Genomic DNA, 70,621 nt, shown 5'->3' on the forward strand with positions numbered 1-70,621 from the left:
GTGCTCATTAAATATGCTGTGTCTCTAAAGCTGACTTGTTTTACGATGGATATTCATAGACTCAAAGTATGCATCCACAGATTTATCACTCGTTACAAAGAGAAAACTTTGCAGTACAGAAACCTAATAGGAGCCACCTTAAGGAAGGGGTGGACACTAAACTCATCAATATTGAAACACAGGCGCATTATCTGCTTTTGAGAGAAAAACTCAAGAGTCACTTCTGGGGTTTTCCTGCATCTAATCCTGAGGAAGCATCAGATAAACACATATGGAAGGAGGTTCCACAAAACAGCTAGCCCAGGGGCCAGTGCTGTGGCATGGTGGGTAAAGCCGCTGCCTGCAGTACCGGCATCCTATGTGGACACTGGTTCAAGTCCCAGCTGCTCCACTTCCAATCCAGCTCTCTGCTATGGCCTGAGAAAGCAGTGGAGGATGGCCCAAGTCCTTGGGCCCCTGCACCCATGTGGAAGACCCGGAAAAAGCTCCTGGCTCCTGGCTTCGGATCAGCGCAGCTCTGGCCATTGTGGCCAACTAGGAAGTGAACCAGCTGATGAAAGACCTCTCTCTCTTTCTCTGCCTCTCCTTCTCTCTGTGTGTAACTCTGATTTCCAAATAAATAAATAAATCTTAAAAAAATACAGCTGGCCTGGATCCATCATAAATGTAGGTGTCATGGAAAATTAACAACAGCAACAATAACAGGACTGCTCCAGCAAGTAAAAAGAGTGAGCCTCACTGGCTCAGGCACTGGAATAAATAATACCAAAACAAAGTGTTGCACAAACAGTGAAATCTGCATTAGCAGTTGAATGGACAACAGTGGTGCATCAATCTCATGTTTCCTGAATTTGATAGTTGTACTTTTAATGTTTTCAGGGGTGGAAGGTCACGAGATCTATGAGACAGAGTGGGAGAAACCAGATATAACAAAATATGTAGTCAAAGTGAAAACTACAAAAGAACTCAGCTATCCTAGCAAATTTTCCATAAATAAAAAATTTTAAAAACAAAAGGTTTTTTGAAATGTTTCTCTACTGTTTGAGTCAACACACTATTCTGAGAGGCGTGAGAAAGCGTGGCAGACTTTCATTCCAGATGGTGAATGAAACAAACAAACCGAAGGATGAAATAAACACACACTTTCATGGCGGCACTGCAGTGCAAGAAAGGAAGCCTTGGCTGGCACCGCAGCTCAATAGGCTAATCCTCCGCCTGCGGCGCTGGCACCCCGGGTTCTAGTCCCGGTAGGGGCGCTGGATTCTGTCCCGGTTGCCCCTCTTCCAGGCCAGCTCTCTGCTGTGGCCAGGGAGTACAGTGGAGGATGGCCCAAGTGCTTGGGCCCTGCACCACATGGGAGACCAGGAGAAGCACCTGGCTCCTGCCTTCGGATCAGCGCGGTGCGCCGGCTGCAGCGCGCCAGCCATGGCGGCCATTGCGGGTGAACCAACAGAAAAGGAAGACCTTTCTCTCTGTCTTTCTCTCATTGTCCACTCTGCCTGTCAAAAAGAAAGAAAGAAAGAAAGAAAGGAAGGAAGGAAGGAAGGAAGGAAGGAAGGAAGGAAGGAAGGAAGGAAGGAAGGAAGCCTCGATAAATCAGACACTGAGGGCATTCTGGAAGGTGGAGAGCAGATGGAGGGTGTCTAATTGAAAATTACCCACGGAGAATGCACTGTATACACTGAACCTCCTCTTTCCTAAATCCCCCTACAGTTATCATGCAGCATATTCATCAGCTTTGGGTTACCACCATGAAATATCTGAGACAACTGTATAAAGAGAAAAGGTTCATTTCGCTAAGTTTTGGAAGTTCAGGTCCAAGCTCAGATGGCCCTGTTGATCTGGCACCTGATGAGTGAAGTGCACGCAGAGGAAGAATCTCAGGGTGAGGCAGGGAGCAGGCTGAATAATGGTCCAGTTTGATTTTTATAACCAGCCCTCTTACGAGGACCACCTACCGCCCAAGGCATGACCCCAAAGACCTGAGCACTCCCACCAACCCCCACCTCCGCACAGATTAAGTTCACGCCCTGTTAGGACCACTAACTTACGACTTGGGGCTTAAAGTTCTACTTGACTTTGGGAGCCAAGTCCAAACTATGGCATGCAGAAATATGAAGGCTACGAGCGCACAAAGAAAAAGAGATGGGTGAAGAGATTGCCTATATATCAAAGTACTTTTTTTTTAGATTTATTTATTTATTTGAAAGTTACACAGAGATGGAAAGGCAGAGAGAGAGAAGGAGGGAGAAAGAGGGAGGAAGGGAGGGAGAGAGAGAGGAAGAGAGAGAGAGAAATTTTCCATCCACTGGTTCATTCCCCAGTTGGCCACAATGGCTGGAACTGCACCGATCCGAAGCCAGGAGCCAGGAGCTTCTTCCGGGTCTCCCACATGGGTGCAGGGGCCCAAGGACTTGGGCCATCTTCCACTGCTTTCCCAGGCCATAGCAGAGAGCTAGATGGAAAGTGGAGCAGATGGGACTAGAACCAGGGCCCATATGGGATGTCAGCGCTGCAGGTGGCGGCTTTACCCATGACACCATAGTGCCGGGCCATCAAAGTACTTTTAAAGGAAATTAAGGGGCTGATGCTGTGATATAGCATGTAAAGCCGCTGCCTGCAGTGCCGGCATCCCATATGGGCGCTGGTTCAATTCCTGACTGCTCTACTTCCAATCCAGCTCTGTGCTGTGGCCTGGGAAAGCAGTGGAAGATGGCTCAATTCCTTTGGCCCTTGCACCCACATGGGAAACCCGGAGGAAGCTCCAGGCTCCTGGCTTCGGATCTGCCCAGCTCTGGCCGTTGTGGACATCTGGGGAGTGGACCTGTAGATGGAAGACCTCCCTCTCTCTCTGCCTCTCTGTGACGCCCTTTCAAATAAATAAATAAATCTTATTTAAAAATATATTTTAAAAAAGGAAATCAAAACCACCCTAGCAGGCCAAAGTGGGTAGAGAAACAATAAAATAGCTTTAAAGAGTAAATCGAATTTCAGCAGAGGGCAGCAGTGACAGTGAACCATGGTACCTGAAGAAGGTGCAGGGACTGGAGGCGTCAGCCCGGTGCCGAGCAGGGACTGAGGGCCAACACACATCAGATGAAGGTCAGCCTATGCGGCTATCAGACTCCCAGATAGCCCCTCTCACACATCCAGGCAACTATCTGGACAGGAGAGAGAAAACGAGAGGATCCAGATTCAGAGATACCAGGCGCTGGGGCCGGCACTGTGGTGCAGAGCAAGTTAAGCCCCCATCTGCAGCACCCGCATCCCATATGGCTGCTCCACTTCTGGTCTAACTCCCTGCTGGTGCGCGAGGGAAATCAGCGGAAGATGGTCCAAGTGCTTGGGCCCCTGCACCCACATGGGAGACCTGGAAGAAGCTCCCGGCTCCTGGCCATCTGGGGAGTGAACGAGTGAACCAGTGGATGGAAGATCTCTGTCTCTCCATCTCTCTCTGTAACTCTTTCAAATAAAGAAACCAAGGAGAGAGAGAGAGAGAGAGATAGAGATAGAGAGAGAGAGAGAGAGAGAGAGAGAAGGCATAGAAAAGGGCTGGAGCAAGACAGCAATTAGAAGGCACACCAGAGGGTGAGGTCACTGATTCTCTTCTTCCTTGCTTCCAGAACAGGGCAACTAAGTGATGCCTCTTAAATAGGAGATTGTATAGTTCCTCTCTTGAGAGCAAACCCTAGACAGACTTCCACACCCTAAAAACTGAGAGTCCCCTGTGGCCAGATTGCCTTGCCACCTGGTCATCCTGCAGTGGAACTCATCTGCCAGCAACTCCACAGGGACACAGAGCTTCCACTTGGCTTTTTGGTACTCTCTTCCCCTAACTACTTTAACTTACTATAATGACCGTAAGACATTTGAGAACATCTTCCAATATGAAAGAGTAAGACCTAAAGAGGGAAAATGGGGAGCTGGATGAAACTGAGAAAGAAAATAGTGTGTAAAGTCAGATTATTAATAACCTCAGAGAAGTAAAAGGAGATGCCATATCTATAAGAACAGGCTATTGCAGATCAGGAACAATCAGAGTGCAAGAGACAGCTCTTGAAGTGTGGTACCAACAGTACTTCACGTCTAATTCTTCAGAAAAAGCTATGAGAGGATGTGCTCCATGAAAAGAAAGAAAAAAAGAGGTAAAACTAAGAAGAGAGGGAGTCCAACATAGGAAAACACAAAGGTAAGTTTCAGGATGATGGCCTGGTGATAAAGCAAGAAATCAGTAAATCCAAACTAGAGAAGAGGAAAAGTTTCCTGGAGAGAGTTTTTTGGAAAAGAAAAACCAAATAACCAAAGGAGAATTATTATTATCTGATATATACAAAGATACTTCAGAGTTCATGGAAGAAAGAATTAAAAGAAATTTTGATGCAGAAAATTTTTGAAATACATGTATGTTTTTCATGATGCACATTTCCTACTAACTTTTTGAGGAGCCCCAATATAATTGTTTAGAAAACATTGAGTCTGAAATGGATCTGGTGGAGCATACAGAATAACCAAATATGAAAATTGGGCTTCTGTTAGCTTTAAATTTTTTAAAGCATTAATGAAGTACAAGTTTACCTACTATTTTTTCCTAGCAATACATTAACAGGTATAATAATAATCTTTTTTTAAAAGAATTATTTACTTATTTGAAAGTCAGAGCTACAGAGAAGAAGAGGCAGAAGGATCTTCCTTCCGTTGGTTCACTCCCCAAATGGCCACAATGGCCGGAGCTGGGCTGATCCGAAGCCAGAAGCCAGGAGCTTCTTCTGGGTCTCTCATGTGGGTGCAGGGGCTCAAGGACTTGGGCCATCTTCTACTACATTCCCAAGTCATAGCAGAGAGCTGGATCAAAAGTGGAGTAGCCAGGTCTCGAACTGGTGCCCATATGAGATGTCGTCAGCACAGGCAGCTTTACCCACTATGTCACATCACTGGCCCCTAATAATAATCTTAATACTGTGAACCAAATTATCCTTAATCCTCATGACCCAAAAATTCTATTAGAGGAATAAAGTAGAAGTAGTAGGGATTGTAAAGGGACAAAACTACATACTCTGGCTGCTACAACCTTCTAGCTTTCTAAACTATTTGTTATTTTCATTTATTTGTATTTGTTAATTTATAAACATGTATTACTTTTGCAATTTAAGAATCCCTGATAAAGAACGTTTTTTTTTTTTTTTTGTTTTTTTTTTTTTTTTTGACAGGCAGAGTGGACAGTGAGAGAGAGAGACAGAGAGAGAAAGGTCTTCCTTTTGCCGCTGGTTCACCCTCCAATGGCCGCCGCTGCAGCCGGCGCACCGCGCTGATCCTGGCAGGAGCCAGGATCCAGGTGCTTTTCCTGGTCTCCCATGGGGTGCAGGGCCCAAGCACCTGGGCCATCCTCCACTGCACTCCCTGGCCATAGCAGAGAGCTGGCCTGGAAGAGGGGCAACCGGGACAGAATCCGGCGCCCCAACCGGGACTAGAACCCGGTGTGCCGGCGCCGCAAGGTGGAGGATTAGCCTATTGAGCCACGGCGCCGGCTTAAGAACGTTTTTAAAAAGTTAAGATTTAAACTTCTTTAATGTTGTCATGTGAGGTTGCAGGATTAGACCTAAATAGCCCATAAATACAATATTCTAAAACAACTGGCACTCTGAAGACACAGATAGGTGGGATATAGTGCTAGACAAAAGTCATGTTTCAAGCCATGGAGGAAAAAGAATGGATTGTTTACAAGAGAAAGCTGTGGATGTTTTTGAGATATTTATGTCCTGTCACATAACCAAATAAGTCCCATGTGTGTTAAAGAACAAAACTTTAAAAAAAAATTAAAAGTGGTAGAACAAAAGATGTAGGAAAACATACCTGCAATCTAGGGGTGGTGAAAGGCTGCCTAAAATCTAATCCACAAAGCAAAACATGGTAATATTAAAGTCAAACAAAATGAGAATCAGGCTGAGGAAAAGTATCCGATACAGTATAACGAAGAATCAATGACCATAGTAATTGAGACCTTTGGTAACTTGACAAGGCAGCCCTACAGGAAAATGAGCAAAAAACAGGAACAGATCCATCCTCAAAGGAAGAAATGTAATAAACATGTAAACCCACCCCCAAAGGCACTAGTAAGGAAAGGCAAATAAAAAACAAAGGGCTTTCCGTAGACACACTCTCCTGGCCAAGAACTCAAACTCTGCTGTGATTGAAGCCTGGCTCTGCCGACTACTCACTGTGTGGCCTTGGGCACGTTAACCTCTCTGTGCCTGCTTCTTATCTATATGGAAAGTAAAGATAATAATACATCCTAACTCTTTATTATTGGTGAGTAATGAGTTAATATTCGTATAGTGTTCTGAATAGTGTATGACATGGAGCAATCACTCAACAAAAGGTAGGTCAACACCTTACTAAGACACACAAAGGTGCACCCACTCACACACTACAAATTCACACACTCAGCACACATTCAGAAGTTCACTATAACATGTGCCATAGCAAAAGCTGGATGTGACTTTAGTGACATCAATAGGCAGCAGACAAATGAATTTTGTACTTTCATGATGTGGGATAACAACAGCTGTTTAAAAGGGTGAGAATGATCTGAGGCACCAAAATAGGAAAATAACAAAGTGAGAAAAAAAAGCAACACAGACTTCTAGGTAATGATCTGAGTCATGTGCTTCAGATATGCCAAGTGTGAGACATGTGTGTAAATACAGTCCTATGTGCACATATACAGTATGCTCAGAAAATGTTACGACAGGATTTCTTCAGAGTGTTAGCAAAGGTGACCACGATGGCAGGGAAATGATGGGAGGAGAGGACCAAAGGGAGTGTTTACCAAAGAAACTACGTTTTTCTTTTCTCTCTTTTCTTTTAAAGGGAGCATGTGTGTATTCTTAAAAACTACAAAAAATAATTCACAATCAGAATTCCACCAGAAATTGACATAGGCACAAAGGTGAACAAGAGATGTTATGAAATCAGTTTATCCTATACCTTTTGTTGTTGTTGTTCAGGGAAAGATGGAATGACTGGCAAAGGAATTAGTCTAGTCATGCTTCAAAGAACATGTTTAGCTTTGGGGTTTTCAAACACTTTGAACGTGGGATAAAAATGCCAAAGTCATACCTGTTTCAAGGACAAAAATTCTACAACCATCTCCATCAGCTGTTTCCATTGTATACAATGTTTACGTTTTTACATCTCCAGGAAGGCAGTGTTTGTAGATTCCAACCACAGACCTTCCATATTCCTTAGATGACATACACAAATTAAAATAAGGCCAACCTAAGCCAGTCGTGTTTACCAACCTGATCCCCTCTGAAAACGAGAAATGAAGTCAAATACCCTTTAATACTATTTATTAGTGGAGTAATATAATACATTTTGACAAGTTGAACAGTTGTAACAGGCGCTGTTAAAGTCTCTACAGGGCCTGTTTAGAATGAAAACAGGAGTGAGAGACAGCTCTATAACTGGGTTTTAAGAACAGCTCAGCCATCAACCATATCCTAACCAAGTACTTTTATCCAGTTAATTTACAGAGTGAATCCCTGAGGCCTCTGGCCGTCTACCACTGCAGCGCTAATGAGCCCCATCTCCAACTTTTCTCATTGTGGCACTGGAAGCATTTATGCTTAAAATGTAATTAAACTTAAAACAAACAAGATCTTTATTCCCTGACAGCCCCTCTATTTTTAAACTGACAAAGGCCTGAACTTATATAGGATTATTTAGAAAGCGCTATATGTTTCAGCCACTTATGGCAAGACATTTGCCCAACTGTTCATCCTGCATGCAATTAGAAATCTAAATACTTGGGTAACGGGTTTCTACTGGGAATTCAACTTGCAGATCCTTTACAAACGAGTAATGTGGTAAGACTTGCTGTCCAATGAGGTGTCTTATTGAAATATCCCAGGCCGTTTCACTTGTCACAGCTGTCGTTTCAGCCGCTTGCACTCACAGTGTATAGCTTTCATTACGAAAATAGAAATTTGTGTCCTAAGTGCTGTTACATTACTAATGCTAAATATTTAATTCCCTGGGGTTCCAATTATGGTTGAGCACTGGCAACACTGATTCTACTTTTTAATAACAACTGTAAAAGCAATTTGAGCATTTTTCAATTAATTAAATACATAGTGAACGAGTAACCTCTTGTCATTCTGCCCTCCAGGACCTGAGCTAATTGGTGTAGAATAAAATGTTTTGAAAATTAACTGATATTCTGGTCTGCACACTGTTATACCATTAAATTACAGTTTGCAAAATGAAGTTTGTCTTCTAATAGTTACACTCAATATAGTCTGCAGATGTGAGAAGGTACCTGCGTTTTATGTACTTAACAGTGCCTCTAATTAGAGCCGAGTTCAAAGTCAAGTGCAGTTTCTCTAAACACCAGTCAGCACCAATAATACTTGGCACTGTTCACAGATAAATGCAACAAATTCCAACACAGCGAAGTTCCCCGGGGTTGCCTTCTGTGTTTTCGCAATTAAGCTTAAACAGTTTGAAAGTTTGCTCCTTCTTAAATCCTTGTTCAGGATCATTCTTATTGTTAATTATGGTCACGTAGAAAAGTTCAAAAGTAAGTTTTGGATTTTCTTTTCACAAGGGAAAGTTAGGAACTCCAAGTCTGGGAAAGTCCTTCCTTTCTAAACACTTTGTTGCGGTTTCTCGTTTCACCATAGAACAATGTCATAAATAAGCTCCAAATTGGAGTTTCAGCTGAAAAGGATGAATCATAAAAGCAGATGCCACATTTTACAAGGAACCTTTTTCTGAAGCACAATGAAATCCGATTAAAGAGACCATCTCCTGTAGAAAAACGCCTCTGACAGGTGTTCTTCCAGCGCCGCGTCTTGATTGGCCATAATCTAAAATCCATGCTCGGAGAGAGAATGCCTTCGCGGCAGCTGTCTGTCTCACAGAGATGATCCCCGAAACAGGTTTCAGTGAATTAGGCCATCTCAGCAGCACCATTGCGGCCATGGAGTGAGACACAGAAAGTGAAACTAATCACTCTGGGAGACAGGGGAAAATAATAGGGAAAATTTAATCATCTCCTACCAATCTTTAGGGTTTAAATCTTTAATGTTTTCTGAGATTTTAGTAACATCTTTGAGAAATGAATATTATTAGAGGATTAACTTGATAGCAGTAGTCAGTTAATATAAATAGATCAGCCTAAAATTCTGATTTTTTAAACTAAACTGGATAATGAGGGTATTTTAGAACTCTGGGTTGGGCTGACTTCTCAGGAAGCAATCTCTAGTCCACTACCAAATATACAGACACACACAGAAATGAAAAGGAAAACATGAATTTGCTTAAAATGTATTTATTAATCTATATGGCATGTAAGGGCTTAATGGCTCTTCAAAAACACTGGCTTTATACAACCCACTATAATCAACAATTCTTAAAACAGTAACTCAGAATTTATAAATCACAAATTAAATCCAGTTAGACTCGTTTTGCCAATGACTTCATCCAGGCCAAAACAAAAAGTGTTATATTTTAAAATCTAAACAGATATTGTTTGTATTAAGAAATGATCAGAAGTTATTCCCATTTCTGTACAGTTTTGAAAAACAGTAACTTCATTGGCGACTAATGTGCTTCTCAAACACAGTAAACGAAAGCACACCGAGCTCCCTGGACACCGAGCACTCCCCATAGTGACAGAGCATTGCATGCAGCCCCAGAGCCCCCAATCGGTGCACCTTGTTGCCCAGGTGGAGCTGGTCGTCAGATCCCTGTGGCAGTGTCCACCCTCTACCTGTGATGGCGGCGGCAGCAGCAGGATGCCAAGTTGTTGGGGATGATGAGGCGTCGTCCCCTTGGGGTCACATGCCCTGTCATCGAGCTCCTCTTCTTTCTGGGTGGCCTGGCTCACCATGTCCTCTAGGGGCTGGCAGCCCCAATCTGGACAGCCAGCGCTAGGATTCACTCACTACCCCACCAGCACGAGTTCTGAGGACGAGTGGGAAACTCCACTGGCCTTGGAAGCAGAGGATCTGGGCCCAAACTCGAGCTTGCTGACAGCAGTGGGACTTGGGTGAGTCACTCCACAACTCTGCACCTCTGGGGTCCTGGCTGTGACATGAGGGGCCCCGTAATGCCCAGGTTGCTCTGGAGATCCAAGGCAAAACGACCATGGAAACGCTGGAGAAGCTGAAGCAGCTCGCAAACATCAGCCTCCCAGAGCTTGCAGCCCAACGGTCCGCTGCCAGCACCTTTACCCAAGCACCTGTCATCAGTAGTGTGCAAAGCACCTTGGGTAAAGAAAGTATGCAATGCAGCCCTAATTACATGCACAACAAAAAAATGAATCACTGAGGGTGCTGGGTTTTGACTAGAGATGCCCTTTTCAAATTAAGCGTTAGTTTTAATTCTAGTAAATTACAAGCCAAATGAACATGTGTTTAGGGCTTATTAATTTAAAAAGGAAAAAGAATTAGTAGGATAAAGAAGAGAAGGGGCATTAGCAAGATGTTATCATAATATGGGCATTCTGTAACAGTTAACTTAAAATGAGGCCTGCTTTCTACCTGATTCTCTATTCTAAGGTGTGTGCAACTAGCTCCCTTAGGCCTCACCTTCAAGGCCCTCGGCTACCCCAGCATGGCTACAATTAGCCCTCTGAAGTGCCAAGCAGTGGAGAGGAATGTTAAGGGGAAGAGGGGAAGAGGCAGAGCAGATCTCCCCATCTCAGCACCCAGCTGGCTAACGCCCACAGAGAACTGACATGCTGGTGAGGAAGGTTTCTCAGAGACAAGAACGGCTGGCAAGTTGGTGCACAGCTGCACATCTGGCCCCCAGAAGGCTCTGGAAGCCCTTTCTCACGCTGGCTGTCTTCTAACAAACTCCTGTACCTGGTCTCCAAGTCCACAGACACGTAAAGGCAGCAATTTGAAGGGTAGAGGGAGCCCTACAGGTAGGGCCAGTGAGAAATACAGCTGACAACAACGGAAGAAACAGAAATGTTAGGAAATGCCACCGTGAACTAGAACTGAACACAAAGCACACGAAAGCCAAACCTAAACTAAAACAAGGCAAAGCAAAACAAAAAGCCTGAGTCCTTCGACGAGAACTGAGTTAAACGTACTGATGAGTACTTCTTCCTATCACAACTGAATGAGACTCAGCATATTGTATGCGGGATAAAAAGGAAAGATACGACACATGTTGGAAAAACTGCCATCACAAAGAGTTAATGTTACTTCTTAAAACTTGGCTATCCTCAATAACCCACTCCCTAAGGGTTCCAGATTATTGTGGTTTTACTGTAGTTAGATAGTTTTATGGTTAATGTACTGTGGTATAAATAAATATAGCTTAGCCTAAGCGTCTCCACTGAAAATATGTATTCCATAAAATGACAAATAAAATAGGCCAATAACCAAACCCATAGTAAACAATTCAGCAAAAAAGTACATAACATTCGATTGAACTAAGATAAACTCATGCTATTCAAAATTGAAAATAAATTTATTCAAAATGGACTTTCAAAATGAAAAACTCAATGTCCAAAGATAAGGGCTGAGAAAAGAGACATAAAAGTGCTAACTTACATACACTGCACTCATGAGAACTGAGTGAAGGGGAACAAACCTGAGGCACACAACTGTGGGAGCCAGCAGTATTCCACACCTCCAGTTTTCAACTGTGCATCATAAAGACATAGCGGGTTGAACTGAAACACAATTTACAAGTTGTTTGGCTGTCAGACAAATGAGAAATGAGAGATTTCAAGAATCACATCAACTTTTCTTGGGGGTAATTAGAGACAAAATATAACAAAGTCAAAGAGAAGAATTGGAAATTTTAAGGAAAGCAACCTGCCGAATGCTGTAACGCGCGCTCTGCCCCTGCCCCTGAGCACGGGCTGCTGGGTGGACGTTGTCCTGTTCAGGTTGCCTTTCAGAACACAAGATTGGCTACTGGGAAGACACTCAGAGCAGCACCAGCACGTCAGAGTCACAGCTTTTCTACTAGGTGACCACAATCAGCCAGGCCAACAAAGGCTATCCTGATTTGTGGCCTTGGGGAAAAAGTGGAGGATGAGCCCCCTGGGGACAGAGAGCGATGACAAAGGGCTATACATATTGTTAGCAGACTTTCTTCACCTGATACTGGCTATGGCAGGGTTTTAGTGACACCACTGTTTTACGTTGATAAATGTACATGGCCATTCTAATAGATGATATCACCACAGAAACAGGCATGTATGTCTGCCTCAGTGCCTACCGGCTTAGCTGATGTGCTGTTTGGTTAGGTATCAAAGTCTGCATGTCCCCCGATGGTCTCTGAATCGTGGAGCTTGGACAGCATGGACACGCACATCTTGTAAGCCTCAGGACTTCTGCCAGTTTGGGACCAGCCAACCTCTCCTCTCCAGGCTCCAGACACCCTCGGCCCATCAAAACACATGTAGGGCCACGCTGACATTACAAAGTAACATTACGGCAGAGTTTACTAGCAAGAAACTTCCGCGCTGTTTCATATAGGTCAGGGTTGAAGATTTGATGAACATTTAAAGTGTGCTTGGGATGGGCTACACACCTTGCACTCCACTGGGGAAGGCTATTTCAAGTTGCACCAACTGATCAGCAGGCAAATTATTCACTTTATACTTCTGGGGGAGAAGAGAATTTGGGTTTAGAAAGTCTACAGGTAAACCTAGCAAGGCCCCCAAGAGCCTGATTAGAGAACGAAGGGAAGGACATTCTCTCTCCTTGCGAGTGTGTGTCAGTGACGTGAAGGCAGCCTGAGCCTGTTTCCTGACAGCTACTGGAACACTTCCTTGAAAGATTCACAGGAACGCAGTTGTGCCCATTTGTCTATGACTGATTTTGTACTGCAATGACAAAGCAGCTGTGACAGAGATCTCTGGCTCACAAAGCCCAAATACTCTCTGGTTCTTGGCAGAAAAAGTTGGCTGACCCTTGCTGTAGATGTTCTCTCCGTGGGGTTAGGAACCCTTGGAAAGCTACTCCCCTGTACCCCTCCGCCATCAGTAGCCTTTTCCCTGTTTCCCCCACCCAGCTTGGTATAGTCTCCACCCCAAATCCTCATTTTGTTGACCAGTAATTCCATGCTTCTCCTATCTGCAGTGGAAGACCGGCCATGTGTTGCTGGTGTGGTGTGTTGTCTTAGGAAATACAGAAGATACACGTGGGTAACGAGAATGTGAAATTGCTCTCCAAGTCTCTAAAAGCATCTCGTGTTTTCCACATTCAGTTTGTCATGGGCTGCCAGACACTGTCTGTGGACTTCAGTTTCCAGGCTGGCTAGCTAATGGCTTTGGCCCAGCTGGTAGCCACTGTGGGTATTTGGGGGTGAATCAGTGGATAGAAGTTCTGTCTCTTCAATAAAATAAATGGATAGATAAAAATATACCATGCTAACACTAATCAAAAGAAAGCAGATGTAGCTGCATTAGTTTCAGATGTAGATTTTAGAGAAAGTTATAGAGAGAAACATTACACAAAGGAGTCAGTTCTCCAAGAAGACATAATAAACTTTAACATGTATGTGTTTAACAAACAGTATCAAAACTATGTGAGCTGGGGGCTGGTGCTGTGGCGTAGCAGGTAAAGCTACTGCCTGTAGCGCTGGCATCCCATATAGGCACTGGTTTAAGTCCCAGCTGCTCCACTTCCAAGCCAGTTCTCTGCCATGGCCTTGGAAAGCAGTAGATGGCTCAAGTCCTTAGGCCCCTGCACCCGCCTGGGAGACCTGGAAGACGCTCCTGGCTCCTGGCTCCTGGCTCCAGATCAGCCTAGCTCTGGCTGTTGCAGCCATTTGGGGAATGAATCCGTGGGTGGAAGACCTCTCTCTCTCTCTCTCGCTCTCTCTCTCTCTCTGCCTTTGCTTCTTTGTTACTCTGCCTTTCAAATAAATAAATAAATAAATCTTTTAAAAAAATGTGAGGTGAAAACTGACAGACTGCAAGGAGAAATAGAGGAATCTACTCTCACAGCTGATATGAAGTCTCTTACAGACTTCAACAGCTCTCTCTCACAAATATATGGATCCAGCAGGCATAAAATTAGTTAGGACAAAGTTGAACTCAACACCACCATTAATAGAATACAGGTATCTATAGACTACCTAACACTAGCAGAACATACGTCTTTCTCACGCTGCCATGGAACATTCATCAGGACAGAAACACTCTGGGCCATAACACACACCTTAATAATACAGAATCTGCTCTCAGAACACAATGGCTTAAACTAGAAATCATTAACAGAAACATATCTAGAAACTTCTCAAATACTTGGACATTAAACAATGCATTTCTAGATAAAACATGGGTCAAAGAAGAAATATAAGGAAAACTTTAAAATATTTTGAACTAAATGAAAATGAAAACATAGCTTATAAAAATTGTAGAAAGCAAGGGGTCAGCGCTGTGGTGTAGTAGGCTAAGCTTTCACCTGTGGGGCGGCATCCCACATGGGTGCCAGTTTGTGCCTGGATGCTCCTCTTCTGATCCAGCTCTCTTCTTATGGCCTGGGAAAGCAGTGGAAGATAGCCCAAGTCCCTGGGCCCCTGCAACCCCATGGGAGACCCAGAAGAAGCTCCTGGCTCCTGGTTCTGGGTCGGCCCAGCTCAGGCTGTCACAGCCATTTGAGGAGTGAACCAACGGAAGGAAGACCTCTCTCTGTCTCTCCCTTTCTGTGTCTGTAATTCTGCCTTTCAAATAAATAAATAAATCTTTTAAAAAATGTAGACTGCAAAGAAAGCAGTGCTTAGAGAAAAATGTACAGCATTGAATACATATATTGGAAAATATATATTTAAAAGAAATAACCCAAATTTCTACCTTAAGAAACTAGAAAAAGAAGAGCAAATTAAATCCAAAGTAAGCATAAAAAAGAATAAGTATAAAAATAACACAAATTATAGCAAGGTAGGTAGTGGGATATAAGGTTAATACAAAAAACGCAATTGCTTTCCTATATACCAATAATAAACAAGTAAAATTTGGAATTGAAAACACAATTTCCCCCCAAAATAAAATACTTAGGTATAATCTCTATATACAAAGATATACAAACTATATACAAGATCTATATGAGGGAAGATATAAAACCTGATGAAAGAAATGGAGAGATATTCCATGACCATGGATAGGAAGATGTAATATCATCAAGATGTCAGCTGTTCCTAACTTGACTGAGAGATTCAACATAATCTCAATGAAAATCCCAGTAGGTTATTTTGTTAATAATGACAAATTTGGTCTTTATACGAGACCAAAAGGCCCAGAAGAGCAAACAATAAAGGACTATTAACTAAAATAAACAAAGAAGTCCTGAAATGCAACAAAAATAAGCACTCCAATTTAAAAAAAGGGTCAAAGATATTAACAGACACTTTATCAAAGAAAATACACAGACACAAATCATCCCAATAGAGAGTCAACTAATATTCTAATATTTAACAAGATGCCAGGAACACACAATGAGTAAAGGATAGTCTCTTCGACAAATGGTGTTGGATATCCACGTGAAAAAGGATAAAATATGGGCCTTAAGATGACACCATAAACAAAAATTAACTCAAAAGGAGTAGAGACTTAAATATAAGACCTGAACCTCTAAAGCTCCTAGGAGAAAACGTGGGGGAAAGCTGTGTGACACTGGTCTCAGCAACAGTTCCACAGAAGACACCAAAAGGCAGCAATAGCAAAAATAGACAATGAGACTACATTAAACTGAAAAGCGTTCTTTATAATAATCAAGAGTGAAAAAAACAGCACAGAAAGTGGGAGGAGATATTTATATGCCGTATGTTACATAGAGGTGAACTTCAGAAATATGTAAGGAACTCCTACAGCAATATAGCAAACAGAAACAAAAACAAGAACAAATTAGGTGGTAAAAAAGTAGACTAGGAGTGGTGGCACCTAAGACACCGCTCAGGACACCCAGAATCCCCAACCAGAGCGCCAGGGTCAAGTCCCAGCTCTGCTCCTGACGGCAGCTTCCTGCTAGTGCACACACTGGGGAGGCAGCAGGTGACCTGGATTCGGTTCTTGGATCTCAGCTTTGGCTTGGTTCATCCTCAGCCATCATGGGCATTCAGGGAGTGAGCCAGTGGATGGGAGCTGTCTGTCTCTCAAAAATTAAAATAACCACTTTTAGAAACTGGCTGCAGAATTGAACAGACATTTTTCCAAAGAAAACAACAAATGGCCAACATGTATTTGAAACGATGTTCAATACCAGTAACCATCAAAGAAACAAAACTCTAAACCACAAAGAGATATCACCTCATATCTGTTAGGAAAGCTATTTCAAAAATACCTAAATGACAAGTGCTGGTGAGGAAAAGAAGAAACTGAAAACCTCGGGGGCCGACGCTGTGGCACAGCAGGTTAAGCCCCGGCCTGCAGTGCCAGCATCCTCTATGGACATAGTTCAAGTCCAGATGCTCCACTTCCAATCCAGTTCCCTGCTAATGCACTTAGAAAAGCATCAGAAGATGGCCTAAGTGTTTGGGCCTCTGTACTCACATGAAAAACTGGATGGGCTGGTGCCGCGGCTCAATAGGCTAATCTTCCACCTAGCGGCGCCGGCACACCAGGTTCTAGTCCCAGTCGGGGCGCTGGATTCTTTCCCGGTTGCCCCTCTTCCAGGTCAGCTCTCTGCTGTGGCCCGGGAAGGCAGTGGAGGATGGGCCAAGTGCTTGGGCCCTGCACCCGCATGGGAGACCAGGGGAAGCACCTGGCACCTGCCTTCGGATCAGCATGGTGCGCAGGCTGTGGCGGCCATTGGAGGGTGAACCAACGGCAAAAGGAAGACCTTTCTCTCTGTCTCTCTCTCTCTCACTGTCGGAAGGAAGGAAGGGAGGAAGGGAGGAAGGGAGGAAGGGAGGAAGGGAGGAAGGGAGGAAGGGAGGAAGGGAGGAAGGGAGGAAGGGAGGAAGGGAGGAAGGGAGGAAGGGAGGAAGGGAGGAAGGAAGGAAGGAAGGAAGGAAGGAAGGAAGGAAGGAAGGAAGGAAGGAAGGAAGGAAGGAAAAAGAAAAACTGGATGAAGCTCCTGGCTCCTGGTTTAGGCTTGGTCCTGCCCTGCCCATTGCAGTCATTGGGGAGTGAACCAGCAGATGAAAGATCTGTCTCTACCTCTCCTCTCTCTTTCAAATAAATAAATAAACAAATCTTTAATAAAACAATTGGGGGGCCGACGCTGTGGCGTAGTGGGCTAAACCTTCACCTGTAGCGCCGGCATTCTATATGGGTGCCGGTTCTAGTCCTGGCTGCTCCTCTTCCAATCCTGTTCTCTGCTATGGCTTGGGAAAGCAGTGGAAGATGGCCCAAATGCTTGGGCCTCTACACCCATGTGGGAGACCTGGAGGAAGTTCCTGGCTTCAGATTGGCGCCGTTCCAGCCCTTGCAGCCATTTGGGGGAATGAACCAGCAGACGGAAGACCTTTCTCTCTGTATTTCCCTTTCTCTATATGGAACTCTGTCTCTCAAGTAAATAAATAAAAATCTTAAAAAAGAAAAACAGTTTGAAACCTTGTACATTGTTGATGGGAATGCAAAATGGTATGGAAAAAAGTATGGAGATTCCTTAAAAACTGACACAGCAATTCCACTTCTGGGTATTTATCCTAAAGAATTGAAACCAAGATTTCCAAGGGATAACAGCACTTTAACGCAGCACAATTCACAATAGTCAAGATGTGTCACATACAGCTGAATGGATTAAAATGGGATATACACATACAGTGGCATATCACTGAACCTAAATAGGAAATTCTGGCACATGCTAAACCCTGCATGAACCTGGAGGACATTATGCTAAGTGAAGTAAGGTAGTCACAGAAGGACAAGTACTGTATGATCCCAATTATGTGAGGTTCCTAAAATACTCAAAATCACAGACTCAGAGAGAATTGTGGTGGCCAGTGCTAGAGGGAGGGAGAATGAGGAATTGCTAACCACTGAGCATCAAGTCTCAATTACCCAAGATGACCAAGTTCTAGAGATTTGTTATACAACATTGTCTCTACTGTTAACAATGCCATGTTGTGCATTTTAAAATTTAAGAGTTCAGAGCTTATGTTAAGTGCTCATCATAAAATAAAATTGGGGGGGGGGCAGCATTGTGGTATAACAGGTTAAGCCACCACCTGCAGTGCTAGCATTCCATATGGGTGCGGGTTCAGGTCACGGCTGTTCCACTTCTGATCTAGCTCCCTGATAATGGCCTGAGAAAGCAGCAGAAGATGGCCCAATTTCTTGGGCTCCTGTACCCACAAAGGAGATCCAGAAGAAGTTCCTGGCTACTGGATTCGGACCAGCCCAGCTCTAGTCATTGTGGCCATTTGGAGAGTGAAGCAGTGGATAGAAGATTACTCTCTGTCTCTCTCTCTCTGTAATTCTTTCAAATAAATAAATAAATCTTAAAAAATAAAGAAAATTTCCTGGCTAAAAAAATAATTTATTTTGGAGAGAATAGGCAAATAGTATATTAAAAGATATTACAGGTCTTTAGGGCAATGCCAATTAAAACAAGAGATGCCACTCTTAAAAACAGTCACAAGCCAGAACACTTGACAACATCAAATGCTGAAAAGGATGTGGAGCAACAGGAACTCTCCTTCATTGCTGCTGCAAACACAAAATGGTGCAGCCATGGAGAGTTCAGTAGCCCCTAACAAAACTACATATCCATTCAATGTCTGACTTCCACTCATACGCTAGTATTTACCCAAAGGGGCTGAAAAGTTACATCCACACAGAAATCTGCAGACAGGGGCCGATGTTGTGATGCAGTGGATTAAGCTGTGGCCTGCAACGCCAGCATCCCATATGGAAGCCAGTGCAGGCCAAGTATCCCCTATGGGTACCGGTTCATCCAGTCCCAGCTGCTCCACTTCCAACCCAGCTCGCTGCTAATGCAACTGGGAAAGCAGTAGAGAATGGCCCAAGTGCTTGGGCCCCTGCACTGACATGGGAGACCCAGAAGAAGCTCCTAGCTCCTGTCTTTGGCCTTGCCAAGCCCTGGCTATTGCAGCCATCTGGGTAGTAAACCAGCAGATGGAAGATCCCTTTCTGTCTCTCCCTCTCTCTTTCTCTGTAACTCTGCCTTTCAAATAAAAAGAAAAATAAATCTTAAAAAAAAAAAGAAACCTGTAGACAGATTCTTAAAAATATTTATTTATTTATTTATTTGAGAGGAAGAGTTACAGACAGAGAGGTCTTCCATCTGTTGGCTCACTCCCCAAATGGCCGCAACAGCCAGAGCTGAGCTGATCCAAAGCTGGGAGCCAGTAGCTTCTTCTGGGTCTCCCATATAGGTGCAGGGGCCCAAGCACTTGAGCCATTCTCTGCTGCTTTCCCAGGTGCATTAGCAGAAAGCTGGATTGGAAGAGGGGCAGTTGGACATGGACTGGTGCCCATATGGGATGCTGGCGCCACAGGCAGAGGCCAAACCTATTATGCCACAGTGCTGGCCCCATAGACAGATGTTTCTTATAGCTTTAATCATCAATGCCAAAATGCGGAAACAATCAAGACGTCCTTCAGCAGGGGAATGAACAGAAAACTTATGGTACATCCAGAGATGGAACCTTATCCAGCACTGGGAGGAAGTTAGTTTATCAAGTCATAGAAGGACACAGAGCAAACAAATGCATGTCACTAAGTGAAGAAGCCAATCTGAAAAGGCTGCGTGCAGCACGAGATTCCCACTCGATGACGTTCTGGAAGAGGAACTACGGAATGCAAAGATCAGTAGTTGCCAGGCGTGAGGGAGTGGGAGGGAAGAACAGGCAGACCAGAGAAGATTTTTAGGGCAGTGAAATGACTCTGCATGACACTATAATGGTAGGTTCACGTCACTGCCCGTTTGTCTAGCCCCACAGAGCATGTGCACAACAGGAGTGACCCCAGTGCACACCGTGGACTTGGGGTGATAGTGACGCGTCACTGCAGGTTCATCACTTGTGACAAATGTGCCACTCCAGTGGGGAGGCTGATAAGGGGAGAGGCTTTGCATGCAGGGGAGTTGGGGTATTCTGGGAAATTTCTGCACCTCTGCTCAGTTTTGCTGCAGACTACAGCTGCTTTACAGAGTCCACTCAGAAGAAAAGTCTGCAGGCTGTCAGTCCACGGACCCCACTGAAGAGCCACTGAGGGTGGAGGCCTTGAGTCCACAGCTCTGTGTCCCCCCGACTATCTGTCCAAGTGTCTGTGATAGTGGAAACAGACCAAGGTATGAGTAAGCTTCGAAAGGCTTTAGGAGGTACAATTGACCCAAACTGACCGACTGGGAAACTGAGGCAGAAGCAATGCCACGAACCAAGATCAGAGTTGGAGGAGGGCAGAGAAAGGAGCGAGGCTCCGCAGGGATTCGGGGAGGTGAGGGCGGCACCTGGAGAGCATGTCCAGGGGCACACAAGGGCGTGGCCAGCATAAGCGACAATAAGGACCCAGGTGGAGCCCAGGCACAGTGGCATCTCAGAAGCTAGGACACTCTGCCACGCACACAACTGCAAACCACCCGTCGGCAATGGGGCCTTCAGATAACCAGGACTCCCAGGGGCCTGGAGACGAAGGAGAACCAGTGGTGAGATCTGATGTGGAAATGCATCGCTGCAAACGCAGCTTCCACAAGCTCAGCGAGGCAGGCAGAGTTCTGAGTGGGGCAGAACAGGAGAGAAGGGGTCTAGAGGGGAGATTGTAGGATGGAAGCCACCGAGGAGAAGAAAGTCCGTGAAGGGGGAGAATGCTCAGGTATAGAACAGAGGTAAGAAATCAGGAGGAAATGGGGAAAAGGTGCTTAGCTGGACAGGAGACAGGATCGCCATTTCTCTGAAAAACCAGGACAGAGGTACGCCTGGGCACACAACAGACACAGGGACAACGCTCTGTGGTGTGCTCAACAAACTGTCTCCTTTGGTTTTTACAGTTAAACGCTTCTTTTAGTTCAGCTTCTCAGTGGATTTCAAGGCAGTCGAAGTAAACATTTCAAGAGTCCCAGGTCCCCCACCTGCCCCCCGCCCCGTCCTAACTCTAAGACCTGCCTGCGCAGTCCGTACCTTTCCCACCCTCACCCTGCTGAGCAGAGCCCTGGGGCCTTAGTCTGGCTGCGCTCAGCAGTCGCTGTTCCCCATCCCCAGCTGGCTCTGCAGCAGCTCTGACAGGCAGAAGCCCCGGCAGCACAGTCCTCCCTGCTTCCTGCTTCTCCCACACCTGGGAACATGGCAGTGCCCTCTGGAGGACAAACGCTCATTATTCTAAGACTTGACACAAGTCGTCCTCAGGACAGCTTAATCATATTAAGCATACACAGACAGGAACAAAATTTAAAAGCTCCCTCAGGGCTGTACTGTCCCCCAGCCAGACTGTAACCTGTGTGAGGGAAGGCCCGTGGCTCTGCTCCAGCACCCAGGAAGTACCAAGTGTTTCTGGAACGGCCGCGTGTGGAGGTGAGACCGAGATGAAGCCACGGACGTGAAAACCTGAAGACGAACGAGTCACTGAGCCCACGCTGCGCTCTGAGTGCTCTGAGTGCTCCTGAAAATCTCCTGCGCTCGGCGACGCTTCCCCCTTGTATCTTTCCGCCTCTGGGCACAGCTGACATGTCCTACCCTCAACTGGGGACAGCTAGAGCCAGGAGCCGCCTTTCCCCTGCCTTCCTTTTCACTTGTTTCAGAACAAACTCTGCCCAGTAACAGCCAACGGCCTGGCTCCAGCCTTGCCTTCCACAGGCGGTGACGCCGGCATCGCTCAGCAACGACGCCGCGTGGAAGAAATGAAGGAGAACGCATGTCCTGAGAAAGTCCGCCAGCGTCAAAGAGCACGCGGCAACTTCCAAACCCCGCGGCCGTCCCACGAGCCACCTGAAGACCAAGTGCTCGGCGCACACACAGCAGGGACAGTCCTCTCCAGCCCAGCTTCTCCCGGGCACCCCCTCCAAACCCCGTGACCATGGCCGCGCTGCTATCTGCAAAAGCAGAGCCGCTCAGGTGCACGCGGACCTCAAGTGCACCCACCAGGCACAGGAAAAGCTCTTCCCTGTCTCTGCGGACGCGCTGCTGCTCCTCACAGGCTGGGCCGTTCCCAGTCTCCCAGGGCGACACTGTTCCTGCTGTGGGCTCCCTCTGCCCGCCAGGCCTCGACCCCACGACCGTCCTTCCGAGAAGCATCCCTGGACCTGACCTCTCCTCCATCAGGCTCAGTGAGTGACTGCCACGGCACCGGGCCTCTCCCTGTCATCATCACATGGGGTGACATGCTCTGTTCATGGCTCTGTCTCCTCGGTCATGCTAAGCCCCACGCCCCACGGGGAAAGGCAGCATGCTGCTTACCATGTTACCTCCTGGCTAGAGCCCAAAACCACTTTGCTGAATCAGGGAATTTATTTATGGATTTATTACAATGACAAAACATAGCAGGGACACGAGAGTAACCACGACTACGTGGGACATTGTCTTGGCTAAAATCCAGTTCTGAGACTAACACGCCGAGGCTTGCTCCTTGTGTCCATATTTGGTGCCACAGTGTTTGCATGACACGGGCAAATGGCAAGTAGACATCTGCTTCTGACACGTAGAGAATAAAATATTACTAAGAATAGGGCTGTGATACAAGCACCTGCAAAGTGAACTTCCACAAGTTGGGCCAGCGCCTCTGAGACGGCGGCACTTGCTCTGGGGTCGGAAGGGAAGCCTAAACACTCACGCTCACTTACTACCAAGCTGGCTCAGCTTCCCGGGACTGGCTCCCCGGCAGCACAACATCTTCTCCCACTCTGCTGTTTTAGGCACTGAGTACGGAAGAAGCTGGAATAAAGAGGCTCCTGGAAAAAAAACAAAGCTGTCTGGCAGTGTGTCTCACCACTCACACTTGAGAACATCTATGACGTCAAATTTAAAGATGGCACATGGTTAAAATAACTTAGCACTAAATTGCTCCAAAACCATTTTGTGAAGAATATGTCAACAATTATAGACAAAATTATAAAGTGCCTGGTATTTTAAAATAATACCCAGACATCACAGCCATCACCACAGTCAGGAAGTCTAGAGGTGACCAACTATGATAGATTGTATTTGTAAAATTTTAAAGTGTCTAAAATGATACCATTTTTTTTTTTAATTTTTTAACTGCTACCTAAACAGCATTACAAGATGATGGCAGAATGCTTTGTCATTGTGTATATGCACAGCTTTGAAGTTCCTGGCCTTAAACAGCCCTTTTATAAAACACATTTTGGTCCTGTCATTGGCAACACCAGATAGCTGGGATATTGCAATAAAATATTATTCCATACAAAATCATGAGTATTTTTTTTGTCTTTTATAACCCCTCTAACAAAAATCTATGATATGTATAAATGCAAAGAACCTGACAGGAACTCACGGCTCTGTTCTCCGAGTGGAAGGGGCCTCGGCAGTGTCAGAGCTTCCTATGCTCGCTGCCCACAGTTGCTCTCCGATCTCGCTTACGACCTTGGAGCTTTTAACAGAACTCACAGGCATGTTTGTATTTTTTTTAGTTTGCTCAAAATAGCTTCTTAATAAAGCTATTAACTCTGCGTAACTTTACAAATGTATTCTCATTTAACTTTTTAATCTATATGTGATTGTATCATTTTAATCTGGAAGTCCTTTCAAAAGTTGTTGTTACTTTAAACCAAAAACAAATTTTTAAAAAAGCATTATAGATTCACATTCAAGACAACAGCAAAGCATAGAATATCTTATTCCTTCTTATCAAATATAAAAGGTGAAAACACATTTTACACACACACATACACACACATGCATAAATGGGACTCTTCCGAGTTTCACGAGGAAGCGTGCCCACTTGTTTTTCATTCAAACCACCATATTAAATTCAAAAATTACTCTTTTAAAACTCTATGCCCCATTTCTGATGAGGAAGATGTTAAATATACTTTCGGGCAGTGACATGCCCCTTTGATCCCCCACAGAATTCTAGTCAGACCAGATTCCACCCCAATTCCAAAAAAAAACAAACTGTAAATTTGCCTCTTTTTGTATCTGATGTCTTTCCCCATATCACATATATTGAAGGCCCCTCTTCATATATGTATCTTTATTCCTTTCCATAGAAATTTTTTGCTAAAAAAAAAAAAAAAGCTGATTTTTCCGATGTTGTTTCTCTAAAATAAGAACAGGATCTAGGGGTAGGCTTTTGGCGCAGCAGTTACAATGCCGCCTCGGATGCCCACATGGAGGCCTCCAGCTCCCTGTTAATGTGCACACTGGGAGGTAACAGGTGACAGCTCAAGTATTAGGGTCCCTTTCACCCCGGTGGGAGACCTGGATTGAGTTCCGGGTACCTGGGCTTCACCTGGCCTTGTGCTTGCTGATGTATTTGGGGAGTGAACCAGCAGGCTGAAGTTCTCTCTCTGTATCTCTGTTTCTTTCTGCCTTTCAAATGAAATGAAAACAAATAAAAAAGCAAACAGAAAAATCCTTATTTAAAAGAAGATATTCTTATGTCTGGCTACAAATTATTTAAAATAGTGTATATTTTAAAATCATAAGCAAATCTAAAGCAAAAATACTACAAAAATGTAGATGTCCTCCCTTGCCTCCCACTCCCCGCCCTCCCCGGCACCAATTCTTGTTTTCCAAAGAAATATTCTATATAATTAGCACATGACCCACAATTCACACACAAAACCCTCTACATAAATGTTTCTAAGAGTTTTGGTCACAATAATAATTTAAAAAACAAAAAGCTAAAAGAAGCCTTAAATCTCGAGTGGCAAATGGGTAAACAAACTGTGGAATGGCCAGGCCATGGAGGCTCCCCACAAGAAGGGGTCACTGACACACGCCAGAGGGATGCCGGGAAATGACGCCGAGTGGAAAAAGCCAGGCCAGAAGGTTGCACTCTGTGATTCCATTGATCAGAGAAGCTGAGGTTACCCGGAGTGGGGGTGAGGACGGCAGTAGGTGTGGCTATAAAGGGACAAATGCTTCCTCCCTTGACTGCATCAGCGTCAGTGGCCAGGGAAGATGTCATTACTGGAGGAAACTGGGTAAAGGGTCAGGAGAGCACCTGCCTTACTGTGTATGGCTGGATGTGAATCTACAGTTATCCAAAAACACAGTTTAATCAAAAGTCAAAATGGAAAAGGAAATATTCTAGCCTAATAAATGTTCTTGCAATTTCTACAAGTGTCCTCAGCATGCAGGTAGCTCCCCGGTTCCCTCCTGAGGGGCTACGGGGGTCAGACACATGCCTCCCCGGTGTTCACACCAGAGCCCCCCACCCCGCCCCCGGCCTGCCTGCACAAGGGAGTCCTTCCAGCTCCCCACAGCTGCTACAAAGGCCACAAGAAGGAATTCCTAACTGCAAGCCCATCTGTCATTACTCAGTCTACCCAAATGTTGGAACTTGGTGACAGAACTGCATGTCAGCCTTCTTTACATACAGCAAATGTTCAGTCACGTAACAAATGCTCTTCCAAGTTAAGGTGACTTTTCCTTGTAACTGAACTGAGCTAACAGATCTGTTTAAGGGAGAAATGGTCTGTTCCAACAAGATTAATATAGAGAATTAAAATATACATCCAGATAATCTCCTAGTCTTTCTTCTCCCATAAATATAATAAAGCCATAGTAGAAAGTGGTTTTAAACCTACTCTAATGATATGTGATTGCCAGAATTACTATGATGGAGAAAATAGTTTTTTTAATCCTCTTTGTTAGCTATAAACATTCAATCTAATAAAGACATTTTAGGGAAAAAGTCAACATATAAATTGTTTTATTTTTCTTATACCTTGATTAAAACAGGAAATACTTGGTAATAACTTTACACTATTAAGCATTTTCAAGAAACTGCTGATCAACAAGAGATTAACCCTCTTCTGCAGGGCAACTGAGGATTTTAATTGGAAAAAGTGAATAGTTTATGGACAGAAACCTTCAAAACATGTTTAAACCACATGGGTACTTGATCCTTCCACGTCCTTTGCAGTTAGATTGAAACAGATCACAGGAAACCTCAGAGATGGACAGCTGAATCTAAAAGAAAAAACAAACAAACAGCATTCAGTTGTCATGAGCATTCACAACCACTGTCCCCATCAGCCCTGCTATCTTATACTTCATTGATCACACTCAGCATTGCCATGCTGCTTCATGCTTGGGAGAAGACAAATCACTAATCAATTATGTACACTAATTAAAAATGCTACCTTAGGAGGCATTTTAATAACTTAGTAATAAGGGTGAAGTGTTTCTTCTAACTGCTTACTTCAAAACATTTTTGATCTCCCATTTGCCACGACTCACTGAACATTTGTAAACTGCAGTCCCCACAAACTATCAAATTGCACCCCAAAAGTAGTGGTGCAATTCTACAGCCAGCTGAGGTCAGAGGGAAAATAGAATTATATGCTGATTTGTTCTTTCATTAAGTTATTATAGAAGGTCAGACAAAATACAGTCAAGTGAATTCTGGAAAAAAATTAAGTAGACTGGTAAGTACCGTATCAAAGTGAACTGTTTATCTTAAAAGACACAAATACAAGAAAGATTTTTAAAGTGGGAGTATTTAGCCTTTTCAGAAACAAATGTTTTAACCAGCCCAGGCAATGACTTGCGTTATTTAAAAAGACTTTCCGTGGTTTCTCCCCAAGGAGAACAGAAGCACTGGAGAAAGGTGTAGTATCCAAAAGAGAACTTCACCAGAAAAAGCTTTATCTACGGATTTTTTAAATTTAATCCATATAAATAGTTTTCCACACATACCGTAAAATGAACACATAGGTTCAAACTAAATGATGGAGTCATGAGGTATTAACTATATATTTTGTTTACTCCAAAATAAAGTAACCAACAACATAGGATTTTCTTAAGCAAGGTTTGTCTGAAGAAAATATGATTTTAAAAAATTATCGAGGAAAAAAATTCGCATCTTTTTTTGACTGAAACATAAATATTCTAAGGATATTACATCAACTTAAAAAAACACAACTATATGTTACATTGCACATGGGGAGCCTATAGTACACAATCAACTAGCATATATTTATGAAGAAACAGAAGAACGAAGCTCCAAGTCTCTAAACACAAAGTCAAGTCATAGAAGGGGAAGTGCTGATTACCCTATTTTGATCAGTATACACTGTGTGTATACACTGCATGTTACACCCTACCACAAATACATATAATTATTAATTACACATTTAAAAATATTTTGTGATCACTACTGATCATACTGGAATCATTTTATCATCTGAATTAATGATTGAAGACTTTGGGCTCCTGGTTTCTTTATGGTGATGGCATATGCCTTATAGTTCTGCATTTCGAAAGTCCTTTCATAGAAAAAGGGCAAGAACTGGGGGGAGGAGGTGGATATAGAAATGAAATCTAAGGCCTATCAAAGCACAGGTCCAGTATTTTGCAAAGCGCCGAGTTTACTTCAGGACACAATTAAGACAAATGACAAGAAATCCTCGGTGTCACACCCTTAGGAAAATTCCTGGGGGAAAACAAAAAGATTATTCTGCATCCTACAGCCTACCCTATTTTTCCCTTGAAATGTACTCAGATTTTCCATTTCATTCAAAATCTCCAGTGCCGTGCTACAAGAGAACTAGCACCCACAGAGAGCAGCTGAATTTCCTGCATATCAGAACTCACTTTTAATTTCTAAAGGGGTTTTCCCTATTGATTTTAATGTTTTTATTTCTACTAGTTACCATAAAATGAGTTAGGTTCCCATGACATGTCAATTTGACATCTTGTTCAAATACTTACTTTTCTGCTATATATAGTCCGTACTGTTTACCCTATTTGCTCCTTATTAAATTAGGTATGGAAATGCTAACTGAGGCATAAAATCTTCAGTCACCTCATAGACCATAAACATAAAGGTATATACTGTTTGTTACACGTCATGCTTTTGTGAAGGATCTTATATACTGTGATCTTAATTCATCAAAAAATGAATACATACAAAGAGGGGAGAGTGTCTGACAAAGCTGAAAACATGCCCTGTTTCAAAAATTAGGATGTCAGAAAATTAATCTTCATTCCCACTAAAAGCAATCTGAAGTGCAGAAATAGAGTTATTCTACCATAAAATGGGACACATTAACTACAACAATAACCCATGTGAAATGTCTTAATATGATTATGACTTCATCCACAAATAACTGTACACACAGCTAACAACATTTTCATATTCATTACCAGAGGTCCCAATGAAAAACACCTGTACTGAAATTGTAAAAATATTCAGTTGGTTAAAACTAACACCAGACAAAGTAGTAGCTATTCTGGTTAAAATTAAGATTCCAAATTGGAAGGTACTTCAAAAAGTTCAGGGAAAAATGGAATGAAAAGGTAAGCTCATTTTGGTGCAAAAAGATTTTTGAAACCTGTGCGTGGTTTTATTCACCGTATGCATTTCCCACGAATGTTCTGAGGCTCCTCCTAAGCCGTGAAAAGAACCGCTCACAGCAAGGGCAAAATATTTAGACTCTGGTGATCACAAACACCACTGTGGCTCCTGATGGCTTGCTTAGGAAACTGCGTTCCTGCCGGCTCCAGAGGAGGAGAGTGGGAAGCTTCTTACAACCAGCTGAAAAGAGAGTCTCCACCGTGCCCCTTGAAAAAGCTCATTTTCACATTACTCAGGCTTCATTATGCTAAATCAATATTCGTTTAGTCACTGGGGTTATTGACATATTTTAAAATAAAAGTATACCCTTCAGCTACTGCACTCATTACAGGTAATTTGTCTTGTCAGAGAGCAGGGAATATTATCCTAGTCTTTCAGGGCTGACAGCCCATGGAAATACCTCCCCATGGTTGCAACTGTAAATAATTTTAAGGTAAAATATTGAAAAATCAATGACTGTTTCCTGCAATCTGTCACAAACAAATCAATCATCATCTGTACTGCCAGAGAGTATGATTTGAAGGAGATGGGAGCAGATGTAATTCTTGGCTGGAGTCTCTCATTTCAAAACCACTTCACATAATGGTGTCATCATTTAAACACTTAACAGTCGGCGCAACTGCCACCGGAACATCGCGCTGGACAAAACCACAAGGAGGAGGAGGAGAAACGCCGTCGCTATTATGTTAACAAACACGGAATCTCCACGGCTGCCGTATTAGTGCATTTCAGCCGAAAACGGTTTTACCTGCCCCCTTCCACAGTTCTAAATTAGTCAAGGCCGCATGTCTATGTTCGGAGGCATGATTGAAATTTTACTCTCTAAGTCACATCAACCTTTTATTTTAAAAGTGCCCTACAGAGAATAAAAATTACAAAAAATAAATAAATAAGACATTTGGCTCACAGACAATCCATAGTTCTATGTAACAAAGACAAAACATGGTATCACAGAGGTCAAGACCACATACGCTGATATTTATAAAGCCAGAGTGGTAAGTCAAGTACACAGAGGTGAAAGTTGGTCACAGTCACAACACTGAATTGTTCCTGCAAGTGTAAACTCTGTCTGCCACTCTGCTGTCACCCTCTTCTTCTACTCTACATTGTAGTGGCTTCCTCTGCCGCTTATAACCTCCCCAAAGGTATACAGGCATGAGCACAAGACCCTGGAATTAGTATATTTCCAAAACACTGTTGGACTAACAGAGTGCTCTGCCTGACGGTTTTTGTTTTCAAATGTATGCTGGTTCCTTTAATGGGAGAAACTGAGTTTTGTTACCACATTTTTATCGATTTCCTAATTATGTAATTAAACATCATGCAGCCCTCCATTCTTGTATTACTATTCCTCCCCAGATATAATTCAGGGGGCAGATATTCTTAATGACTAGAAAAGTACATTTTTTTTTAAAAAAGGAACACAGAAATCTCATCACACAACTTAAGTCTGCACTAGCATTCATAGACATCGTAATTACTCTTTTACAAAGGAATTTTGACTGTTGTTAATTTTACCTGCATATTCAACGTGCCATTACACCATGAGAAGACAGAATTCTTCCTGGCAGACACAAATGGAACCCAGCTTGTTCTTCAAGAACATCAGACCGATTCATCACTACCATGAGCACTAGGTTTTGGGAAATGAAAGAGTTCCCAGGGACATTATAGATGTGTCATCCAGAAGAACACCCAGTCCACCACTCCACGTGAACGCCTGCGACAGCTGCAGGGCGAGGAGCAAGCCGACCTCCGGGAGGGAAAGGACCACGTGGAAAAGGCAAAGGGACTGAAAGCTCTGAACCAGCAAGAGCACTCTCGGCCCGGCTCACCAGAACTCCCCAAGCTGGGCCCAGCGACCGCCTGGCCGAGCTCTGGAACCCGCTGCCAGCCCAGGCTTCCCTGTGGCTGGTGGCTGTGGCTGTGGCAGAGAGCACATGCCCCCTGGGGGGTGGGGGTGGCGGAAGGCGACAAGGAAGCGAGGTGAACGAGGACAGTTCCACAGCGTGCAGACTGCATGCCCGGCCACCACACACTGCACGACAGCCGCCGGGGCTGTGCAGGACGGCAGCTCGGCCCTCGTTCTCAGAGAGAGGCTATTTTAAGGGTGCTGAGTACACCCACATGACATCTCTCAGCTCTCCAAAAGCAGGCCCGAGCCCTGGGACAAACAGGCTCAAAAACTTAGCAGAGGAAAATAAGGGCCTTTCCAGATCTCAAGTTGAAGAAGTCGCTGTGTGCAGGACAAAGCGGGGTTTGCCACAAGGCTCAGGCCCACGAGGAGCGGAGCGCGGTCTCGGCAGAGACAGTGTTACCTGCTGTCTCCAGAACCTTCTGCTCCAACAGCCGGCCCAGCGGCTTTGCTAGCGACTGCAGGCTCTTAAAGAGAAAACAACACTGGTTAGCTTCAGCTTCCCACCATGTCCTTCCTGCATGGAATCCCAATTTAATTATCAACACTTGCATTGATTTTATTCCTGGATTTCTCAAATGCATTTCTCAAAATGGCACACTCCAGCTATTTCCACCAGAGAACATTTAGTACAACCTTCTCAATTAATCAGCCATAAGCCATTACTGCTAAAAGGACGTCTTTTCTTCACGTTTTCAAGAGCGGGGCCTCTCCCACAAACATCTACTTTTACATAAAAGGAGCACCTGTGCTGTAATCCATTGGAATATTTTCAACATGTATGAAATACGAACCTTAATAATCAATTTGGCTGACAGCAGATGGAAACGTCAACCCATCTGCATAGACGTTTAGCTTTTTCTTGTACTTATCCTTAAGCAGGCCAACAAATAAAATAAAACAAAAACCCAGATCTTCTTCCACTTCAAATTCAACAACTCTCCACATGATTTAAAAACAAAACAACAAACTAAGCTTAAAGGCAAACAAAGGGAAAGCAGGCTGCTCCCCGTCCATGTCCGGGTTTCTGGCCCTCTCTCCTGTGTCTTCCAGCTCTCGGGATACTGCAGAGCGGTGGGAGCTGAGGCTGTCTTCCCGCGGTTCCGACCACGGGCACAGGAAGGCAGGGCCAGGCCTTCAGACGCCCGCACACCCAGTCACGCTGCGCACCATCCCTGGGGGGCTCAAGGCACCCGCACAGAGCACCGCTTCTACCGGAGGCCGTGCTGCCCGCAGTGGCCTTCTGTAAAATCGGCTGCTTTTCTGGCCACGCAACCATCATTTTTACTCAACAAAATGTCTGTGCACAGTCTGGGTCCTTGGTCTGCCAGGACCTGCCCACGAGACAACGCCAACATTCTGCAAGAGTTTCTCCCGTGGCTTTCCTATCCACCTGTACTCACCAGCCTCTATCTGATGAGAAATGACAAGTTTTGCATAGGCCTGTATACTCTTTGTCACTAACAGAGCTTGTCACCCAAGACTGGAGCTGATACCCCCACTAAGTTCAAAATTCCTTTTAAAATTTTTTTTATTTAAATAAGGGGAGCAAATTTCATATATATAATTTTAAAAGCATAGTGATACTACCTACCCTAATCTCCCTCCCTCCCTGAATTCATTCTCAAAAGAGCAAGGGAATTAAAAGAATTTAAAGCTGTGACTTAGTATAATTGAATTATTTCCCTAAAAAAGTCTATTTCTATGAAATAGCATAACCTTAGTTTTGATTTTTATGAAAAGCACAAAGTTTATAAATTTTACTATCCATCGATATTGTTAAAAGGTAAATCACTTAATGTAACTCCAGGATAAATGATAACTAAAAATAAATAACTTATTCTGTGTCATCCATAAATCAAGTGTCCCTATTTACTGCAGCTTTCTTTAAAGCGAATATTACCATTTTAATAATCAAAGACCTGAGTGACATCCTCTACATTCTGCACTTCGCCCTCTGGCCAGAAGCCTGTGTCAGGGTTACTCCACCCGCCGACACACCCACCGCGGGCAGACACTCACTTGCAGATGGGACTTGGGATGTGTAAGGACAGATTTCACCAACATCTGGAGCAACCCCACAGTTCAGAAGTGAACTTAGCTGAGCACCTCCATGTGTATTATGGACGCATCATATTTATCACCTGCACAGAGAATGGAAATGATTCTGTTTAAAGAAACACAGATGAATAATAATACTTTTGGGATATCAGATGTGAATATCTAATCTAATTTTCTCCAAGGTATCATTCCATATTATGGCAAATAAACAAGTCAAAGCTGTATCAAGATAAGGGATATCATTAGCCTGAGAAGAGGCTAGAAAAATGGATTACATAAATGACAACTGCAGGGGAAAATTATATTCCCTTCTCCTGAACAAATGTTAAGTGCATCCTTACTAATCAAGACTTAAACTTGAACTGCATTAGAATATACTGGTTTTCAATTTTGGAACATCTAAGTTAATATACCAAGCCAAATTGGTGCTTAGTTATACTGCCGCTATGCATATTTATTCAGAAGTAAGTCCTCTTTTGCACACTTCAGAGCAGTGCTGTGAACCCAACCCAGAGTCAGTACTGAATAAGGAAAAAAAATTACAGATTTTACATGTCCTTAGAGCTGCACCTGCTGCTATTCTATTAAGGAAAATTGTTCTCTACAAAACAGCTGACAAATATAACAAAAAAGATATTTAAAAAATACAGGAGGTAACACAATGCAGAAATTGAAGAGAACATGCAGACTGAGCCACTACCACGGAAAAGGGATGTGCCTCTGTAGAGTTAAATCGCTGTTCCGAAGCACGGCCGTGTGTTTAACGCACTCAGGATTCTATCACTCGTTTCTTTCCATGTTCTCAACCAAAGGACATTTAAATTTGCTCCAAGATTTCTAGATTGTGTAAGTACTCATATATTAATAATGATTTGTTTTTGTTCACTAAAATAAATGATAGGTACTTAGTTCATGTCTTTTAACACAACATATCAAAAATGAAAATACACATGGATAATAGCGTGAGGATGGAGATCACAGATGCCAGAGACAGAACTGGAGGCACAGCGATGATCTCCAAATTAATGCTCTTGTTTTAGTGTCAGCAAACAAATCTAAATAAGTCTTTCTTTGATTTCCCTTTACCGTGTAATTCTAACCAGCTAATTATCCTTGGAGTCAAGAATGAACTGTGACTCCACACCTGGCTTCTGGCATCAGCTGCCTGTGCGGCTCCTCCACTTTCATTTCCTCTCTCTGCGCCGAGTTTTACCATTGGGGAAAACCACACATCTTACCCACACTCTGATGATCGACACCCAGCTTCCAGGAAATTGTAAGCTGCGAGGTGGGGGTGGGAATTCTAATATAAGACTATGTTGAAGGGCATCAGGGCCTGGATAAGCCGAGAGTACAATAATCAACAGCATCTGTCTTGTCACTGTTTGTGCATCCAAAAAGCTGGGGTAGAGGACGGTGATAGTCCCAGGTCACCCAGGTTGTGACTCAGACCCTTGAGTCATCAAGGGGCTAAATGTACCATCTTCACTTGGCTCATCCACTGCAATTTACACAACAATGCTTTTGGGAGAAATAAAAAATGTCCCTCTATTTTTAGAAATAAAAACAAGGCATTCTGTAAACACTGTAGCTAAGTACCTGATGAGGTGAAAAACAAGTGATTTTAGATCTTTAAGACATTCCAGGAGACGGTTTCTCTTTTTCAAAAAAATGAAGTGACATAAATTTGCCTTGTGTTGACCTTTTTATTCTATTCCTGTTTCTGCGCATTAAGCTCGCCTTTCTCTACAGATTCATTCTGAACACTAATAAAATGTTTACTTACTAATGCACTGCTCTGTTTTATGCTTTTCTTTCATAACTGGACACCATGATTCCACAAAGGCAGGGCACAAAGAAAGCCGGCACGAGGCACTGCCAAGAAGCCACAAGTAGTCTCGGTGCACGCCAGAACACTTAACGCTAAACTATCATTCCTCTTGAAAACTTCTGTTGCCAGAGCGCTCACAGACCCTGGGAGCTCAAAGACAGGCTTCAAGTGCTATTAAAAATCTCCAAAAACAAAACTGTACAAAAAAAAAATATGCCGCCCTTCTTATGTCACCATTTACAGACAACGTTTTCTCGGGATCTTAATTAAGATAACGATGCACACCTGTGTCAACATTCTCTGGCAAGACAGCCTTATCAATCATAATCCTTTAAGTACACTCCAACACAGCCCCGGCGATATGACAGGAGCAATCTGTTGCCTTTCCCGGGGTGGGTGTTGTGTCTCTCCCACAAGAATGATGAGATCTTTAAAATACAGCACAGCCACTTTTATGAGTCTTTAAAGTTTCGCCTGGAAACAGCTCTTAACACGGAACCGACAGGAACGGCCTCTCTTCCGCACTGAAACAATGCCAGCTGTGCAGCCGAACCTGGCACAGCCAGCTCTCTGGCCGCGTGCGGGCAGCACAGCTGCGGGTCTCACTTTTGAGAGCTTTGCATTTTAACAGGTAGGCATCCCCGGATCTGGGCAAACAAACCAATAAACCCCTTAGGTCGTTTGCAAATGAATTTTTAATAGTCCTGTGGTTTGGTTTTTTTTTTTTTTTACACCAACAACGATCAGAGCAAGCCTATCCCCTGGTGTAAGTGAAAATACTGAGAAAGATAAGAAAGAGGAGAAAAGCTCCCTGGGCACCCTGGGATGCCACCTCTGCTGGTGGAGAGCGAGCGTGGGCAGCGAGGCCGCCTCTTCCAAACGGAAACGCTGAAGGGGAAAGGGGGCGCGACGTCACCATCGCCAAAATACAGAAAGTTAGGACCTCGTGTTCAGGGGCCAAAAAAAAAAAAAAAAAAAAAAAAAAGAGGAGCCCCCACCGCACCGGCGGGCGCTGTCCCCGCGCCCAGCCCCTCCTGGCCCCGTCCCGTCGCAGCCTGCGGGCGGCCGCGGCCAGCCGAGCAGCACGGCCATCAATGTGCAAATAAAGCAGAAAATAGAGACATCCTTAAGAAATGAGCCCTAAATTTGACGCAGAGCGGAGGTGACAACCACGGCGACAGAAGCGTCCACTGGAAACGCTTCGCTATCTTGCGGGAGTCTCTCCAGTCCTGACGCCGGCAAGGCGGGCGGGCCGGGGGAGCCCGGCGGGGCTCGCCCGCGGCCCACAGTGGCGGAAGAGGGAATGAGGCTGTCTGCGGGACAGACCCCGCGTCCCCGCGGCACAAACCGCCTTTCGGAAGCGGTCGGCCCGCACCGGAGCCCAGGGGGACGGGAGCAGGGGAGCTACCCACGCGCGCGCGCCCGCCCGCGAGGGCCCCGGCCAACAACACCCACGCGGGCCCATCGCGCGGCGTCCACCCGCTCCGCGCCCGCGCCGCCCGGGGCACCTGGCTCGGGTCGGGGGGCTCACCTCTGCTCCGCGACGCGGACGCGGACGCGCGGGCCGCGGACGCTCCCTCGTGGCAGGCGCGAGCCCCCGGCGGGCGGCGCACGCGGGCCGTTGCCGACCGTTAGCGCGAGGGGCTGCGGCGGCGCTGGCGGCGGCCGCGGGCGGAGCCGAGGGCGGGCACTAAGGGGCGGTGGGGCCGCGAGGAGCAGGGCGGGGGCCTACACTGGGCCCGCGACGGTGCCGCCGTGGAGGCCGCCACCAGCCGGCTCCGCGTTCCCGCACGTTCCCGCGGTCCGGGCCGCTCCGCCTCTCCTCAGTCCCGGCCCGCTAGCAGCCCCCCTCGGCCCGCGAGGTCCCAGCCGCCGGTGCGGCCGGCTTCCCGTCTCCATGACAATAGCGCCACCGAAGCCCCGCCCAGCCCCGCCCCTTGGGCGCTGGGACAGGGAGGGAAGCGGGCCCGGCCGCTGGGGGGGAGGAGCCAAGGGGAGCCAGCGTCCAATCACAGGTGGAGGCAGTGTAAGGAAAGGGGCTGGGCGGCCCGAGAGGTTCTTGGGGAATGCAGGCGGCCAGGCTCGGTCCGCTGGGGGGCGGGGGGAGGTGAGGGGCGGAGCCTGGGAGCCGGGAGCGGGCGGAGGGGAGGGGCCAGCGCGCGTGCGTGGAGGCGCGGCCCCGAGCGGGTGGCAGTGGGCTGGGTGGGTGCGTGGGGGCTGGAGCTCCGCGAATAAAGTGAATCTCGCACGTCGAAGTCATTGCGAGGAACTTCGGGTACAGTTTGGCTTGGGTTACGAGCGGCCCCAGCTGTAAAAGGCCACGAAGTGCTTGGTCCCAGAAGCTCTGGCGGCGTGCCCGACGCGGGGCCGGGTCCCCTGCGCCCCTGCCCACCCCGGCGCGTCGGCGACTTGTGGGCCAGGCTCTGTGGTGGGCAGGGGCCGTGCCTGCGCCTCGGCTGTGTGTGCCTCCGCCTCGCCAGCGCCTCGCTGAGCAAACAGTGGCTGGGTTGGGCACTGCTCGGCCGAGTGTTTGCCGTGGCGCTAGGGCGGGTGCGCGGGTGCGTGCGAAGGGGAAGGCGACTTCGTGGAACAAAAGGGGCGGGGGGCCCGCACCCTGCACCACCACGGACCTGGCGGGGCGAGCCGCCGAAGGCAGGCCCCGAGAGAAAGAAAGAAAGGCTGCGGGGCGCGGGTCGGGGCGCGGGCGGCCGGAGATCTCTCGGCTGTAGCGCCCCTGTTCCCACCACCGCTGCGCCGGAGACGGGCGACCCCGCCGTCCCGGGCCTCCAGCGTCTCCTCCTTGGCCGGCCGGTGTGGGTCGGGGGCTGGGAGACCGCGCCGAGGACGTGCCCACGTCCGAGGCCTGGCTCTCGCCCACCTGCTGCTGCTGCTGAGCAGAGGGCAAAGCGTTGCGGATTCCCTGCGCCCCGGGCGCGGGCATCCATCCGTCTCTCCCAGGGTCCTGCCTGCCGGGTCTCCGGCTCGCCCTCGAGCCCCGCAGTTTGGGGAGAAGCCGGGGAGGGGCGGGCGACGAACCTCCCGGGAATCCGTCCTCCCCGGGAACCGGCAGTCCGCGAAGTCGGCGACTGGCGGAGGCGAGGAGGGCGCCGAGCGGCCTCGGCGGCGCCTTTGTGCTCCGGGGCGGCCCGGGCCGTTCTCGGGGAGCCGCGGCCGCGCGTCAGGACCGCCGCTCCGCCCCGAGTTAGCAGGGGAGGAAAGTTGGAAGGGCTCGGCGCTCCCGGGATGCGATTGTCATCCTGGGGCCGGCGCTCGAGAGTCTGAGAGAAAAGAGAAGGAGAGAGCGGGGAGGGGAAAGGAGGGGGGGGAGAGGCCGGGGGGAGGGGAGAGGGGGGCCGCGGAGGGGAGGCGGGCGCGAGGGAGGGGCGAGGGGCGCGCCAGCGAGCGGGAGACCGAGCCGGGGAGGAAGAGGGAGAGGGCGAGGCGCGCCTGGCGGCCGGGTTGGCTGCGGCCGCCCCGAGGCTCCTGCCAGTCCTCCCACCGACTACACCCCGGGAAGGAGGAGCTTCGGGCGCGCACAAGGCGTCAGAATCCTCAATTTCCAACTTAGCATCTTGGCAGGACCTTTGCGAAGCCAAAAGCAGAGCCCCCCGGTGCAAAAAGCGAGGGGGGGGGGAGGAAAAAAAAAGAGAGAGAGAAAGCAGCAAGGGAGGGGAGGGGGAAAAAGCCCAGCCGGGGCGAGCGAGGCGCGCAGAGGAGCGGGCGCGGCGGTGGCAGCCGAAGGCGCGCGGGAAGCCAGCGAGGAAGGCGCCGCGGGCCCGAGAGCCGGGGCCCGAGGAGCGGCGGCCCGGGGCGGCCAGAGGCCAGGTGCCCTCCCGCTCGCCCTCGCAGGGCGCCGCCCGGCTGGTTGGCGGCCGCGGCGCGGCGCGCCCCATGCCCGTGTGTGGCCATGTCCTATCCGCAGGGCTACTTGTACCAGCCGTCCGCCTCGCTGGCGCTCTACTCGTGCCCGGCGTACAGCACCAGCGTCATCTCGGGGCCCCGCACGGATGAGCTCGGCCGCTCGTCTTCGGGCTCCGCGTTCTCGCCCTACGCCGGCTCCACTGCCTTCACGGCGCCCTCGCCGGGCTACAACTCGCACCTCCAGTACGGCGCCGACCCCGCGGCTGCAGCCGCCGCCGCCTTCTCCTCGTACGTGGTGAGTGAGCGGGGAGCCGCGCCGGGGCGCAGAGGACGGCCAGGGGCGGACGAGGGCGGCCGGGCGGCGGGGACGCGGGGGGACACGGGCCTGGGCGCCGCCGCCGAACTGCCCCGCCGAGCCTCGCGGCCCCAGCAAACTTGGGCGATTGTCTCGCTCGGCCTCGCCCGGGCCTCGGGCTCAGGACTTGCTAGGAAGAGAAGCCGCGTCTCGCCCGGATCGCGGGTGTTTGGGGGTGGGGGTGGGGGTGGGGTGGGAGCAGAGGTCTTTGCAATTAAAGGGCCGCGTTCGGGTCTAACGTGAGCTCCAGGCCGCCCTGCAATTTTATGGAATTAATTAATTAATTTTGGGTGTTTTTTTTTTTTTTGCCATTTGGGAAAAGTTACTCCAAAGAAATGGACCCGAAACCCGAGCAGGAGCGTGCTGAGTCTATGTAAATGTGGTTGGCCTCGCCTTTAATTAATCCTCCAAAATGTTGCAAATCCGTAATCCTATCTTCGCAATCCGATTTGGAGGTATTAAATTTCTGAAAAGTCGGCCGAGCTGCGGTGCATCCGGGATTTTTCGGCCGGCTGCACTTTCTGGAAAAGCGCGGTGGCTGTGGCGTGTGGGGTTAGCCGTTTTGGAGGTGGGAGTGCGGGGATAGAGCTCAGTTTTCTGTTTGAGGGTTTTGAGGGTTTTTTTTTACCGATTAAAAAGAATAATTATTAATAATAAAATGCCTTGACTGCCCTTGTTCTTCCCCTCCTGCGCCCAACGTGCGGCCTCCCCGGGCGCGCCGCGCATTCTCCGCCGCTGGCCAGGCCTCTGTCCGCACGGAGGACCGGGCCGCGGTGGCCACCTCTGCGCACCGGGCTACGGACGTGTCCTGGCACGCGGGGGCCCGCAGGGTGGGGCGCCGAGGCCCGCTCAGCTTCAGGGGCCCGGCAAGGGCTGGACTACGGAATAGGGGTTCCCTGCGACCTTCCTGCGAGGGGGAGGGGTCTCTCCCGTGTGGGACCCGGCGAGCCCTGACCCCGTGGGGGGGAGGTAGCCAGAGCTCCGGCCTCGCGCTGCCCGCGAGACCCCTGGGGCGCCGCACAAGTGCGAGTCCGTCATTGCGCGGGGACACTCACCTCCTCTCTGCCCGTACCCCGCAGGGCTCTCCCTACGACCACACTCCCGGCATGGCGGGCTCCTTGGGCTACCACCCGTACGCCGCGCCCCTGGGCTCATACCCGTACGGGGATCCCGCGTACCGGAAGAACGCCACGCGGGACGCCACCGCCACGCTCAAGGCCTGGCTCAACGAGCACCGCAAGAACCCCTACCCCACCAAGGGCGAGAAGATCATGCTGGCCATCATCACCAAGATGACCCTCACCCAGGTGTCCACCTGGTTCGCCAACGCACGCCGGCGCCTCAAGAAGGAGAACAAGATGACGTGGACGCCGCGGAACCGCAGCGAGGACGAGGAGGAGGAGGAGAACATCGACCTGGAGAAGAACGACGAGGACGAGCCCCAGAAAGCCGAGGACAAGGGCGACCCCGAGGGCCCCGAAGCAGGTTGGTGCGCAGGGGAGAGAGGACGGGGAGCGGGTGTGAGAAGGACAAGGGGGTCCTGGAGGGGGCGCACGCGGGGCCCCGGGGCTGGGGACTGGGGGAGGCCGGGGGCGGTCTCTGCGTCCTCGGGCAGGACCCCAGGGCCCCGGGCGGCGCGGCCTCAGCGCCTCTGACAGCCGGATTTCGCCCGCAGGAGGAGCAGAGCAGAAGGCGGCTTCGGGCTGTGAGCGGCTGCAGGGGCCGCCCACCCCCGCCGGCAAGGAGACCGAGGGCAGCCTCAGCGACTCGGATTTTAAGGAGCAGCCCTGCGAGGGCCGCCACGACACCCTGCCCGGGCCCCCCCGCGTCGGCGGGCCCTCCCCGGCTGGGCCGGCGGCCGCGCGGCTGGCGGAGGACCCGGCCCCTCACTACCCGGCGGGCGCGCCGGCACCCGGCCCGCACCCGGCCGCGGGAGAGTTGCCCCCGGGTCCCGGCGGGCCCTCGGTCATCCACTCGCCGCCGCCGCCACCGCCGCCGCCGCCGCCCGCCGTGCTCGCCAAGCCCAAACTGTGGTCTCTGGCCGAGATCGCCACATCCTCGGACAAGGTCAAGGACGGGGGCGGCGGGGGCGAGGGCTCGCCGTGCCCGCCGTGCCCCGGGCCCGTAGCCGGGCAAGGCCTGGGAGGCAGCCGCGCATCGCCGGCCCCGGCGCCGCCGCCGCGCTCGCCCTCGGCGCAGTGTCCGTTCCCGGGCGGCGCGGTGCTGTCCCGGCCCCTCTACTACACCGCGCCCTTCTATCCCGGCTACACGAACTATGGCTCCTTCGGACACCTCCATGGCCACCCGGGGCCTGGGCCAGGCCCCGCCACCGGCCCGGGCTCGCATTTCAATGGATTAAACCAGACGGTGTTGAACCGAGCGGACGCTTTGGCTAAGGACCCGAAAGTGTTGCGGAGCGCGTCGCAGCTAGACCTGTGCAAAGACTCTGCCTATGAACTGAAGAAAGGTATGTCGGACATTTAACGCGGGCTGCTCTGGGCCTGGACTCCTCTAATTTATTAAAAACATGGCCTTGGCAGTTATTTTTCCATCACCGAAAAAGAGAGAGAGAGAGAGAGATAAACTACCCCTCCTATCAAAAGTTTATAGTCTATGGAGATGGCTGGCATAAAAACGCAATCTCCACACACACACACACACACACACACACACACACACACGTCTTACCCAACCGAAAAACTAAAAAAAAAAAAGGATTTGTATTAAATCTATTCTGTATATTTAATGTAGCATTTTTGTATTTAAATTGATAATTCCATATCTTTGAAGTAAATTATGAAAACAAGACACCTGTACAGGCATTTAATGTTTTTTTTGTAATATAAATATATACATTTGTGTTTCTGCCCTCGCCCCCCCAAAAAAACTGTTTCATAGTTTAAAAAAATACAAGTTTAATTTAATTTTTTACACCTATCAATTTTTCTGGGTATGAGCTAAAGTATTATTACAGAAAGGAAACAGGTTATACTCTTAGATTTAAAAAAGTAAAATAAACTGCAGCCGCCTTTGTAAAACGCAAACTATTTAATTAAAAGAGATTTTAACATATTCAGAGCCACTCATTACTTTTTAGAAGCCTCAATAAACTGTCCTTTGCCTTGGTCAAAAGGTGCAAACTTGGCAACTTTTTTTTGCGAAGCGGGGAGTGAAGGGTCCCACGGAGCATCAGGGAGCCAGGGGAAAAACCGCCACCGGGCCGTGAGCCCTGCCCCAATGCACGTCGGGCTCACCACCGGCGCGGGCGGCCTGGGGCGCACCGGACCCCGGAGGAACCCGAGAGACCCGAGCGCGCGCCCAGAAGGGACCCAAGATGGCAGAGCCAGCCAGAGACGCGCGCCACCCCAGCGCCGGCGCTTAACCTAATTACTCCCAATCAGTGTCGTGTTTTATGCAAAGCAATCAGCTGGTGAACTCTGCTAATGAGTTCGATTTTATGCCGGATTTAGCCCTTATTACTATTTCAAAGGTGCTGCGGGCTAATGCCGGGCGGGGAGCGTCAGGGGGTGCCAGGGGGAGGGCTTGCCCGCGTCGCCGGCTCCTCTGCTCCCCCGCACTCGGGGCACCGACCCCTTCCTCCCCGCATGCGGTCACGTCCGTGGACAGACGCCCGCGGGGCCGCGGCACGAGCGAGGGGACGGTTCCCCCCTTTCACAGGTAGGTGTCACACTTGTCCTGGGTTTCCAGCCCGGCGCGCGGAGCCGGAGCCGGCGGAGGGGGCGGGGAGGGGGCGGGGAGGCGGGGGCGGCGCCGCGGCCGCGGCGGGAACGCGATGCGGCCCCCGCAGGGACCCCGGGGCCGCTGGCGCTGACCTCCGGCCTCGTTTCGGACGCGTGGCCTTCGGGAGCCGCAGGCCGTTGGCCTGGAAAACGAGGCCGCTGTGGACACGATCGGGCGTGTCGTCGCTCGAGCGCTTGGCCCGGCGCGGACTCCTGAGTTCACGCAGCTACCCGAAGTACTTTTCCGCAGCGTCGGCATCAGCCTGATGATTTGCGTTGTGAGCCCGCGTGTTTCGTCCCCAGACCCAGTCCCGACGCGTGTCTGTCCTAGATGAGGTCCGAGAGGGACCGCCCTGCGCCACGGGGCAGAGCGGCCGCAGACGCGGGCTTGGCCGCGGTGCTGGCGTCTCAGTCTTGCGCCCGAGATGCGGAGCCGCCGACCCGCTTCGCTCCGTGGGAAATTTTTCGGGGGCCTGACGGTGGGGGAGGGGGAGCTGTCACAGCCCAGAGAGACCCCGGCGAGAGGAATTAATCTGCCCTGTTACACTGGAGCCCCAGTGTAGAGAATGTGTTTGCACACAACACCGGTTTAATTAGGCTTCATCAAAACGCACATATTTGTAGTTCTGCTCAGGATGTATTAAAACCCCACTGTTTTTTTTTTTTAACACACCCCAAAAGTTTCCCCAGAGTTGATGCTTGGCTTTGATGTTGTTGTTGTTGTTAAGAACCTGCAACGGGGCTGCTTTCAGTGTCTTGAATTTTGCACAACTTTGAAAGTTGTCTTGTCCAATGTTGTAAGGAGCAGCCGTGGACTTTGGGGTTTTAGGTTAGCGAGCAAATTCACGCAGGGAAAATGGTTTCAAAGCTGGAAGTGCGAATGATTAAATATGCATGAGACGATCGTATTTTATTTTGTCCCTTTAATTATAGATGATTTAAAAAAAAAAAACAATTGAATTCCGAAGATGACTTGCCCTTGCTCCCGGTCCCCCCACCCCCCAAGTTGAATGCAGCCCCAGGAGTCACCTTCTCTTCTCAAAAAGTCAGAAGAAAAGGCCAGGCCCTTTCTCACGGGAGACGTCAGCTCGGCGGGGTTTTGCAAGCCTTCGCCCTAAACCCTGCCCAGCGATTTTAAAAAGAAAATTGCAGGCCTCCTTGCGGTCCTGGGAATATGCAAATACCGCGGCGCGGGTCTCCCGTGTCGGCCCGCTGAGGCTCGGGGCCGGGAGCCGGACGCCCGCGGGGCCGCCTGGGAACGCGAGCCCCGCACCAGCCGCACGCGGCACTTCTCAGCATCGAGGAGCGGCGCGCCACTGGGCGGGCCCGCGAAGCGTCCCCTGCCCGCGCGCATCCCGCCGCTGGCCTCTGCTGGGGCTTCGCTGTTCTCTTCGGGCGTTGGCGGGCAAGCCCCCGACGAGGAAACCTGGAATTTTCTTCTTGGCCCCCTGGGATTTCGGAGCACACAGTGTGTCCTGGTGTCGACTGTCCAGTCTGGAGGTTGCCTGCGGGGCAAGTCGGGGTTGCAAGCGTTTAGAAAACGTTTGACCCCAGAAATCGGTGCGTGTCAGTGTGGTCCCTGAGTCCGGGAGGAGATCCCTTCTGGAGGGCGAGGGGACGCCAGCGAGTGCCAGGACCAGGGCTTGCTCTCAGCCTGGCTTTGAGGCGCTGGAGTTGCGGGGAACAGCGCAAAAGACACCTGGTGCTGCGCGGACGTTTGCCACCTGCGCCTGGCCCGACCAGTTCCGGACCCCACGAAGGGCTAGAGGAGGCGCCGATACACAGCAACAGAGGTCGTGGGTTCCCTTCATGGGGTCTACTCAAGCAATCCCCTGCGGTAGCGCCCGGGATTGGACTCAGACCCTTCCCTTCCCCTTCTGTGCCCGGGCCCAGTCAATTCCTCATCAGATTTGGGATGGAGGAGGGAACAGCCCAGAACATTCCCCAGGGCGCTGACGCAGGTTTTGAGAAACTGCGGGAGGAGCCATTCCCTTGCCTGCTCCAGGGCTGCGGGTACCGGAGCCCGAAAGGTTCCCACAGCTCGGGTGCTGGGCCTGCCACGAGGCCTCCTGCTTTGCAACCCCCTCATTCTGCGTGAGCTGCGCGTCTCTCGGGGCCCGGAAGGTTGGCAGGGAGCGAGGGTCGCAAGTGCGGTTCTGGCCCAAGTCCTGCGTCCCAGCCCACCTGTCGCGCACAAGTAGCTGCCCACGCTGGCAGAGGCGCGGAGCAGCGCAGTGCAGGGCGCCCAAAGCGAAAGGAATGCGGGTGCGCTCCCCAGAGAGCCGTCGCGGACGCAGTTTGGGAAGGGCGCCGCCTACCGGTCCCCCGGCGCCACGCGGCTCGCAGGGAGGGGGAGTGAGGGCCAACGCGGCTGGGCCCCCACCTGCAGCCGGGCCTTGGCTCTGAATCCAGAGCCGGTCGAACTTGGGCTCCTTCGCCTCCCCAACTAGCCACGATCCTGGGCCCAGGACCCAGTTAGCAATGGGGATGAGGGGGGCTGCGCAAATGGCTGAAACAGTTTTAACCGCGGCTTCTCCCCCGGCTCCGGCGCTGTTTCAAGCAACCTAGGCATGCAGAAGGCAGTTTTAGAAAAGCGCTGTCAACTCTGCGACGTGCGTCCCGCGGACCTCGGCGGTGCGCAGCTCGGGCAGTGCGCGCGTGCTCCCGCTGCGCCCAGGTGCGCGCACCTCGCCTGAGGCCGGTCTTGGGACGCCCAGGCCCGGGGCCCCGCGCTGTGGGGCTTGATTTACAGTGCGGTGCATCGACAGCCTACCACGCCACCGTGCCCCCAAATACCGTGTGGCTTGTGGGGTGGACATCTATAGAAACACTAACCCTCTCATGGCTTCGAAACTTCCTGTTTCGAAAGCAGCTTGGATGAGGTCGGAGTGTCAAAGTGTGCGGGGCCCATGCCAGCGTCCCACCACCCCGCCAGAAGCTCTGAGGGGTCCTATCTGCCGCTCCAGCCCGCGTGCGGGATACCGGGGAGAAGCGGGGCCCGCCCTCCTCCGACTCCCCGCATCCCTCGCCACCCAACCGATCGCCGGAGGGAAATCGGGCCCGGCTGGAGTCTTGCTCCCACTCTCCCCCCAAAACGGCCAGCGCTCCGGGACTATCCTTAAACCCACCCCGCGAGTCCCGCCTTGTCACCAGGCCAGGGCCGGTCTCCATTTCGTTTTCCCCCAATTAAATGCGGTTTGGGTCCCGGGTATTAGGGCGAGCCCAGGTTGTGGTCTTCGGGGCGGGGCTGTAGCTCTAGGTGCACTCCTGACGCTGGCCGGCCTTTCGAGGGGCGGCTCCCGTCGGCCGCAGCCCCCAGCCCCGTGTCCCCCAAGGCCTCCCGCCGGGCAGCCGCTGGTTCCCGGCGCCCGGACGAGCCCAGCGCGCCCGAACGCCACTTTCCCAGTGAAATCTGCTTTTATTTGCTCCGAGCAAACCCCGGGCCCTCTGCGCTCCCGCCTGATGGATGCAAATGTAAATGTGCACTTATTTAATTGGATCAGGCCCCAAGATAAAAGAGATAAACGGCTCCCCGTTTGCTAACTTATTTTCCGAGGCATGCAGCGCCGCGTGGAGGGAAAGCTAATGACGGAGCCGTGCGTCCCTCGCGCTCCTCTGGCTCTCGACAGCCGCGGCGCGCCGGCCCGCGGGCTCCGCCTGGGCTGCGGCCGGACGTTGACCTGCTGGGCCCCGGCCCCTCATGCCGGGTAGGGTCCTCGTGGGCTGTTCCGTGGCTGCCAGGCCGCGAGAGGGAGAAGGTGCGGCGTGGGCACCGCGCTGGCATATACCCGTCCCTCGCCGCAGCCCTCTTTTTTTGTCGCCTGTCCTCGTCACCGTTCTTACCCACCTTTCTATGCCTGGGTCACACTGTCCAATTCCATAGAAAATCCTGTCTTCCTCCCGGCTCCCCCCGACACACACACCCATGTCCCCTCCACCCCAGGTGGCGGTTTCCGAAAGAAGGAAGCAATGGCCACGAACAGGATCTGGCGCCGGCGTCCCTGCAGCCACCAGGGTCCGGCGGGGCTCCCTCAACACGGGAGGACACCCTACCCTGTCCCCGGAGGGCGCACTTGATTCCTCCTTAATGGGCTGCAAGCCATGGACTCGCCCCCGCCACTACACTAAATGCCGTGGGCACTCCCCACCCCCCACTCCGGTCATTTCAGGGGGTCGCACACAGCCACGCACCCCGGAGGAGAAAGGGCTGTCTAGCTCCTGCCTGCTGCAGGCCGGAGTCCAGAACCTGCCCGTCTACAGGTTCGATTCCCTGCCCTGGGTCTCCGTTTTTCCCATGAAGTTTCTCTTCTGCTCAGCTGCTCTGGGGTGGGGCTGGGGGGTGGGCGGGAGAGAGAGGGACCGGCGGAGGATGGTGCGGAGGAGCGGGGAGGGGAGAGCAGGGCCTTGGTTTCGAGCCCCTGCCGGATCGCGCCGCCGTCCCCCAGACTGGGCGTGGCGAGGCCGGGCAGGCCGGGTGGGAGGCAGCGCGCCTGTCCCCACGCGCTGATGGATGGCCTTGTCAGGAGAGCTCCGTGCGCCAAGCCCATCAGAAAGCACTTACCTCGCTAAACTGAAATTACTGTCTTTTCAGGGGCTAATTTGTGTAACTCCCATGGAGGGGCTTGGAGGGGGTTTGATGAGGCATAAAATGATGATTAATGAATTTATTGGCCGCTGCTCATCAAACAAGGGCCGCAGAGCTCGCGTCCGCACCCGTGGCCTGGCGGCGGCGCTCAACACAACTACAGGCAAGCGCCTCAAGAATGCCCCACGTCCCCAAGTGCCCGGCCCTGGGCCCTTTCCCTTCCTCCAACCCGGGCTGCTGCCTGCTGACGGTACCCAGATCCGGGGGCTGCAGGCTGTAGCCGCCCTGCCATCGCCATCGCTCTCCGTGTGCCGGCTGCCCACGCCTAGGGGAGGCAGGCTGGGGCAGTCCATAGCTTCCACCCCCAAAGGCCACCCTGGAGCTGAGGGGGTCGGCTGCTGTCCAGAGAAACTGTAGCTGATTGGGTGGGTGCTTGGGCTTTGGTGCCTCTGCCTTGTCTCTGCCACTTAATAACCGTGCACCCTTGAATAGATCCAGTAACTCATGGAGCCTCAGTGTTCACACTTGTGAAATGGGCCTGTGCCACTTGGGGTTTTGTGAGGATCAGAGTAGAGTGCATGGCACACACTTACCCTTGAATATGGTTATTACACTCATGCTCTCTTAAGATTTCTTTAGGGACACTGGCCTGGCCTGGGGGTCAAGGTAGAGGGTGGGAGACAACCACGTTGGGTTCTGAGTCAGGAGGAGAGTCCTTTCCACAGTGGGTCTATTTTTAGCACTGCCGGCACCCTCCCCACTTCCCTGGGTTGTAGATCCCTCCCCAGGACTTGAGGGGAACCCGATGCGGAAGGTGGGCAGACCAAGAGGGACCTACCCAGAGCTGAGCTGTGAGCCACTGACTGGGATTTCTGCCTAGGCCCAGAGTGGTCCAGAGCTCCCCCAGCTCTTCCCAAGCTCTTGGTCTGCAGGTCCCTGTTCTTCAGAATTTCACCCACAAGCAGCACTGGGCTTCTTCCACTGGTCTCAGGCAAGACCCCGCAGCCCAGAATCTCCAGTTCAGTTTGCATTCTTCTCTCTGCAGGCAGCACCCTCCTTCGGTGCCTGACTTGTACCCTGTGATGTTGCCTCTTAGAGATCCCCAGCAGTGAACTCCGCCTTGGCTTGCTGAAGCCTTGGCCTGGACCCTCCAAGGGAGGGCCTATGCTGGCCTCGTGCTAGTGCAGCTCTGCTTAAACTGTTCCCTTGCCTTCCTCTGACTCCTGTTAATTGAGCAACTACGAAATGGCAGGTGCACTGCTCTTGGCGCTGGTGACACAGCTATGCACAAGATCTCTGCCCTCCGAAGCCTTGCACTTTAGAGAGGACAGGAAGTCAACCAGGGAGTGTGACAATGACGTCACGATGTCCGGCTGATGACAGTTCTGAGACCAATGAAGCAGGTGAAGGAGTGTGCCCCTTCAAGTGAGGACAATCGGGGAGGCCTTCGGAGGAGGTGTTGTCTGAGCTGAGAGCTAAGGGAGTTAAGGAATAGTGGGGGAAGGGAGCCCTAAAGAGGCAGTGCAGAGACCCCGAGGTAGGAGCCTGCATGAGCAACAGCGAGGACACCTCGGGGCTGAGGCAGAGCCAGGGTCAGGTTATAGGGGGCTTTGTGGATCCTGATCTTTGGGATTTAGGATGAGAGGGAGAAAATGGCAAGCATGGGAGGGTCTGGAGGGGAGTGAGAGGATTTAATTGATGTCTTGAAAAAGACTTCCCTGGGTGCAAGGAGCCAAGATCCAGGGACAGAGGGAGCAGAAGCCGGGCCTTGCTGGGAGGCTGCTGGAGGATCCAGAGAGCACACGTGCCCCCTCGGCCCAGGTAGGAGCCGGAGAGGTGGGGAGAAGTGCACTGGGCTTTGCAGGAAGAATCAGGAGGCTTTGGTGCGGGATTGGATGCCGGGCAGGAGGGGAGTCCTCGCACCCAAGGAAACAGAGGGGGGCCCTTTGCTGAAGTGGGGGGCGCTGAAGGAGGGACAGAGGAGGGAAGTCAGGTACCCCATAACCCGCCCCCCAGCCCTTCTACCCCAAAGGGCTATTCCCGGTGGACAGGATGGGTGTTTGGGGGCCAGGGCTGATGTCTGGGTCAGAAGTGGAGCCGTCCTGGCCCCGGGAGGCACACACGTCAAGCATTCTTGGGGGGTGTCTTCCTGCTCCCAGTCTCTCCTGGTGGAGAAGCCGAGGTACAGGCAGCACAGGTGACTTGCCCCTGCCCTCACCGGGAGCCCACTCCCCAACCCCGGGGTCCCCCTCCCCACAAGGCCTGTGCCGCTGCCTCCTCCCCTTCCTCCCTTCCTCCCCCTCCTCCTCTTCCTCCTCCACCTCTACAATTTCTCTGGATGCCTGTATCTGAATCGAGAACTCCTGGAAACAAAACGCCTCAACACAGAGGAATGAATTTATAATGGTGGAATCTCAGACGCTGTGACAGGCTGTCAAGGGAGATATTTTTAGGCTGGGCCGGGAAACATCTTAGCCCTTCTGGAACACTGCTGGGGGAAAGGCGGCCTCCTCAGGACTCCGTGTGTGAAGCACAGATGAGAGAAGAGCCGGCGGGGAGGAGGAGGAGGACGTGGGGCCGCCTGCCGTCCCCTGCCGTCCCCTGCCGGAGCGGGTGCCCACCCCAACACTTGCCGTCTCTCCTGCCGCCTGTGACTTCCACCCACCTACACTTAGCTCGCATCCCGTGGGCAAGCGCCGGCGCTCCTTTCACAGGGCAGCTCCCATCAAATAAAAGTCTCAGTCAGGAACAGACCCCACGTCTTGGATCGTCTGTGCATTGATTCTGAATTCTTCATTTCGACATCTCAGCCTTGGCTGTTGTGTCTTCTGTTTGTTTGCCTTTCTTTTTTCTCCATCCTTTTCCTGACTTTTTGTGTTGTGTATCTTAGGCGTCAGCTTGGGTATCCTTTTCCCCTGCAAACTATCAGTGGCTTTGTCTCCAAGGGAGCCCAAAGGCCCTGAGGAACAGCTTTTCAACATCTTTTGAGCAAGTACTCACTTCTGAAAGCCGCTAGATGCTGAGTACCTTCCAGTATGTTCCAGCATGTTCCAGATGTCCTCACTGCTCACATGGCTGGACGTCAGGCTCACCACACATTGTTCCTGGGACTGTTCTAGGGGCTGGACCACAAGGGTTTTTTTTTTTTGTTTGTTTGCTGTTCATTTTGTTTGCCCTCTATTTGTATCCAGGATCTAAATCCAGACCCTGTGGTCATGGGTGGCTCTTTCTCCCTCCCCCCAAGTACTCATATGTGCAAAGGTGTTCATTGGTAGCTGAGGGCCAGTGTTCCTCGAGCACAGAAGAGCTGATTAGTGGCAACTTGGCGAGAAGGGCTTGTTTGCAGTAACCGGCACTTCCTTGCACCCGCAAAGAGGGTGGTGGAAAAATCGTTGGCCTGGTTTATTTTGGTTGGTGGAGTTGTTTTTCTCTCCAGATTTTGGCTTTTCTTTCTCACTTAACAATTTTTTTTAAAACCCTTTCCACCTGGTGAAATCCTGACAAGTCCTAGAGCACACAGATGGGTTGTTCCAGAAAGTTCCGTAGGATTGATTCAAGAGGAGGAGCTAGCCCAAGAGTGGGAGGAGCTAGTGTGGACGTTGCCCTCAGTGCTCCTCTAAACTTACACCAGCCCCATCCTCCCGGTCCTTGTCGTAGTCTGACCAGGTGAGCTCCTATTTACAGAATACTTTTCTTCAAAGGTTGTCACAATTGGCTTAATTTGAGAGGAACACTTGTCCTGCTACAGGGACGGAAACAGGAGACCATCGTTAAGATGATGAACTCCTTGATGTTCCAGGCCCCTGGATTCGGAAGGCAGCTGGCTCATCTCAGTGTCTCTGGCTTCTCCCAGAGGCTTCCTCAACCCACTTCTTTGTTTTTTTTTTTTTTTTTAATATTTATTTATTTACCTGAAACATAGAGATACAGAAAGAGAAGGGGGGTGGGGAGAGAGAGAGAGATCCTCCATCTACTGAATGCACTCCCCCAAATGGCCACAATGGCCAGGGCTAGGTCAGGCCAAAGCCGGGAGCCAGAAGCTGCTTCCAGGTCTCCCACACGTGGGCCATCTTCCACGGCTTTCCCAGGCCACAGCAGAGAGCTGGATCGGAGGTGGAGCGCCTGGTACTCCACCCAGCACTCATCTGGGATTTCACTGCAGGCAGTGGCTCAACCTCTGTGTCACCGCGCCTGCCCCTCTAACCCCTTTCTTTCTGCTCTGCAGGCTCCCCGAGTCCCGCAGGCCACATGAGTGTCCCTTCAGATCATCTCGTCCCTGCTGCCATGTCCCCACCACACTGTGGGAAATAGCAACTGCTTGTTTTACAGGCATGGAACTGAGGTCCAGAGAGATCAAGCAACCTGCTCCAGGTCGCACAGCTGAGTGCTGGCAGAGCTGAGGATGGCTGCCTCCCCTCTCCCACCTGCTGCCCCACTACCCGCCCCCCCCCCGGTGGCCTTGGGGGACTCTTAATAAATCTCCTGCACCTGGGGGCGGTAGGGGGCGGTGCTTACTTGCACAGCCCATCTATCTGGTTGTGCAGTGCCCGTCTGTGATCACTCTGAGGTCAGAGGCCAAGAGTAACAACCGAGTGGCCCTTCTGTCTTTCTGCAGGGGAAGGGGAGTGGGTTGTGGGGGAGCTGGTGTTTAGGGAGACGCCACAGTGGGCTTCAGAGAGGGATTCATTGGCCTCTGAGGAACTTCCACTCTAGGAGCCTCTCACATCCCCTTTCTCCCTTGCTCACAAGTGGGGGGCTCCAGCCTGCTCCTTCCTGAAGCCAGGTTCAATGACTCAGGGCAACTGTGTGGTGTGAACAAATGGGGGCTGTTGGGTTCCCAGCTGAAATGTCACTCAAAATCAAGGCCCTCCCATATCGCCCCTTGTCCTCTCTTTTCTGCCTGGAAGTTCGGCTATGCCCCCTTGGCAGTGCTGTGGCACACCTGACAAGACACCCACTCTGGCTCTCCCCTGTGCTCTAAGCCACGTGTCTAACCACCTGACTGTGCACTTGCAGCTGGAAGGACCATGTGCAGCTCAAACTCACAGTGCTCCAAACTGCAGCCACCCCCTGTATTCCTTCCTTACCCCAGCCTCAGGTCAGCTGGCCCTGCCCTCCTTCACCCAGGACCCAGGGGAGGGACTTCCACATCTCCCTGCCCCATACCTCCCTCCCTGAGTCTCATGGATCCTTCTGAGGGATCTCCTCCAATCCCCTCCCTTCCTGCCCCCATCCTCTGTGTAGTGCCAGGAAGGCCAGAGTCTGGTGTGTCCTGGGTGGTTAGCAGATGCTGGAGAAAACGAAGAGAAATCAATGACCCTCAGCCACTTGTGCATTCCCGAAGACTTTGCCCATAACTTTAGGATGAGCTCTGGGGTCAAAAGATGGAGGTTCAAATCCTGAGCCCCCTCTGTTACCCTGGGTGTAGCAAGAAAGGTGACTGGCTGGGAGGCTGGGAGGCGAGAGGCGCAGGAGCCGTGGGGAAGAGAAGGTGGACCACCTGCACAGCCGCCATCTCCATCTGGGCCACTGTGGGCTCTGGAGCCCTGAGCAAGTCCCTTCCCCTCTGCAACTGGCCATGTCCTTGCCTGTGAAATGGGCATAATGATAGTATCAGCCTCGGAGGGGGAGCGAGAGCTGTGTGCAAGACACAAGTCTGACCCTTGATAAATGTAAGCTCTAACCTTCCCTACTCAGTGAGGACTGTGTCGTATCATTGGAAAATGACTGCATCTGAGAATTCCTTTGTTTCTTTTTTAAAAAAGATGTATTTATTTATTTGAAGGGCAGAGTTACAGAGAGTGAGAGAGAAAGGGAGAGGTCTTTTATCTGCTGGTTCACTCCCCAAATGGCTGCAGCAGCCAGAGCTGGGCCAATCTGAAGCTGGGAGCCAGGAGCCAGGAGCTTCTTCCAGGTCTCCCACAGGGGTGCAGGGGCCCAAGCACTTGGGCCACCTTCTGCTGCTTTCTCAAGCCCTCAGTAGGGAGCTGGATCAGAAGTGGAGCAGCCAGGACTTGAACCAGTGTCTATATAGGATGCCGGTGCTGCAGGCAACGGCTTTACCCACTACACCAGCAACGGCCCCTATTTGAGAATTTCCAAAACTTGTGTGCAGGCTAGCACTTAGCCTAGTGTTTAGGACTTATTTAAGCTGCCCATGTCTCTTACAGGAGAACCAGGTGTTAATGTTCAGCTTCGGCTCCTTGCTCCAGCCTCCTGCTCACACACACACCCTGGCAAGGCAACAGTGATGGCTTCAGTAGCTGGGTTTCTGCTACCGCTTGGGAAACATGGATTGAGTTGCTGGCTCCTGGCGTTGGTCCAACCCTGTCCTGGTCGTTGAAACCTATGGCAGTAAACCAGTGAATGGAGCTCGCTGTCTCCATCTTTATGTCCCTTCGCCTCTGCCTGTCAAATACGTTTATAAAAGTTTTCAGTTGTGCTGTGCAGGGGCGATGTTTGGCGTGGTGATTGGGTGCCTTCATCCCATGTCAGAGTGCCTGGGTCTTAGACCTGGTCCGGCTTCTGATTGCAGCTTCTTGCTATGGCATTCCTTGGGAGGCAGCAGGCGATGGCGCGGGTAGCTGGATCCCCGCCACCCAGTGGGAGGCAGAGATTGGGTTCTAGGCTCTTGGCTTCAGCCTGGCTCAGCCTGGGCTGCTGCAGGTACTTGGGGAGTGAACCAGTCAATGGAAGATCTCTGTCTCTGTCTCTTTGCCTTTGAAATAAAATTTTAAAATAAAGAAAAATGGAAGAAATCATACAATGTGTCCCCCCGTTCTTAACTTCTTCACATCTTTTTGCTGACCGGCAATGTTTAAGAAGTGTAGAGTGGAAAATAAAAGCCTTATTTTAAGAATCGTTCCTTGGAACATTATTTCATTACTTAAACTTGCTGCTGACTCATCTGTCCCCCGGTAAGTGAGTCTTTCTTTACCAATAACTTTAATTACATCAATCACTCATTTCTAAAACTGCTGAATAATGGAAACTCCTAGAGGTGACACCATGGACTTCTGTCACACAAGCAGGGACTTGTAGAGAAAGAACGGGTTTTTCTCCCCCCCCCCTTTTTTTTTAAATAGTGTTCAGTCTTTCCTACAGGCAAATGTGTTTACTTTTCAAGATGTGGTATCTGGCTTTCTATCTATAATTAGCGATCTTCATAGCAAGAGAAAATGACAATTCGTACCTTCTTGAGTTGAACTGAGTTTGTTTCATCTGACATTTCTCAGTCGTGCGAGCCCAGTCTCTGCCTCCAGGGTGGAATAAATGATACTCGAGGAAGCCAACCCCTGCTTCTCGGCTAAAAGCTGCTAATCGCATCACTGTCGAGTTCCCAGGTCACCTCAACAATTATCTCATTGTCAGCAGTAATAGCTACCTCCTTAAGCCCTTAGTATCTGCCAGTCGTTGTACCAAAGGCTTTATACACGTGCTCTCCTAGAGCCTCATCAAACCCTATGGCGTGGGTGCTGTTATGACTCCATTTTAGAGATGAAAAAGCCGAGGCCCCAGGAGGTTCACTTGCCCAAGTAGGTGCCGAAGTGAGAGATGAGCCTCGGAATGCCTGACTCTCATTTCCCTGCCTAGAAGGGGCCAGGAGAGAGTTGGTGGCTGCTTTTGCTGCTTGGCATATGAGCCGTGTTTCTCGCTGTCCGCGGTTCAGTTCCCATGTGAGTAGAGCAAGGGACTGGCTGTCTGCTCGGCTTAGCATGTTATCTGGCGAGAGGGGCAGGAGGATGCCAGGGGTGGCCTCTCACAGAGCCCTGTCCCGAGGCGTAGTGTCATCCGTCCTCCCCTCCAGGCCCTTGTTCTCTCTGCTGGCCTGTGACGCCAGCCTCCTAAGATCTGCCACTCCTCCCCCTTCATCGTCCTGGCTGCATGCATGTCCTTACCTTATGGGTTGGGGGCAGGGGAGCTGTGGAAGGTTGTAGAGCAGGAGAGTGACCCCGTCAGTGCTTGTACTTGCAGGAGATGGAAGACCCAATCCCTCCGACTTTGTCACACACAGCCCCTCAGCACTCTGAGTCCACTCTCTGGTGTCACCAGCCTGCCCCCGCGCATCCTGTGCTGTGGTCATCACACTGGCTGAAAAGTCACTTCTCAAGTCCCTCTCCCAAGCGCCAGCCCAATCACCTGTCAAGATCCACCTGGGGCCAGCGCTGCGGCTCACTTGGCTAATCCTCTGTCTGCGACACCAGCACCCCGAGTTCTAGTCCTGGTCGGGGCGCCAGATTCTGTCCTGGTTGCTCCTCTTCCAGTCCAGCTCTCTGCTGTGGCCCGGGAGTGCAGTGGAGGATGGCCCAAGTGCTTGGGCCCTGCACCCGCAGGGGAGACCAGGAGAAGCACCTGGCTCCTGGCTTTGGATCGGCGCAACGTACTGGCTGTAGTGGCCATTTGGGGGGTGAACCAATGGAAAAGGAAGACCTTTCTCTCTGTTTCTCTCTCTCACTGTCTAACTCTGCCTGTCAAAAAAAAAAAAAAAAAAAAAAAAAACCACCTGTCCGTCAAGGACTCAAAGGCTGGGGCCCCTGCCACGTCCCCCGCTCGTGAGGCTGCTGCTGAGCTGGACACTGTGGAGTCGCGGTCAGGCGGTTTTATGAGTCAAGAGTCCCTTTAAGTAGCTTGAGTCTCACCCATGTTATTTGAAGTCCAAAGTGTTTCAACTTGAACGGATCCCTTGCAGCTCTAGGATCCTGGTATCCCCAGAGAAGTAGACAGCAGGGCTGGTCACAGAATTCTGGTTTTTCTGCTGCCCGGCATGTGGTGGGATTGCATGCGCCCACTCTTTCTCCATGAGGCACGGCGCGTGACTTTGCTTGCCAGCAACTGATTAGAAGTGACACTGCAAACCCAGTGTGTGATTTACCCCTTTCTCTTTCCTTGCCGCCATGAAGTTCCAGATGGTGGAGGCTCCAGGGGCCTGGGTCCCAGACTGAGGACAGCGTGGAGCAGAGACCTCTGCTGACCCTCGATGGACATGTTACCATGAGCGAGAAATAAACCTCTGTTGTGTTAAGCCATCGAGATGTCGGGTTGTTTGTTACAGCATCAGTCCTTAGCTTATCCTGACTGATCCCTGCAGAACGCTTCATCTCCCCCTCCTCCTCTCTTCCTCCTCCCCCTCTCCGCCTCTTCTCCCACCTCCTCTTTCTTCTTAATCCTCCCCCACTGCTCCCTACCACCTTGTTCTGCCCAGCAGTCTTAAAAGTCTATTTCTTACCTTATCTTCTGTCAACAGACCATTAAAAGGCATCCGTGATTGCTGGTCTCCTGCCTTCTCAGCGATGTCCAAGTGGACATTGGCAGGAGATACCCAGCCTGCCCCTGGCATCCCCACCTGTGCCAATCAATTACAGCTGTCCGTCATCCATCCTTCCCCGCGTTGGCCTCAGCAGGCCAACTTCCTAATCATATTACTGCGCGCACAGGGCTCTGCGCTCGGGAAACAAAGCCTGCCCCCAGAAATTGCTGCTCATTATCTTATGGAAATGCACGAGATCCCGCAGTCTGGGGCCCGTTGTTCACAGCATAATGCTCCACGTCTGGATAGAACATTCTTCACTCGGATTCCGTGGGTGATGAAGCCAGTGCACAGGAATCCGTGGCTGGGGTGGAGGTTTGGAAATGATGTTGGAACATGGAGGAGTAGAGGCGTTTGGCATTTCCTGAAGCTTGGGCACAAACCATCGTCACGGACATCCACACGCGCACAGATCAGGGGCCGCATACTCACCTGCCGAGGGGGGCCTGGTGGCGGTGCTGGCCACCGCAAGGGCTTCCTATGGTGCCTCCTGGACGCTGACCTCAGCTAATTGTGGAATTAGAGGAACACAGGCCCCCTCTCGCCTGTTCTCCTAATTTTCTTCCAGACACACTTGAAATCCATAGAAATCATCAACTAGATCAAATTTTTCCTAAAATAGTGGTTCCTCCAAATGGACAGAGCCAGATTCTGAAACTCGAGTCTGTGCCTCTCACCCCCAGCCGACTGCTCTCTGCCGCTGGCGGTGCACAGCTGTCTGCTCATACGTCAACCTGCCAACGGAGCCGCTCCTGCTAGCCCGAAAACTCACGCCCCCATTGCCATGCTGTAGGGCGTTGGTGGGGAGCAGCTACAAGCGGCCACTCTTGCACATAAAGCTGTGTGGCCAGCTCGTGCCGCCGGAATTGGATAGGCAGCGATTTTGTGTCATTTCCAGCCAACAGCAGTCAAGACGTGAGTGTGCCTTCCCCAGCCCGTCTCCCGCCTCCCACTGCTTGCAACAGATGCACAGCGAACACGTGTTCACCACCGAAGGACCAGGAGACGGGCTCCTCAATCACCCTGCAGAGGAGCAGCCACCAGCCTGGGGCTTGACATCCAGGAACACGTATGTTTCCAGCACGTTGGCGCCAACAGGCAGTTTCGGTTTTGTTGGTTACAGCAATGAACGTTACCTTAACCAATAAAAATATGAATGGATTTTTTTAAAAACATGTTGCCTTTTCCTCTTCTCTAATGGCAGAGGAGTTTGTGATGGACAGGAATCCAATGGGTCCTGGATGAGAAAGTGACCGGCACTGGGCTTGGGGGCCCCGAGCGGCCCAATGTCAATGCACCTTTGCCCGCACCTCCGCGGCCTGGCTTCACAGAGGGGCTTGCTCGTGTTTCAGGTGGACGTGGGCATATCAGCGACGAGCTCTCCTGGAGGAAGACAACAGACAAAACAAGCGATCGGCCTGTCTGGGCCACACACTCGCACCAAGATGGGAGTCAACATGTTTGGGAACATCAAAGACAGCGTGCTATCTTAAGCAGAAGCAGATTAACATTTACAAAGCATCGCCCCTCGGCCTCGTCCCCGGAATCCGGCAGACAGAGCCAGAAGGGACAATTAACATCGCCCAGCCGCGCCGGGGTCTCCTTGGCATCTCGGCATCTCACATTAGACGGTTTTCTTCTGAGCTTTCTGCTGGATTCGGGCTCGTGTTGGAGCCAGAACCTTCCACGTTCAAGGGAGACGTCAGAATGCACTGCACACGGCAGCACGGTGCAGAGGCCTGGGGGAGGATTTTATCCCCACGGCGACTGTGCACTGGCACGCAGAGGGAGAGCGAGGCCGAGAGACCAGAGTCTTGACCCAACTGGGTATAATCAGAAGATCTGCACCCTCCTAAGCCAGTCAGTCGGCGCAGAAGTGGGCCTGGAAGTGTGCAGGAATGGCGGAGGGTGAGGCAGTGGTGTGTGTCTTTGAAGGGGGAGGCCAAGAATGTCTCAACGCACTCCAAGTACCAGCAGCGGTAGGCAATGGCCGGGGACCAAAATCCCCCACAGCTGATGGAAACCACACCCTATTCAGAGATAATTGGCAATTAGTTCAACAACTCCTGTTTTAAACACCCCGCCTCCCCACTCTCAGAGACAGCTGTGTTTAAAAAGGGGCAGGGCGAGACTTCTCCAGAAATGTGGAAACCCAGTCTTCAAGTCTCAGGAAGCCCAGACATTGGGGGGGGGAGGGGCAGCAGTGCTCCAAAGCCCATCACTGTGGTGTGACATAGCAGCCAAGGCATCACACTATTGGATCAGAAAGGACTAGCTCTGAGGACTTGCTCTGTCTCTTACTCCGTGCAAGGATTTCTGCATGAATTTAAACACTCTATGCCTCCGTTTTCTCATCTGTTAAATGGGCATGCTAGTCTCCAATGGACTGTGAAGATTAAAGGAGGTATGGCCGAGGACCTGGCTCATAGAAACCTCTCAAATATTGTCAGCCCATAGGCCCACAGATTTTTTTTTCCTTTTTTTTTTTTTTTAAAAGATTTATTTATTTTATTTGGAAGAGTTACAGAGAGATCTTCCATGTGCTGGTTCACTCTCCAAGTGGCTGCAACAGCGGAGCTGGCCAATCCAAAGCCAGGAGCCAGGAGCTTTTTCCAGGTCTCCCATGTGGGCACTGGGGCCCAAGGACTTGGGTCATCCTCCTGCTACTTCTCTAGGCCACCAGCAGGGAGCTAGATTGAAGCAGAGCAGCCAGGACTCGAACCAGTATCCATATGGGATGCCGGCACTGCACATGGCAGCCTAACCACTGTGCCACAGCACTGGCCCCAAGATCTATCTTTCTCTCTTTCTCTCTTTCTCTCTTTCTCTCTTTCTCTCTTTCTCTCTTTCTCTCTTTCTTTCTTTCTTTCTTTCTTTCTTTCTTTCTTTCTTTCTTTCTTTCTTTCTTTCTTTCTTTCTTTCTTTCTTTCTTTCTTTCTTTCTTCTTTTTTTATTTGACAGGCGGAGTTAGACAGTGAGAGAGACAGAGAAAGGTCTTCCTTCCGTTGGTTCACTCCCCAAATGGCGCTGCGCAGATCCGAAGCCAGGAGCCATGTGCTTCCTCCTGGTCTCCCATGCAGATGCAGGGACACAAGCACCTAGGCCATCCTCTGCTGCCCTCCCGGGCCACAGCAGAGAGCTGGACTGGAAGAGGAGCAACCGGGACTAGAACCCGGCACCCATATGGGATGCCGGCGCCGCAGGTGGAGGATTAACCAAGTGAGCCACGGTGCCGGCCCCAAGATTTTTTTTCTTTAAGATTGGTTTATTTGAAAGGCAGAGGTAGAGAGAGCGAGCTTGATCTTCCGTTCACTGCTTTACTCTCCAAGTGGACACAACTGCCAAGGTTGGACCAGGCCAAAACTGGGAGCCAGGCATTTCAACTAGATCTCCCACGTGGGGGGCAGGGGCCACAGAACTTGGGCCATCATCTGTTGCTTTCCCAGGCACATTGACAGGGAACTGGATGGGCAGCAGGAAGCAGCACTCCAGTGTGGGGCGCCAGTGTTGTCATTGGCAGCTTAGCCCGTGGTGCCACAACGCCGGCGACTGAAATTCCCAAGCCTGGCATTCAAGGCCCTCAACAATCCGTGTGTGACCTACCGCTCCAGACTCTTGCTCTCTGCCCACACCCCGTTAGCCTGCAGCCAGCAGACCCTTGGCCTTTGCGTCTGCGAAACGCTCCGGCTCAGCTGGATTCTCCCCCAGGTCCCGAGCGCTCCTGCTTCGCCCGGCCTCGGGGAGCCCCGCGCAGTCCCCTCTGCCCAGAACGTGCCGCTTGTCATCTCCACGTGGCCATCTCGCCAGGCCTTCCTTTGCGATCAGGCTCTGAGCCCCCGTGGAGCCTTTCCTGGGAAGAGATTAACTGCTTCTTATAAACCAGTTCAAACCAGAGTTGTCAACTGGTGGGCCTTTTGCTGGGCCTGCACTGTGCTTTTAAAAGTTAGAAAAAGAATACAAACGCTTTTTCATGTCCAGATCGGGAGACCTGGCAATCCTGGCCTCACATTCCCGGACTATTGTCAGGAGATGGCTGACTGCTGCCCCCTGCAGGCGGGGCAGGCCTGCCCAGATTTCTCCACCTCTGCCTGCAGACATCTGAGATCCCCTCCCTCCTCCTGCCCCACCTTGCCCTCTTACTCCTTTTTTGGGGGTGGGTACTATTCCCCATTTCTGCCTGTGTAGGAAGAACTTGTGTCCACCTTTCTTAGCACGCCATGAGGCCCTGGGGAACAGATTCTTCTCTTTGCAAAGGTCAAAGGATGCGGCCCGGAGTCCGGCCGTGGAGAGGGAGGGAACAGGGCCCTGCGCACATGGGGGCGGTGCCTGTGCTGAGGTGCCACCAGCTGTGCGAGCGGGCGGGGCGTGGGTGACCGGACGATGCTGGTGTGCACCCCTAGCACCTTCCACATGCCGGGCGCCACGCCACGTGCTGGAGCCACATTAGCCTGTTTGTAAAACGATGTCTGTGAGAAGAAGGAATATTGAGTGAGCGGGTCCCTCCACCCGGCTGTCGGCCACAGGCTGCTGACCTCGCCTCGCTGGGAGATGGACGGGCACGAGCAATTCTGAGTTCCTGTTGACCTGGGCGCTTTGAGTGCCAGGCTTGGGGCTCAACAGGATCTGTGCACCTCAGCGGGATGGGGAGGGGGACACGGTGATTGTCTCTGAGAGCTGTCCCTGCACTCAGAGGGACACACAGACCAGCAGACGGAGGTCATAGCTACCAGCTGTGCTGTTCCCTTGCCTCCCCCTAATCCTCCCGTGTCACCCAGACCTCAGTCCTGGGCTGAGTAGGAATTCTATGTCAGCACAAATATTTGCACCAATCTATTCCATGTTTGTGACATATGAGAGCTACAAAGTGTTTCTTCATTCATTATCTACTTTGATCTTGAAGCATGACCCCTGTCCATCATGAGATGTACTAACTTATACCCATTTTATAGATGAGGAAACTGAGGTCAAAACGGAGGAAAGGATTTGCTCCAGGTCACACTGCAAGACAGGGCTTCTGGCTCAGCTATTTTTGGATGTTTTGTTGGACAAATTGACTTAGGTAGGGAAATGATCCCGATCCGTTGGTCACCACTGGGATACCCACGAAGAGGATGGCACGCCGGCCAGGTGCACCAAGAGTGATGGAGGGAGAGGGCAAGAAGACGCTTGGCCGAGTGTAGCTGGGGAAAAGCCCCCCTGAGAAGACTTGGTGGTAGCAGGGGTCCAAGAGGGCAAAGGCCACAGGCACAGGTGCTGACAGCGTGGAGGAGGCAGAGTGCAGGCAGGGGACTTGGGGGCCACAGGAGCCAGCAGGGCGGGGCCACCAGGAGTACAGCCTCTGTGTCCAGATAGGCCTGGGTTCCAGTCGCCCTCACTCTGGCCGGGTGACCTGGCAACCGCTGACTTCCCCTCTCTGATCTGTCAGTGGAGAGCATGTGTGCCTGCACCTGCTCGGGCTGTGGTGCCGCTGGCCTGATGCGGCACACAGTGAGTGCTCAACGTGCCGGGATGTCCTGGCTGCACACTGGAGGGGCGGGACAGCCTGGTCCCGGCCTCGAAGCGGATGCCTTCCAGCTCACTGCCATTTCCACATGCCACTTAGCGTGGGTGCTCCGGAACCCCACTCCTCGCACACCAACGCTGTCACTGGCCTCCACACCCATGCTCTGACCCAGCCTCCGGGAGGTCCCCTGTCAGCAGACACCCAAAAGTCGATGGCCTGGGTGCCACCTTCAGCCACTCCCTTCTTCCCCCAAGTATGTGCCTTGTTCCTAGGCTGCAGCCGTGAGTTCTGCTCCACCCCTGTCCAGCCAGAAGGTCCCAGGACCACAGGCTGTCCAGAGCCCAAGCCCACCCCTCTTGGCCATTCACAGCCAGCAGCTGTGGCCCCTGATCCTCTCCCCGCCTCCAGCAGCCCCTCTGTCTCAGTCCACTGCCCCTGCCCCACATCCTCCCTGAAGTTCAACTGCACCCCTGGCTCTGAGGCTGAGGAAAGTCAACCATCACAGAGCCATCAACAAACGTGATAGAAATTAGGGGCAGAGAGAGAGAGAGAGAGAGAGGAAAGAGGAAAGAGAGGCAGATTCATAATTTATGGAATGGTGCAGAGTGAGTGACAGGCGGCAGCAGGAGGCCTCGGCACCTTATCGATCCTTTCCGAAACCCCGAGAAAGGGCCCCGTGCTGAGGGCCAGGGGAGGCGTCGGAGGTGCAGGCAGGGGCAAGGCCATTAAGGACGCAGGGCGACCGGGCCAGCCACCAGGGGGCTCCGGCAGGTGGGGTGCACACGCGGGCCTCCGATCGATGACACCGTGTCAAAACATAAAATGCATGCTTTGGCTCTTAAGCCAAATGTGCGTGAGATTTTTTAAAAGCATTGATTCAGGATGGATCAATGGAAATCGAGGCATGTTTTTTTTTTCTTCCCTGTGCAAAAAGGGGGTAATAACCCTTTGCAGAGAGACACCCAGCCCGGTGGCAGCCATAAATGCTCCATGAGGATGTCCTGTCATCCGCCGCCTGCCAGAGAGCTCTGAGAAGAAGGTCAAGGTGGGTGCCTCTGGCTCTTCCTTCCTCCAGGGGAGGCTTCCCGCTCCCATTCACAGGTGCAGAACTGCACGTCCTTCTTCCAGGGCTCACCTCCTGGCCACCAAGGTTGACTCGCCTCTGTCTGGTTCCTAAGCAAACCCTGCCAGCTCCACCATCCAAGCACCCGCCCCCCCACACCTGGGACTCCCCCAGCCTGGCCAGCTACACTGCTTCCAGACTGGCCCGGCTCATGGCTGCAGCCGCCCCAGGGCTCCCGAGTCCTTGGGGGTAAAACCGGCAGGGCCTGCAGGATCTGATCCCACGGCCTGGGTCCTGACTCATCACCTCCCACTCTTCTGCCTGCTTGCAGGCCCCCTTGGATGTCCCCCTCCAGGTGCCCAACCTAGGACTCCCCCTCCCCACCCACCCCAAGACCACGGGTGCTCCCCCCACCCCCTACAGCACTTCCCACATTTGTCTTACTGTTTGTGGGTTTGTTTGTTTATGTCTGTGGTTTCTTTCCAGGGCAGGGACTTTGTCTAGTTCCCTGCTGGATTCCCAAACTTGAGAACAGGATTTGGCACAGTGTAGGTGCTCAGTTAACATCTATGGAAGGGTGGAAGGAGGGGGGGAGAAGGATGGGAAGGAAGAGGGGTGGAGACAGGGAAGAGAGCAGGCAAGGAGGCAGGGAGGAGACATCAGCTCATGTGAAGCTACCATCAGCACCGTTGCTATAAATCAAAACAAGTGGACCCACGGCGAGCTGTGTCCTTAGCTGGGAATTCTAACCCAGAGCTCCAAACACAGAACCCGCAGTCATCCAGGAGAGCGTGTTTCCTGGACTTGCTCTCTCGGGAGGGGACGCAGCCATCTTGCTGCTGGAGTCATGTGAGGCTCCCGCCCCCCACCAGCTCCCCTGGGGTAGGCTTTGCCATTATGGGGAGCCCTGTCCTCCTCAAGCTGGGGGGAGGGGCGAGGGACTGCAGACACTGCTGCGTATCTGGAAGTGTTGCTGTAGGTTTGTTCTGAGAGGAGGAAGGGTCCTGGGCTCGCTGGGACTGGGCTGGGGCTGGGCAGGGGCTGGGCTGGGCTGGGCTGGGGCTGGGCTGGGGCTGGGCTGGGGCTGGGCTGGGGCTGGGCAGGGGCTGGGCTGGGCTGGGCTGGGGCTGGGCTGGGGCTGGGGCTGGGCTGGGCTGGGCTGGGGCTGAGCAGGGGCTGGGCTGGGCTGGGCTGGGCTGGGGCTGGGGCTGGGCTGGGCTGGGCTGGGCTGGGACTGGGCTGGGGCTGGGGCTGGGCTGGGGCTGGGCTGGGCAGGGGCTGGGGCTGGGCTGGGCTGGGCTGGGCAGGGGCAGGGGCAGGGGCTGGGCTGGGCTGGGCTGGGGCTGGGGCTGGGCTGGGCTGGGCTGGGCAGGGGCAGGGGCAGGGGCTGGGCTGGGCTGGGCTGGGGCTGGGGCTGGGGCTGGGGCAGGGGCAGGGGCAGGGGCTGGGGCTGGGGCTGGGCTGGGCTGGGCTAGGGCTTGGGGTGGGGCTGCAGGCCTGCTGTATTTCCCTGGTGCCCTGCCTGGAGCCATACACTGCTGTGTACTGTCTCAGACATGCACCTGATGACATCATGCAGTGTCAGAGAGAGAGAGAGAGAGAGAGAGAGAGAGAGAGAGAGAGGATTCCACCAGTAGGCTTGTGACAGGCCCCACTCCTTCCCCCACCATTCCTGTCCTGACTTGGAAACAAAAGGGGTCAAAATCCTTATATTTGGCCAGTGTTCGAGAAGAACATTGTTGGATTATTTCTCTAAATCACTTTTCAAGCCAGTCTCCTTTGATTTGTTCCTTGGAGGATCACGGAATCCCCACCACGGTGGGGAGAGGAGACCAGGGCTGGGGGGCAGTGAGGTTACCAAGGCCTTGCTCCAGATCACTCTGTCTGCATTGACTTTCCTTCGATTGCTTCTCTCTCTCTCTTTCTATTTTATTTATCTGAAGCCTGGAGTCAAGAGCTGGGAGCTTCTTCCGCGTTTCCCACGTGGATGCATCTTCTGCTACTTTCCTAGGCACATTGGCAGGGAGCTGGATCGGAAGTGGAACAGCCGGGACTCGAACCGGCACTCGTATGGGATGTCAGCACTGCAGATGGCGGCCTTACCCACTGTCCCACAGTGCTGCCCTCAGTGTTTCTCTCTTCTCTTCCCCTTCTCCCCAGCCTGGCTCCTTCTCCAGCTCCTCACCCTCCCGGGTCAGTGTCTCCGCCTCCATGGACGGCCACCTCCTCTGCCCACACACTCTGACTTGGGCCCCAATCTGCTGAATGGTGCACCTGTGCCCTCATAGATTCCGGTGGCGGGGTCACCCCTGGGCAGGCCAGGGTCCTCACTTTCTGGTCATCACCAGTGTCAACACAGCCTGTGGATTTCCATCAGCAACAACTCACCCGCTTCTCCAGGGTGGTATCTGCATGGTCCCTGTCTGCGGGAACGTCCCTGCTGTCCCAGCTGAGGGTGCCTGGGTGGCTTCAGGGAACAGCGGCCGGGGAGCAGACCCCTCCAGCCCCTTCCCCCATACCCTTTGCAACGTGTTCCATGCCCCAAAGGAGGCAGACAGGGCAGAAAGTATAGAGCTCTGGACTGGGACAGCACCACTTGGCAGCTGTGTGAGTGTGGGCAAACCACGTGACCCTCTGGGCCTTGGCTTTCACATCTGGAGTGTGGTGGTACATCATAGGTGCTGCACAGAAGTCACGTGAGGATCGCGGGTCTCGGCGGTCATAAAGCACTTGCACCTGTGGTTGCAGCATTCTGGTACACATTCAGCGTGAACCATTCGGCCACGACACTCAGGATGCACAGGAAGAGGGCCTGAGGTGGGCAAAGAACCACAACAGCCAGCGCTGCCTGTTGTGTTTGGGTTTCACGAGGGGACAAGAAACAGCTTCATCCCAACAACCTCTGGAAGGGGAGGCACCTGGCAGGACCCAGGAAAGAAGGCCAGCCTGCCTCTCCTGGCTCGGTCAGGAGTCGAAGGTGGCCTAGCCCAAGGCGAGAGCGTGTGAATCCCCCATGTACATGGGCTCAGCACCTGGGGGCTGCTTCTCCAGCCCCCCGGAGGCTCTTGTTCTTCAACCCCAGCACCTGCCACTTTCTCAAAGTTTTGGTCCCTTGAAGCATCTACTTGCAGATGGCCTTGGCTTGCTCCTGGGGCTCCTGTCCACACCCAAGGTCACCAGCTCACCTGTCCGTGGGCCAGAGCAGCTAGCATAATGGGTCCAGTGACAGCAAAGCGGATAGCACTCGTGCCCACCAAAGGGTGGCTGGTCATCCAGCTGTTGGCTCCCAAGTCCCTCCCCTTGCTGGTTCCTGGCTCTGCATTGCTGGGAGCAGGCTCTGCAAACTACATTTCCCATGCCCCTTTACCAACTGGCTTCCAACTCAGTTCAGTCAATAGCAGGTGCCAGCTGGAAGTGGTGGTGGTGGTGGGAGGGACCCAAGAGGGAAAAGCCAGGGCAGTTCTCTCCCTGTTGTTACTGTGGGTGGTCAGAGGAAGCCTGAGTAGGAGAGGCATTTGCCTTTGGTTTTTAAAGTGGGTCTAGGAGCTGGCACTGTGGCTCAATGGGTTAACGCCCTGGCCTGAAGCGCCGACATCCCATATGTGTGCCGGTTTAAGACTCGGCTGCTCCATTTCCAATCCAGCTCTCTGCTACGGCCTGGGAAAGCAGTAGAAGATGGCCCAAGTCCTTGGGCCCTGTACCCACGTGGGAGACCCTGAAGAAGCTCCTGGCTCCTGGCTGCAGATTGATGCAGCTCCGGCTGTTGCAGCCAATTGGGGAGTGAACCATCGGATGGAGTTGGATGGAGAGTGAGAGTGACAGAAGGTGGAGCTGGAGACATCGCAGGGCTCAGATCTCCCAGAGTGCCGTGCGCCCTGGGAAGGTTTGATTCTGAGTATGTAGGGAGCGCCCTGCCTTGTCACCTAGCTGGGGCCAGTCCTGGGGTGCCGGGTCCCCACGGGAACCATAAGCAGCCGAGTCTGGTCATGTCCCAGGTGTGAGACTGGATCGGGGGGGCTCTGGGCATCCTGTCCTAGCTGACTGGAGCTAGACTGCTATAGCCAGTGCAGGGCTGGAGAGGGCTATGTGGGCATGGTAGTGTACATCTTTCTTTCTTTTTTTAAATCTATTTAAGTATTTGTTTATTGAAATACAGAGTGTCAGACAGACAGACACACACACACACACACAGAGAAAGAGAGAGAGAGAGAGAGAAAGGGAGAAACAGAGAGGGAGAGATATTTCAACTGAATTCCCTTCCCAAATGGCTACAACAGCCAGGGATGGGCCAGATTGAAGCCAGGAGCCTTGAACTGTCCTGTCTGTGCAAAGGCCCCCATCAGTCCGGGCTCCTGACTCGGTCTGGCCCAGATCTGGCTGTTGTGGCCATTTGGGAATGAACTAGTGCATGGAGGATCTCTGTGTCTCTGTCTCTCCCTCTCTCTCTAACTCTGCCTTTCAAATAAATAAATAGATAATTTTTTAAAGGCTACCATTATATTCCACTCTATGGCTAGTGAGGCAATTAAATGAGATAATGCGTGGAAGAGCTACACACGTAGAACTCAACACATTCTGTTGATCGTTCTTATCCTTGTGAGTGTTGTCAAGAGCAGGCTTTCTGGAGTGTGGCTTTGAGGAAGCAGGTGGAGGTGGGGCTCCTGGGTGCCTCTTTGTCTTAGCCGAGCGCTCTATTATAAGCAGCATCACTGTCTGAAATAGCTGTCTCTGCCCCAACGTAAGGCGGCCTCTGGCTCCCCAGGGTGAAGTGCACATGGTGGCCTGTTTGGTCCTTCCCCACTGATCTTTTCTTTACGATTTATTTATTTATTAAAAAAGGCAGAGATAGAGTCTTCCATTAGCTGTTTCACTCCCCAAATGACTGCAATGGCTAAATCCAGCCCAGGCTGAAGCCGCCAGGAGCCAGAAACTCCATCTGCCTGCCTGGGCTGTCCCAGGTACATTAGCAGGGAGCTGGATCGGAAGGAAGTGTGGAGTAGCCAGGACTCAAACCAGCGCCCCAATATGCAGCAATGCCCGTGTTGCAAATGGCAACTTCACCTGCTGTGCCTTGACTCTGGGGGACCCACCACCCTGGCATTCTGAAGCTCGCCTCTGCCCGCCCCCTCTACCCTACCCTACAGAGGGACCGAGTTTGTCCTGAACTGTGTGAAAGTCGCTCAGTCCTTGAGGCTTGAGGTTGAACAGGGGGCTGTCTGTGGCTTTGGTCTCCTATGCTCCCAGGCGTCTGAGCCTGAAGCCTTCGGTACCCAACTGGAAAGAAAACAGGTCTGGACCAAATGGTGGTTCCCTTGGCCTGGAACAGTTTCTGTGACTTCACCCAGCCCCTCTCCAACCACACACAACCCGGCTCCCAAGGCATACTAGGTCCCCAGTGTGCTGCAAAAGGACTTCCCCACAACCCTTTGAAATAGATCCTTGCATTTCACAGGTGAGGAAACTGGATCTCCGCCTTAAATGATTGCTCATTTCACGTGCATTTTTTTTTTTTTTTGACAGGCTGAGTGGACAGTGAGAGAGAGAGACAGAGAGAAAGGTCTTCCTTTGCCGTTGGTTCACCCTCCAATGGCCGTCGCGGCCAGTGCGCTGTGGCCGGCGCACCGCGCTGATCCGATGGCAGGAGCCAGGAGCCAGGTGCTTTTCCTGGTCTCCCATGGGGTGCAGGGCCCAAGCACCTGGGCCATCCTCCACTGCACTCCCTGGCCACAGCAGAGAACTGGCCTGGAAGAGGGGCAACCGGGACAGAATCCGGCGCCCCGACCGGGACTAGAACCCGGTGTGCCGGCGCCACAAGGCGGAGGATTAGCCTAGTGAGCCATGGCGCTGGCCCATTTCACGTGCATTCTAATGCGTGTCTGGATCTCAACTCTATCCTCTTCTCAGTATCGCCACTGCTTCCCCCGACCCAGAGCCGCCTCCATCTCTCCCTGGAAGACAGCAACCACCTCCTTGCTGGCCTCCTGCCTTGCACCCCTGCTTTCCTCCCATTCACTGCCCATAGAGAAGCTGGAGCGATCTTTATCAAAGCCCAGAAGCATCACTCCTCGTAGGAGCAGCAGCGTCCCCTGTGCTGGGGATACAGCCGTGCAAACTCCGCTTAGGTTTTTCTGGCTTCCGGTTGCTCACAAGGAGAAAATTCAAAACACCAAGCGAGAGGGCTCGGCCTGAAGAGCAATCAATAAGAGGCTCATTGTCTGCAGAAAATACAAAAGCAATACTGAAGGCAACCAGGAGTTTATTTTTATCACCAACATGCACCTGCACTTCCAGACGAGGTCAGTAACAAAAGATCCCTCCCTGCTCGCCTGCGGGTGGGTGGTCGGAGGATTTATCACACATCTTGGGACACTGTGGAGGCTGGAAAGGGCATCGCAGTAAGTGCAGGTGGAAGCTGGCTTCTCGAAGGCCCCGTCTGTAGTGCCCTGTGTGCTTTGGTCCCTCCCCACTCCTCCAGCCTCAGACCTCCACGGCTTCTACCTCATTCAGACTAAAAGGTCCGCTCCTGGCTTCACAAGCACTCCACGCTTCTCTACGCTAGGGCTCTGCCCAAGCCCTGCAGGATGAGCTTGTCCAGGGCAGGAGGCTGCACGCTACAGCCAGAGGGAGGCCCAGGTCCAGGGTAGCCAGTGCTCTCCTTGTTCTCATCCCGAGTTTTCCGGGTCTTGGCTAAAGTAGCAGCGACTCAGGGAGGCCTCCCTAAACCTCAGCCTGCTGCAGGAGGAAGTCCCTCTCAGGTAGTTCAGCTCCTTGTCCCGTGACAAAGGTGGCTGTTTGGTTCTTGGTGCGGTTACTGTTTTATGAGCCTGTCTCATAGCAGGCTGTAAGCACCATGACATCAGAGGCCACGTCTGATTTACTCATAGTGGTACCCCCAGTGCCTAACACAGTGCCTGGCACACGGTAATCACCCACTGAGAGGATGGACGCATAGACGCACAGTGCAGCTGAAGTCTAAACCCAGATGACAAACGTTCACGAGCTTTCTACCATGCCCTATTCCAAGACTGCCAGCCTGGTTGGAAAATCAGATTACATCTGGACGAGAGAGGCTCCTTATCAAAGTCAAGGCCAAGATCAGTGGGAAAGGATCAGGTAGAAGCAAGGGATCCAGATGTGCAAATTCTCTTCAATGAGGCAGATGTGACCCAGTGATTCCACGCCAGGCATAACCGCTGCGTCTGATTGCTCATTTCCATTAAAGGAATTGTAGCAGGTGCAAAAACCGGAGATTATCCCAAGAATTAAGATATGAAAAGCGTGTTAGATCACTAAACTCCAATTAGGGAAATTAAATTGTGCTCACTCCCCTCCTGACGCAATATTGGAAGCTTGCATTAGCTCTGGGCTCCAGTTCTAATAAAATTAGAGAATAACACTTTGATTGAATTGTGCTTAAAAGGATCATGCTGACAAATGTGATTGTATCTGGCTGGGATGCACACCTTCTCCAGCAATCATTAAATCCAATGAAATGCCAGTCTCAGGATCTTGACAGTTTTCTGAAACAATCTGTGAACCGTGCTATATCTTGGAGAATCTAATCAATTTAGAGCTGCCTCGTTAGGACTTAGCTGCTAACGGATACTTAAAAATCAAAGCAAATTACTGCACTCCATGGATAACTAGCTAATCATATCGATACAACATGGCTGGATTGTGTTGCAACAATTCATTTCCTCTTTAAGAAGTCACTGTCACCTATAATTTAGGGATTGAGATTCATAAGCCGGAGGCGGACAGCCCCAATGTCAAGCATTTCCCTAAGCTCAGGGCCGAGAAGGAGCTGCCACCCGGGATAAGCCAGCTCCTGGAGTCCCATCCTTCAGGCCCGACTGCCTCTCCGTGCTCATTCTTGGATATTGAGGCCAAGATCCTGTTGTACTAAAGAGCAACTGGAGGCTCAGAGGCAGAGAGTGTCTTTCCCAAGATCACACAGCAAACTATGCAGAGCTAGGACTTGAC

At 51.2% G+C, this 70,621-nt stretch overlaps 1 protein-coding gene and 1 long non-coding RNA gene across 13 annotated transcripts; one reads left to right on the forward strand and one right to left on the reverse strand.

Annotated features, from left to right (window-relative positions):
* Positions 1 to 9,315: 9,315 nt before the first annotated feature.
* On the reverse strand, positions 9,316 to 36,164 carry LOC103348460 (uncharacterized). Of its 12 annotated transcripts, XR_011384328.1 has the most exons (8): positions 35,756 to 36,162; positions 32,355 to 32,476; positions 30,736 to 30,799; positions 25,928 to 26,028; positions 24,330 to 24,420; positions 22,713 to 22,820; positions 12,559 to 12,631; positions 9,316 to 12,437 (listed from the first exon to the last, which is right to left on the reverse strand). It is a non-coding gene; the product is annotated as an uncharacterized lncRNA (long non-coding RNA). The 12 variants fall into 12 exon arrangements; XR_011384327.1 differs by adding an exon at positions 29,936 to 30,050 and having other exon boundaries at positions 9,316 to 22,820; positions 35,756 to 36,164; XR_011384324.1 differs by having other exon boundaries at positions 9,316 to 22,563; positions 24,341 to 24,420; positions 35,756 to 36,156.
* Positions 36,165 to 37,778: 1,614 nt separating this feature from the next.
* On the forward strand, positions 37,779 to 41,572 carry IRX5 (iroquois homeobox 5). Its single transcript, XM_008257303.4, has 3 exons — positions 37,779 to 38,380; positions 39,520 to 39,925; positions 40,116 to 41,572. The coding sequence occupies exons 1-3, from the start codon at positions 38,132 to 38,134 to the stop codon at positions 40,922 to 40,924; spliced, it is 1,464 nt and encodes a 487-aa protein (XP_008255525.3). The 5' UTR covers positions 37,779 to 38,131; the 3' UTR covers positions 40,925 to 41,572.
* The last annotated feature ends 29,049 nt before the right edge of the window (positions 41,573 to 70,621 follow it).

This window comes from Oryctolagus cuniculus, chromosome 18 (genome assembly GCF_964237555.1).
Source record: "Oryctolagus cuniculus chromosome 18, mOryCun1.1, whole genome shotgun sequence".
Taxonomy (NCBI): Eukaryota; Metazoa; Chordata; class Mammalia; order Lagomorpha; family Leporidae; genus Oryctolagus; species Oryctolagus cuniculus.

What these genes read in the sequence shown, in the direction of transcription:
- IRX5 (XM_008257303.4), top strand. Translation starts at nt 38,132, where the DNA reads ATGTCCTATCCGCAGGGCTACTTGTACCAGCCGTCCGCCTCGCTGGCG. An exon ending in CCGCCTTCTCCTCGTACGTG is followed by an intron (nt 38,381 to 39,519) that starts GTGAGTGAGCGG and finishes CGTACCCCGCAG; the next exon opens with GGCTCTCCCTACGACCACAC. An exon ending in CCCCGAGGGCCCCGAAGCAG is followed by an intron (nt 39,926 to 40,115) that starts GTTGGTGCGCAG and finishes TTTCGCCCGCAG; the next exon opens with GAGGAGCAGAGCAGAAGGCG.